The sequence below is a fragment of the Crassostrea angulata genome, unplaced genomic scaffold (genome assembly GCF_025612915.1).
Source record: "Crassostrea angulata isolate pt1a10 unplaced genomic scaffold, ASM2561291v2 HiC_scaffold_47, whole genome shotgun sequence".
NCBI classification, from domain to species: Eukaryota; Metazoa; Mollusca; class Bivalvia; order Ostreida; family Ostreidae; genus Magallana; species Magallana angulata.
In genome coordinates, this window is record NW_026441602.1 from 418,945 (window position 1) to 482,685 (window position 63,741).

Here is a 63,741-nt window from a genome sequence, read left to right on the forward strand (position 1 = left end):
CAACAAAAGAAAGTTACATTTGATCGAAACTTACACAAATAAAACACGTATCATATGTAAAAAATGACAATATTCAAGCTTTGTTTATAAAACTCTGTATCTTGCTTATAACTTGATTTTTGACTTCCAAATGACATAGCATTATTAAAACATTGACAATGGAAAAATAAAATTTGAAAATTTTAAGTCAAATCCTGTCTAAGTCCCTTTAAGATATTTCTAAATTCATCATCTCATCATTCAACCTGTTAATAGACTCCCATCAAATCAACATCTAATATACAAGACGAACTATTTTAATGGCTTATTACAACGAGATTGCAGAAATCAGAAGTACCTTTTTCTTCTGAAGATGCATATTGTTGTAACTCACGATCGTTGTCAACTTGTATGCAGGGTTATAATGGTAATCTCAGAAGTCTTGAAGTAAAAACCATTTGATTTCATAGGTTGATACTTCGGATAATTTAAAATCTGCAACTTTAGCACTTCATCTGCCATTTCACCTCGTGCCTTTTGCCACTTTTATACATGCTAGTAATTAATTTGGACTTATAATGCAATCATTCTATGATTAGTTTTCTGCCTCTTATAATAATAAATCTTGAAAGAAAGGCCGTAAGTTTGTTTTACGTCATAAGTTGAGGTAGATCTTTTCTGATTGGACGATTATTTGTTGAAAATCGGAAAATTAGTCACGGGTTAAGTTAGCAGACTTCCTAATATACAGTCAGCATCAGTATATATGATTAATTTTCCAAAAAAGGAAATGTGTTTGTCATTTTTTTCCCGCATGTCTTAATGTAATCTTAATAATCCCTGGCTACACAAAATATTCTCATGCTCTAGCATACAAAGCGTCCGAAACGACGTTACGGGATCAGAGTCAAATTCCCATTCGAGACGATTTGGCTGTTTCTTTTATCTAACGTTCTGGTGTTCATTAACAGTAATTTAGTTGACTTACTTTTACAATCAATACATTAATTTGTTAAAAGAAAGAAGTAAATATAAACAATAAAATGCTTTCTTTGATGATTCATGCGGGTTATGAAGGTAGCGATCATTGCAGAAAAAATTACATAGTCCGCCCCGCGTTAGCATATTTTCTGCAATGTCGCCACCTTTAAATCCCGCATCAATCACCACAGAAAGCACTTTATTGTTAAAATACACCGATACGTTTATATAAAATGGCAGGACAAAACGCTCGTGGAATTTGGTCCAAAATTTTGAAGGAAAAGATATAGTATTAATCAACAAAATGCTGGGTTTTTGCAACTTTATTGTTGTTTGATTAAAAAGTATTATCGGCTGCATATTACAGACACTTTAAAGGCGCTCCTAAATCCAACAAAATTAACTTTTAAACCATTTAGTCGTTCGTTTTTTACGCAATTCAAGGGAAGGAAAATTTCAACGAAACCGTATATTTTAAGAGATTTGTTAAAACTCTATACTGCAACACATTAGGTCGGGATCAGTTTACCGGTCACGTGATCTTATCAGACGAAAGCCTACCCATCCAACATTTCGTCAAAAGCGCACAAAATAGAAAAAGCAACGTAATTGTTACATAGCGATAGAATTGCTGATATTTGTAGATATTCTAAACGAGATTTAAGTGTTTACAGTGTAGTAATCCGATACAACGAGACAATATTTCCAGAATCGGTTTAACATTACATGAGATGATGGTGAACTTTTCTGGTGAAATTTTTGTCTTTTGTTAAAACATCGACCGTTCTTTTACAGTTTTTGCAAATAACACAGTAATTAATAAACGAACGGTAATTGATAAAAAAAATTCTTATCCTCTGTAAATCAGCGAACATTTCTTAAAATGTGTTATCAAACCATAAATTAATTTTTGAACGATATATGGCACTTTTTTCAGCTTTAAAAAGATATGGACAAATAAGGAGAACATATTGAGTTGATCAAGCACAATTTCCGTTATAGTTTATGTGATACATTACATTTTTATTGCGAATTATCGTCAACAATAATAAATTAATTACCAAAACAATCGTAAAGCTTGCTTACTCAAGTTTATAAATAAATACAAGTTGTAGATTGTTGTTTCTTATCTCTGTCGACCTTCTCGGCCCTTTCCGACTACTCAACGGAAATTCCGAGATCTACCGAAAAGGCCCGAGAAGGTGTGATTGTTCATTATCTTTGACCCCAAGTAGCTGATTTATCAAACTGTCCGACATTACTTCAATGTAATTGAAGTATGGTTTTTAGACATATTCTTCTTCAGCGCTTTTTTTTCTTTTTCATATCGACGCTGTTTTTTTTTCTTTAATAAAAAAATTAAGGTTACTTTTATCAAGAGTTTCTTGAAAGGGTGTGTTGAAAAGATAAAAAGCACCCAAAGAGTTGGGGAAGAAGAAAAAAATTTAAAATAAGGTTTGTTTCATTGTGAAAGTGTGATACTTAGTAGACTTAGTAAGTGGTTGGCAAATGACTGACCACAACTGTTTACTTGCAAACGAGGCTTTATTTTTTACAACACCCGATTTCACGGCAACTTGCATGTAAGACGATCATTGCCGCTGGGTGTTATAGCACAGTTGATTGAAAGCTGTTAACATAAGGGGTTTGATATAATTCAAATGTACCTAAACCCAACGAGACTGTGATATCGCTATATTGAAAATAATTTTTAAAAAATGAGAAGATATAGGTTTGAAATTAATTAAAGTTGCGTGATCCGATTTTAGAAGCTCTAAAGAATTATCAATCATCGCCCTCTTTTTTCATAAAATAAATTTCGAAAGATCACAGTATTGTTGTTTTTGGGGGTACACTGGAATTAGTAAAAGTATGTTCGTTTGAAGCAATGAAGTAGTTATTTTTCTTAATCGTCTTTGTTCAAATTTTTCGTGTTGGTCCCGAGTCATATAGAAGCCTCGTATCGGCAATCCTCATTCCTTTCAATAACAAAAATAGATTTCCATGACAATACAAACCTGAGAGTAATTAATATGTGAATGAAACACTCACCATAAAATTCACGAACACGTAATTTATCAATTTTTCCTGGTAAAAAGATGAATAAATCATTTTCTCCCGAGATTTTACAGTTTTCTATAGTGATATGAATTAAACAGCTGTTATTTAAAACAGAGAAATGAAATTTAGTGTAAATTTCAGATCTGCTCATATTTTTTTAATGAAAATTTCCTTGTTAATGTGTGTATTTATGTTCGTTCAGATTGTTTTCAGCCACAAGAGAGAGTATAATATTTCACCGTAGCAGTAAGCGACTTTCACTTCCCCAGCGTTATCAAGTAACACATCACGTCTATGTACTAAGGTGAGCGCAGGGTTCGGGTATCATCTAATTCTTTATGATTTTTATCGCATTAGTGAATCATCTTGTTTTACAGATTTAAAACAGAGAGCGTTCACTTAAATCTGTTAAGGGTGAAATATTACACTCCGCAGACGCCGTGAAATTCTACCGTAGTTTCACAAGCATTGGTAATGTGATTTTTACCATTTTAAATGACGCAAATGTTTCGCAATGTATTGGCATTGTGTCGGTTTACTCGGGTTACTTGTGCACATAGTTTTGATTTTATTTAATTTTGAGAGATGCTGAAAAAATGGAATTTTTTTGCTGAATTTTTTCAGCATTGTTAGACGGATTAATAAACAAAAATTACATAAATTGCGTTTTAATGAATAATTGATTTCCTTTAAAAGCTGAAGCGAATATCTTCCTTGAAAACAGTAGAACACCTTCCCATTTAAAGCTGGTATTTACCGCCGTTTTAACGGCAAAGCTGTGGTAAATAACAAACGACGAAATGAACAGATCTACCAAGGTTTAAAATAGAGGCTGAAATTTACATGCACTGGATAAATAACAACCTCCTCCCCCTCATTTATAAAAAAAGACCAGACAGATTCATCAGTGAAACAGTGCAGACCAAGGCTAGACCCACGTTATTTCTGTATGAAGACCACCCCCCCCCCCCCCCCCCAGTTTCAATCTTTACTTCCCACGACAACTCAGCTAAATTATTTATATAAAGCTTAAAATTATTTAAAACAAAAGGTATCGTGCTTGATATTACTACTTTTCAGAGGCTGTTTAAGAAAGGTCATGCTTTATTTTATTTTTTAAGCTTTATTTTATTTTGTTTCTTAATTAATTTTCCGGATAAAAAGGGGGAAATCTTTAAAATCTTGGTTTGCCACCAGCTATAGAAAAATAGGTACATCTGGTGTTACAAAGTGATTTTCTTGATTAAACTTCTTAATTTCGTGTAGTTCTGATGCTCCTGGTCTGTACATGTAGCTCTACGGAAAAGTCAGGTTGACGGCAACCAAAACTTTGACGGACCTGCAGCCTCACGGTTACATAGAATTAATTACTATACATACAGGTACATGTACAGTTAATTATATTAAATATTTTAATTATTGTTAGTCTTTTACATGTTTTTGCTATTATCATTCATTTGATGGAAATGAAAACCGTATGATTTAGAAGTTCGTGTATAAGCTATACGCCAGTGGATTGACTTGCACATCAAGAATAACGCGTCTGATTTCAGAAAAGTGAGAGATAGTTATGATAATTGCTAAAAATCTTGTACAAGAGAGACTTAATGGTATAACACCACACGGGAACTGTACGGGAGATTAGCCCGTTATAAAAAGTGGTGCTACGGAATGTGTTATCTTTATTGCATGGTATTTCTTTGAAGAGGTTTTTGAATTGCTAACCAGTCGTGACATCCAAACACTTCAAGCCGGGTGCGTCCGACAATTAATGTCTTGGAACGAAGATCAGTGCATGCAAAGCGGATCGATCCGAACAGGTGCCCCCGGGGGGACATTCCATAGAGGCCTAAGCAAGGACAATTTGAACATCCGGCTTCCTATCATTTTGGGCCAAATCTCTGACAGACGCTGGATAATGCCCCCGTAATCGTCAAGGTTACAGGGACATAGGAGCATTTTTCTGTCAGTGAACGCGGAGCCGGAAGTAGTAGAACATGCGCACTCAGGGTGCCCACGGGCAACAGCAACAGAGAGAGAACTTCGTTAATTTTTTTGAATGGAATTTTTATCTAATGTTTTGCTTAATCCATATTCCTGTTTTAATGCTAATTACTTGTTATATACAAAATCACAGTATCAAATTTAGATATTGTCTTAAACAGATTGTTATATAGTCAATAATTAGGTCAAAACGAATACAATTAATATGGCAGGAACATTGTATTTCATGCAAATAAAAACTGACAAAATGCTCCAATTAAAACTGTTGCAGTAAGTATCCAAAGTTTGTCACATTAGCAGACAGAGATATTGTCGTTGTTCTTAGAATCGTGATCCTTGTACTTAATAACAGATGTTTTGATGTACTAGGTTGTTAACTATATATAAGGTACAGTATACAAATGGTATTTTATGTGCAGTGCTTTTAACTTTTAATATCTGCGATATTATTTCAAAGATCATAAAGTCGATCACATTGACAATTTTAATGTTATCATCGCCAGATACCAAGAATAACATCGCAATTCAAAAAAAAAGTATGGCGCATAATCACCCCATTGATCCGAGTGAATTCTTTGTCAATTTTATATAATTGCGCGACATATTTAGAACAAATCGTCTCCTTTTCTTAACCTACTGGAATATAATTAGAATTGAATGTTTACCTGTTTTATGTGAAAAAATAACTTTACCACGGACAACTTAAGCCTTTTTAGAAATCATTTTGCAGTTTATGCTTCGTAAACTGCCGAAAGTCATATAATATTGTATCACATAGCTAAAAATTCAATTCAATTCTTAAATGGATATCATTGTATCATGGTGATTAATGTTATTCACTCAGTTCTCTTAAAAAGCAAGTTGTAAAAAAGAACCAAGGATTATTTTTTATGCAGATTATCATTGAATAGGAAAAAATGTAAGCAATTTCTGTATTTTTTCATAGGACTCATTTTTATTCTGAAGGAGAAGTTCTTTGAAGCCGAGTTTGGTGCACAAAGAGAGAAATCCCGCTAAATCCAATTCCATATGCTTTTGCAGTGAAGAATTGTAAGGTCTCGAATTGCATGAGAAACCTATACATGTATGACGGACCAAATATCGAACATTAATATGCATAGATTCGACTTCTTTGGAGTCTTTGTGGGGGAGGCAAATGTTACGTCACAGATTGTAAAGGAATGTACATTAACCAAATCTAAACATGACCTCTTGACCTTAAAATGTTCAGACCAATTGGTTCACCTTTATGGATTCGTTTAGAAGACTTGATTATGGCGGGTCATTGCAATTAATAACCAACATTAGCACACCAATCAATGTAAATGGCGAAAACCCCAGTCCTGCAACAGCTCATGAATAATTGATTGCGAAACGATGTCAAAATGATACAAACATTGTTATAGGCCGGCATCTGGCGGGAACTGTTGATTAATTTTCATTTGTGGTGATGGTTTCATCGCCGATGAATTTACTGTCTCACCATGACGTGTTTGGAAGTCCTAAAGTCTTCGGCAAAATTCCAGTCCGACATTCCCTAAAACACCAAAAATAGCATTGTTCCATGGCAAGGTGCCCGATTCAGTCATCGTGTTCTGAGACAACCCCCCCCCCCCTTTCCATCGGGTGGACATGTCTCAGAAAGTGGTTTTGTTGTTGTTGTTCTTTGTTATTTTTTGTAATTTCCTTTGTTTGCTTGTTTGTTTGGTTTGTTTTGGGCAGATTTCAACCAAATTTGGCACAAAGCACCACTAGGTGAAGGGGATTCAAGTTTGTTCAAATGAAGGGCCACGCCCTCTTTAAAGGGGAGATAATTGAGAATTATTGAAAATTTGTTGGTATTTTTCAAAAATCTTCTTCTCAAAAACTATTAGGCCTGAAAAGCTTAAACTTGTGTGGAGGCATCCTCAGGAAGTGTAGATTCAAGTTTGTTCAAATCATGGTCCCTGGAGGTAGGGAGGGGCCACAAGAGGGGGATTAAGTTTTACATAGGAATATATAGAGAAAATCTTTAAAAATCTTCCTCTCAAAAACTATCTGGCCAGAAAAGCTCAAATTAAAATGGAAGCATCCTCAGGTAGTGTAGATTCAAGTTTGTTCAAATCATGGTCCCCGGAGGTAGGGAGGGGCCACAATGGGGGATCAAGTTTTACATAGGAATATATAGAGAAAATCTTTAAAAATCTTCTTCTCAAAAACTATTAGGCCAGAAAAGCTCAAATTAAAATGGAAGCATCTTCAGGTAGTGTAGATTCAAGTTTGTTCAAATCATGGTCTCCAGGGGTAGGGTGGGGCCACAATGGGGGATCAAGTTTTACATAGGAATATATAGAGAAAATCTTTAAAAATATTCTTCTCAAAAACTATTAGGCCAGAAAAGCTCAAATTAAAATGGAAGCATCCTCAGGGAGTGTAGATTCAAGTTTGTTCAAATCATAGTCCCTGGGGGTAGGGTGGGGCCACAATGGGGGATCAAGTTTTACATAGGACTATATAGAGAAAATCTTTAAAAATCTTCTTCTAAAAAACTATTAGGCCAGAAAAGCTCAAATTAAAATGGAAGCATCCTCAGGTAGTGTAGATTCAAGTTTGTTCAAATCATGGTCCCCGGAGGTAGGGAGGGGCCACAAGAGGGGGATCAAGTTTTACATAGGAATATATAGAGAAAATCTTTAAAAATCTTCTTCTCAAAAACTATTAGGCCAGAAAAGCTCAAATTAAAATGGAAGCATCCTCAGGTAGTGTAGATTCAAGTTTGTTCAAATCATGGTCCCCAGGGGTAGGGAGGGGCCACAAGAAGGGGATTAAGTTTTACATAGGAATATAATTATAGAGAAAATCTTTAAAAATCTTCTTCTCAAAAACTATTAGCCAGAAAAGCTCAAATTAAGTGGGACCATGAAATATATATATATAGGAATAGAGAAAAATCTTCTTACAGGTATAACAACAAAAAGGGCTTGGTATTTACCAAAAAAAAGAGGTGGATAAAAATTGGCAGATTTTCAATTTTTTTTTAGCAAGATCTATTGTACTTAGTTGTCAAGATATTTTGATACTGTAGTGCTAATTTGATCAGAATTAAGGCAATTGTTGCTCAGGTGAGCGATGTGGCCCCTGGGCCTCTTGTTGTTTTCAGAGGGAGTGGGGGGGGGGGGGGGGGTTCTGGGATGGCAGTTTTTTGACCATCGCTGATCATTTGTTATTCATTAAGTCTGGTTAAACTCGCGTGCTGATTGACAGTTTTAGAGGGCAATAAATCAAACAGAGATAATTAACTCTTAAAACTGAAACAAATAAATTCTTGTAATAACCTCGTAATGAAATTAACTCTCTCAGTGACATTTAGTTTGGCACGAAATGAACACATCCTGTGCATTCAATATCATCTGTAATTAACTTCTCTAGTGTGGTTGTATTTCCTTATGGACGAAAGAAGCCTTATTGCTCATAAGTACACAACTCATACGATGTGAAGGCAAATTGTGGAAGATTCGAAAGCTTTACACATTGTGTACAAAATTAACATGAAATTTTATTATTAAACTTATTATAGCATCGTTTTAACTGTTTTCGGAAAGATATAATATATCATTTATTTCTATTTACACAAAGCATTTAGACGAACTTAGGAAACAACTAAATATGAATACGTCTGTACATCACATTACTGAATTCTTTGCTGCATGTTTCCATATATCCCAAGTTATAGGCCTAAACAATAAGTTTCATTTAACATTATAGTACATTAAACATCGTCCTCATTCAAAATAAACCATTAAGTTTCTAATTTGTTTTTAAAGAAACATACTTTCTTTTTAAAAACCAATAAAACTCAAGATTTACCCCGCATCTAGGAACCTTAATTCTCCTGTATAGTTTACTTTAGAATTAATTCAAGTAGTTTACTTTAGAATTAATTCAGTAGTTTACTTTAGAATTAATGCAAGTATTTTTATAGATAAAGAAACCGTAATCCTTACATTCAAACGGTTCAGCTAAAGTGGTTACTCATTCTTTATTTGAACGATTGCACCGATCACAACTAGTTCGGCAGGAGATGGAAGTTAATACGTTTCCTCAAAGAACACGAAATATGAGCAACCAAAACATCAACTACATTGTAAAATTCGGCCTCGTTATAGAATGGAGCACGGTATAAATATGAATTGGCGAAATTTTCTCTTTGAACTAGGTTAAGGCATTCATTTAGCTGGGTTTTTTTTTATTTTCTTCTAATTTTATCTGATTAAAGGTGTTTAAATTCTGTTCTTGGAGACGTTACCGTACGATTCTTGTATAGAGACACAGTTCTAAATAGCACTTACAAGTGCATTTTAGTCTTTGGGTGACGTTACACAATTCTTGTTTTGTTCCATAAACACGTGTTTTCACTGGTCGTAATAAACTGTCAGAGATTAATCAGGTGACCGTCCCTGATATACTTCTATCCAAGGACTACATTCCGGACTAAATTCCGGAATTCGGATGATTCCGGAAATTGCTGTCACGGCATGTTTTATGGGATAAATAGACAACATTCCAATAAAACAGACGTATAATGAGTGAGGATATAAGCGATCTTCAAGCATGAAATCTGCCAGTCCTCGTCATTATAATCCAATAACACTCGCAGACTACGCCATTGTTTTGACAAATCAGAGTCAGTCAGATTTACAGATCGAAGAAAATAAATCCCGCCGAATCACTGCGAGGCTTTATTCACTTGGAGGCTTTAATCATCATGATGCAGCTTTTTTGTCAGACATCGTTAGATTTAATTCTCGGTCTTATCTGATTTGAAACATAAAAATTAAAGTGTTATGATTTTTTCTCATTGTGTTAGCTATGAAATACAAATTAGGAAAATTTAGGGAAAACCCATAAGTATCTTACAACCCAAACATTAAACGAAAGCACGTTCATCTCATATATCACCTATTGTAAACAAAAATATTATATCGAGTAATGTTTTAAGTAAGATTCATTTGTAAAAGCACCTGATTGTTACATACTTTCGTGATTTATATTTTATCTTTATACGGCGTTCGATATTTTGTTTTCGGGCGTTAATTCTCTTCTATTTTGTTTTAACTTTAGTCCAAACTTCTTCTCTGTCAAATTAATATCATCAAAACGCTTCCTGAGTTTGTCAATCGTCGAATATTTTTCTCTCACGCTAACCTGTTAGAGTGCTATCGAGCGTGATACTGAATCGCTGTAGAGTTTGTGAAGTGTTAACATATCGACACAATATCAAATTCCGACCCCTCCTCATCCGTAGTCTACCACTAGATATGATAGAGCTATGTGTACTTAACTAAAAGTGTAGGGGGAATCTACAGAAAGCAAACAGTCAAATGAGCAAGGAACCAGTTCACTGCCGGAAATAGCAGCCATTTGGCAAGTTGTTGGTGTCGATTTACTTGGCTGTATCTTTGTGGAGGTAAACATAAGCGGCCCTTGGGTCGGTCGTGGACCTCTAGATACGACATCAAGCACTGACATCGCCAGTACAATGTCACTCTACGATCAGCTAATCAAAAGCCGGCGATTGCGGCTCCCCCCTGCGGCGGTGATCAACGCAATACGAAATTCATCAAGACGTCAGAAGCGAATTCCAAAAAGGATCAATAGCGGTCGCTCGGACATTATCGGAATATCACGTCATATTAATATAACGGATTGTCAAACCTATCAGAAATTATTGGTTCCTGTGTACACTTCGGTCCCTTTATCTGATAACCTCCTGTTTTTCATTGATTCATTGACAAACGATTTGACAGATTCGGAAGGTGAGAGTGCCCGACACCAGCGGCAAGCGACAATGACAAATCGCCAATTTTCCGAATTATTAAACAGTCTCAATATTTGTTTCCAATTTATCACCCCAGAATCAATTGCGCGGTGTATTTTTTCAATATAAGCTCCGTTGATCTATGGTTTTTGCCGGTTTATTATAAGTACGGCAGGATTAGACAACCCTATTTCAATCTTATTTCAAGATAAACATCCACGAGAAAAAAACACTTTTTCTTTCCATCTAAAAAAGTAACAAAATTCAGAATTAAGAATGTTTGCTCTTATTGTCTCAGTTAGTTCAAGCAGAAAGTGCTACTGCCCTCAGATGATCGGTTGGTGTTGTTTATTATTATTCATTTATGTTTAATAATTTCCAATTATCTAATTCACACTCATATACGCCGATAAAATTGTTTTTTAGTCTTAGATTATTCATGACAAAACGTGTGAGGTTTATCAACTTAAGATAACACTGTGAAACGAGCTATTATCGTGCGGATAAAATCTGAATATCTTCATCCAATCATCGGAGCATGCAATGTCGAGTTATCTCCCCGGGTGGAACTCTTCGGTCTGGGATTGGGTAAAATGAGTGAAATGAGAAATAGCGTGGTCTCTTGAGCATCGATCCTCATTAAGAAATCACCCGAGGCGAAAAAGAAAATAATGAAAAAAAAATGGAAAGTTTATTTTAATAGAATATTTATGAGAGTAAGAGATATGGTAAAACTATTGGGAAATGTTCCAATTTTGATAATATCTCGCATTACCCATTGTCACTGCTGAAAAAACAGCATAAAATTTAAGTCCAAACGAACAGCGCAGAAATGCTAATTTTGTATTTGTGAATTTTTAATATGAGAGAGAGAGAGAGAGAGAGAGAGAGAGAGAGAGAGAGAGAGAGAGAGAGAGAGAGAGAGGGGGTACTCGTGTGAATTGATTTATGGGTTATTTATACTAAAGGGTGTGATGCTAAAAAAGAGTATTCAATATATATAAACCATTTATTGTTTCTGAATGTCAATCCGTCTGTTTATTTCGGAGTTATATTTGGATTTATTAAGTTCATTATCATAAAATGAAGTGTTCCTTCTTTTGAAACCTACCGTGTAAATTTATCGGCATATGTCTTTAATGTTTGTTGCAGCTAGAAGAATAAAGAATTGGCATATGTCTGAATTTGTATGTGCTGTTAAAATCTAGGAACTATGATATAAAATGATAAACATGCAATTGCTGCACTTTATGGAGTCTATATGTTGAGTTCAATCTCTTACATTTTTGAGCAAGTATTGCGTACAAGAGAGAGAGAGAGAGAGAGAGAGAGAGAGAGAGAGAGAGAGAGAGAGAGAGAGAGAGAGAGAGAGAGAGATCAGTTGCTTATCATCATGATATGCTATAGTGAAGCACCTTGTAAAATTGACTCCTTTCGTGCAAGATGCGAGAGTAGGCCATCAGAGGACCAAGAGATGGTACAACGTTCAAAATTAGCGCTCAATTATTTTCAAACTTCAAATAAATTTAATCAGTGCTACCATTACACATATTTACATTTTTAAGCAAAAACATCACAAAATGCTCAGTAAATTTGCTCTTTTAATGAAATAGTAATAATTCTTTTGAATTTTGTGGTCCGATGTACAATGTAGGTTTGCTTTTCTATATAATTTTATATTAGAGAATTGTTTCAACTGGCTTGACTATACTTCAAAAATAATGCTTGCATGCCTGGCCCCTATAAATCACGTGCACTCTGCGCGTCCTATGTTCAATCAACTTTAATTTTTCTGTGCATTAATTATTCATTTGCAAATAATAGCAATTCTCGCGAGAACGTTCACTATTTTTTCGTATTGAAATAAATAGGAAGGACATAAACGAACGGATGAAATTGAAAACAAATAAATCAACAAATTCTTTTATGAAATATTCATTTGTAATTACTTGCTTACTAAAGATATCCACAGAATTGCGCGGGACGACTTTCTGCTTATCAATAATTAAATTTCGTTAAAATGCATCCTTTGCCGGGTGCGTTTGATCCCGACGGGCGGGTATTCTATAGGGTACGTTCTGTGACAACTCCCCAAGTAGTGCTTACAAGACGAGTTTTTGCATGTCAACTAAGTCATATTATAAAGTCAATTTTATTATCATGAAATATTTAGGTTAATGTTATTTTTCTACAACTCATTTGAAATTCCACTTCTAGTTCGCTGACTTTTGGTATTGTGTATACGTTGCCATAGCGTTGATCAGGACAATTTACATGAGATAGATGCAAGAGAAAGTGTCATAAATCATCGGGAATCATTTCCTGTTAATTGATCTGCCCCGTCGGTCCCGCTTGTACGCGGGAAAACCCAATCTCAAAATTTAACTGTTGGCAATATATTGACAGGAAATTATGAAAAATGAATAAAAAGAATACGTCATGCAGAAACAAATAAAAACGGCCTCTTTGTGTCATCTAGTAAATGACGTCATTGGATCGATGGAACCCCCCCCCCCCTCCCCCTTCAATAAAAAATATGAAAAAATAAAATAAAATTCATGGTCTATGAATACCCGTTCACGGATAAATTTGATTGTTGTTCCCTGTATGATAGAGAGGGCGCGGTGGAGACCAAGGCAAACACAAAACAAATATTTTACACAATAATCTAACCTTTCCTTATTGACTATCAACTGCGAATAAATACGTAAAATATATCGAGGCGATGAATCCATTTTAAAACAACGATAAAAAATGCTGTTGTATTCCCTTACCACCGGGCGCCGTAGGAATCAATCTTTGCAAATTTTCCTATCTTAAAAGCTCTATTTTAAAGTTAATCCTCGGCATTGCTGGCAAGTGCTTTTACAAAAATATTTCCCATTAAAAGTGAAACAGAAAACTCGACCCGGTAGAAAAACTTTTAAAAAAGATACAAGACATCGCTCCTGGTGGGTGTAACGCTGTTTGTGATATCCTCGTTTATAAACCAGATTTAATGAAAAGAAAAAGCTAGATGGATTACAGATTTTAGCACGTGAAAGGGGGGTCTGTCTAAAAGACGCATTAGTTTCTCCAGGACCGAGATAAGGGTTTGATGAATGTATATAAGTTGAGAACATGAGAGATTGGCTTTGATATGGGCCGCTAGGTCTGTGTATCGGCAATGATTAGTTATCATGATGAATATTTACAACAATCGCCTCTCGGCACCAAAGCTTTGACATGAACCCGACTTGCATCAGCATCTGTGAAATGTTTGAAGTTCCAATGATAAAAAAAACATAGGTATCCAACAACCCTCACGTCACTTTCATGTAGACGTTATATAGCGTACCTCAGAATTCAGAGCCCCTCAAGTAAAAATAATACGGAAAAATCGTGCAGGAAAGTTCTTTTATTTCTTTGTTCGTTCTAGGAAGGGTGACTGCTCACAGGGGACGTTTGTGTTTGAATTCTAGAGACGGGCTGTTACACCTATTGACCCGCACGTGTCCTGTGTCCGTGTAGAACCTGCGAGAGGATTATGGTACAAACAATCTTGATTATTAGATGAGAAACAAAGCTGATCAGAAGGGATTGAATGATATTGGAAAACAAGTCAGAAAATTAGATTGAGTGTTTTCGTTTTGTTTAATCTGAATAACAAAATGAATGCAACAACACCCAGCGTGCAAAACTATACTCGGGAGAATGCAACGTATGGATTCCAGCAAACGGAACTGTTCTTCAGTGGGCCAGAACCAATTGCAATCATTGTCATCATATCCGTTATATTCTTTGTCGGAATTTTAGGAAACGTTGCTCTTCTTAGTTACGTTATATGTTGCAATCGACTGACGTCACCCCATAATATCTACTCCACTAATCTGGCGGTCGGTGACCTCTTGACCCTGATTGTTGCTATGCCGTTTCTATCCTCTATCTACATCATGACAACCTGGCCGTTTGGAGAACTAGTTTGTAAATTCAGCGAGTTCACCTACACGCTAAGTACATCCATAACTGTGTTCATGATTACAGCGCTTAGCGTTGAACGATATCGTTTGCTGACGCTTCATCCGCCATCTTTGAATCTGACGTCAGCGTCTGTGACGTCATTTATTCTGTGGCTTTTGGCGATAATGTTGGCCATTCCTGACCTCGTGTCGGCGGAGACGCTAGCCTTCGGGGACTTCCGTTACTGCGTTCCGTATCGAGTAAACTGGGGCGAAACTTACGCCAAGACGATGGTAGCCATCAAATTCACCTGTCACTTTGCTGTGCCTTTGTTTATCATAATAGCATGCTACTGTATGATTGGGCGAAATCTTATTTCACGAAAATCACAATTTCATTCATGTCTCTATGAAGAAAATCACAGTGCTTCTGAAGAGGAAGTTCTGAGAAACTCTAAAAGGAAGCGCATGGCGGCTCTTGTTCTTGGTCTTGTGTTATTGTTTGTTCTGACGTGGCTCCCGCGACATGTTTACGTCCTGTGGTATCACTTTGACTCTTCACCCTACGACACCACGTGGCACATCATTAAGCTAGTCGGCATTTGTCTAATGTACTGTAACAGTGCTCTTAATCCAGTGGTATTCTTCTGTTTCGATTCGACTTTTCGGGACTGTGTCTGCTTCTGTTGCAGAAAGCCTCAGTTTCAAAGAGATTTAGAAGAATATACAGAGATACCTCATAACTCTATAGTTCTTACCGAGATCAACCAATGTCAGGACGCCACCAATGTGTAACAATGCAAAGCCATGCAAGACTCCATCAATGTATGACAATGCAAAGCCAGAACGCCTCCAATATGTAACAGTACAAAGTCAGGACTCCGCTTATGTATAACAATGAAAAGCCAGGACGTCACCAATGTGTAACATTGCAAAGCCAGGACGCTACGGATGTGTAACAATGCAAAGCCAACACGCCACCACTATACAACAATGCAAAGCCAGGACGCCACAAATGTGTAACATTGCAAAGCCAGGACGCTACGAATGTGTAATAATGCAAAGCAAGAACGCCACCACTATATAACAATGAAAAGCCAGGACGTCACAAATGTGTAACATTGCAAAGCCAGGACGCCACCAATGTGCAACATTGCAAAGCCAGGACGCCACAAATGTGTAATACTGTAAAACCAGGATGCCATAAATGCATTGCAGTGCAAATTATGACGCCACCAGAGTGTAACATTGCAAAGCTCTGACATTACCAGTGTGACAATGCAAAGCCAGGACGCCACCAATGTGTAACAATGCAAAGCCAGGACGCCACAAATTTGTAACAATGCAAATTCAAGACGACACCAACGTGTAACAATGGATGACAAATATTTCTGGACTCGGTTGCACTAACGGCAGTTAAATATAACTAGCCGTTCATTTCACCTTAACGTGACCATAACATTTACGGCGAATCAAATGGGTTGCACAACATGTAACAAGATGTTAAAACTGTAGTTTGTCCGACTTTAATTTCACTTGATTAACCATGCACCGCTGAAAACCCACTGCATTTATCATTTCGGTCCCCTCTGCCCTTTTTGCATTCTTACGTGAATTTGTTAATAAGTTGCTTTGTTTCGCCTTCAGTAAATCTTCATTTTTCTAAAAAAAAAAATCAAAAATTTTGTCAACATGCTGATTCTTTCTCGTTTATAGTCGCCATTGTCTCTGTCAAACGGTATGCAGTAGGAAAACGGCTGTGCAGATCTAGATGGCTTTATCGACGAGCAAAAGCTGACACCGCTCGTAAACAGCCACCGTTGCACAGGTATATCGTTACACCCGATTGGCCGACGTGTAGTATTCTTTTTGTGGTCTTTAGATTTTAAGCATTTATTTCTTATTTTATGTGCATACTCTGTTTGTAAATAATGCATTGACCGGTTTATGATGTGAGTATTCACCTGGCTGGAAAAAAGTGTGTAAGATTTTATAATTTCATCGTGACCGAGTAGCACGGTGAGACAAGATGTGATCAAGTCCACACACAGGTGACACCTTTGCAGCCAAATACTTTGAACTGTGTAGGGACCTGGGATTGTAGGGATAAAGATAGGGATAATGACAGAGAGTAATGGCGGACTGTGTCTATTTACGAGCAATGTTCAGCTTTAACTAAGTTCGCTCTGTTAAATCCTAGCTGGATTATTAACACTAACAAAATTTCGAGCAACCCAAAATTAACTCTAAGTTATGTAAGTAGCCACTAAAAATTAAACAGCTAGTTAAGGTTTTAACAAAAGTTAACTTTACTGACGTTGGTGCATCCGAGTCCAGAACAGCAGTTTCGGAAAAAATCGGGTGACAGTGGTGTTCAAATACGAACTGAAAGAATTTCGAAGGGCCAACCATGTAATCGATGACGCTTTATAAAGCAAGTGTTGTGACGACTCTGATCGAAACACAAGATGGTGATTTCGGTGTAAAAGACTAATAATGAGTGTCATGATTAAATAGAGTCTCGTGATGAAGAGAGCGTGTTTGTCTAGAACCATGTGATGCTGACAGCCAATCGCAACTTCTCGCGCCTTTCCGGCAGGTCTTGGAAAACAAATTGGATGCTTATAATTTTATTTGGAAACTAGAAGGTCATAGACTTTGTATAAAAAAAAAATTCACCTCGTATAATAGTGTAAAAGACTAATAACTAAAATATTCGTATAATATACGCGTCCATGACAACCCCACCCCTCTTTTATAAAATAAAACTTAAATATAAATATAACACGTTTTACGATCTATTGAGATGTGAGTTAAACTTCATTAATTTCAATGATATACCTTAAAATATATCACAGAAGAGATGACCAAATTTGCCTTACCGAATTTAAATTAATGTGAAGCGATTCCTTTTTGAATAAAATTCTAACATCTGGTATTGTTAATATATTTGAGACGTTTTTCCGAGTTCTGCAGGAAAGGCCCGAGAAGTAGCGATTGGCCGACAGCAATATTCGAATAAATAATGTGATCATGACAGCAACATTAAGTGTTGTTTAAAACGTTTTATAACGGTGCAATGGCGACTCAATTTATAAATCGAAATGAAATTATAATCAATTATCTTGCATTAAAAATCTTACGCTAAATTGCAATTATTTCTTGCTATTTCTAAGGTAAAAGGCCATAGGATCAAATTTTTGCAAACGTAAAACATAAAAAAAATTACAAAACATGAGCGTGATATTTAAGAAATAAGGTATCATTTTTGGATGTCTATCGGGATATAGATACGGGTTGGTCACGTGATCAAATCCCATAAAGCCCGAAGGGCTTTATGGAAGATTTGATCACGTACCAACCCGTATCTATATCCCGACAGACATCCAAAAATGATACCTTATTTCTTATATTTACATTTGTTGCAAATCATGACACTAACAATGCTCCATACTTTCTCTTTTGTGATGACCTAGAAAGCCGCTTCGATTAAAATGACTTAACAAAAAATAGTGCAACAATGTTGCAAGCATTTGATTATTGTGATAAATGAATATGACACTACTTTTGAGGAGACAACACTTTTTTATCATTAAAAAGGGAAACAGAAAAGAAAATTCACTTGTACAATTGAAAAAACTGATTGAAGCTTGGCGGAATAGTACCACCTGTGTTGAAGTCGCAGAGCGGTTAGAAATTTAAAAACAAGCGATTGAAAGTTGAGTTAGAGTATACTTAGGCATTTTCAGGGGGAAATCTATCGCAGAATCAGATTCAAGAGCATAGTGATTTCCTCCGATATTATAGAGGAAAGGGATTTTAACTTCGATGATCTTTTTACGGAACAAATCGGACAGAAAAACACAAGGAGTTAAATTTGACCGTGATCCGTGAATGTACTACACACGAAAGGTCTGTAATATTGCGTTTGCAATTTTGACCGAGGCTTGTAATAAAATCAGAAATGAATTTTAACTGAATTAACTCCTTTGACAAATTACGATTGTAATTTTCAAGAACGCCTCGTCACGATGTCGAACCATAAACATTCTGTTTACATGCCTAACGTGTTATCTAACATGAATCATTTATCCCCACAATTAATGTTATATTTTTTATGAGAATGAATGAATAAAACTTCGTATAACAAAATACAATCACGTTTATTTTTTATGCCTAAATTATGTTTTCATTACGATATCTAATAGGTCGATTAGTTTGTGTACATAGAAAAAGTAGTACCCTATATTATTCATGCGCTACTTTGACCTCTTGACCCATAATGATGTTATGCAGAAATAACAGCGGATTGCTCAAACGGTGTTATATAAGGGAAAACATTTGCAAGTGTAAATATTTTAATTTTTTATTCATTTACTCTTGCTTTTTTCACTTTCACTTTTTTCTTTTATGAATTAATCAGAGATCAAAGGAAAACAATTTCAGGCAAATAAAGCACTTTGGGAAATTGTAACGTTTTATAGTTTTGATTACACATTTAGAGAATATTCTTAATGAAAAAAGTATTTTTCCTTGAGGAATTTATTGTCATCATTTTTTATCAAAAAACTTTTACAAGAAAATTTAGGGTTTCACAAAACTTACAGCAAAACCACATTGTCCTAATTGGAATATAATGAAAAAAAAATTCTAGTAAAAAGTAAAGGTTAATAACTTTACTAAATACACAGGTATAACGCTATTTTGATATCATATTTCGGTTCCTGTTTACGGCAAGTAATAAATGCAATAATATAGCATCTACTCCTTCTTGGGGAGAGTGCCACAAATCCATTGGATCTAGTGCAGGAGGCTCAAATCGTAAATAAATGACGTTAGCGTCAACTTTGTCTACCTGAACTCAAACCCTCCACATCTGTAGGATTAACATTAATTGAAAAAAACGTAAAGTACAGTACATACATAAGTTATTTTTGTGTATGTCAACAACACAAATTGAATTTGTCCGCCATGTTTACTGATCTTGAATGGTTTTATTTTGGGACAGCCAATTATAATTCAGGAGTGGGTCTTAAACTGAATGTAGGGGTGTCCTTATTTAAACATAAATCACGCGGTAAATATGAATTTTCCATTACAAACCTCATTGGTTTAAGAGATAGGGCGAGGTAAGACTACTTATTAACACTGATCTTTACTTTTTCAGACACATCTTAACTCCATGCGCAAATCCCGTAAAATCACGCGAGAACTGTCATAGCTGATGAAAAAGACGACTGAAGATTTGATTTGTGTAGAGTTAGTCCTGAATTAAAAATCGTGATATCTAAAAGAAGTTAAAATTAAAGCGATCTTTTTAGACCGAAGTCAGCAGCATTTAATAAAAAATCTTTCATTATTACGGAAATTTTCTGGAATTGTAGCTCTCCCCGGAAAACGTCAGATAAAAAAATCGTAGAGGGCTACATTATTGCAGCAAAGAGGAGAACTAATTAGACAGGTGTATATGGCTATTCTGGTATTGATATCATTATTTTGGCGCCTGTGTACAGTTGGGTAATTATTTCTGACCGTATTTGAATGAATGTCACAATGGCCGACGGAATCTGTGAGCAAACGTTTTATAATACCACGTGACGGTCGTCCACGTAGTTCTACTGCTGGAAACTCACGTGCACCGAGACATTATCTAAATTATTTTTTAACAAAAACTAGATCGGTTGCTTATTGGTCACTAACCACGATTATATTTACGATATTGATATAATATGTGTGAAAATTTCAGTTACATGTAATTCATCAACAATGACTCAGTGCATCTACTTAGTCTGTTATATACTCCGTTTTCAATACACATCAAATTGCCCTTATATCTGATTTTAAGTACTTTGATTTTTCAATAAGTGCTGTGCAGGCATTTCTTTCTTTATTACTTCTACTGTACATGTGATCCTTGACTGTTTTTGTGTTTATTTGTATATACTTATTTTGAACCTCAAATACCAGTGAACTGTTTTGGAGTGAAAAAAATTGAATTAAAGACGATACCATGGGAACATTAAGGTACATTATATAAGGAGAATGGACTGCTACTTTTGCGTAACGTTTTAACAGCAATGGTTATCAACTTGCATTTAATCCCTTTTTTATTAATGATAGATGAAATAAATCAGAAGTAGATGTAAATATACAAACTATACCATGCTTTCTCTGCCATACGTTCTGTTTTCCGACCCCCCTTACGTAACGATTAAATCTGAACAGAAATTGTCCCGATTATTTATTTTCCATAAGTTTTTTAAAATTTCATTGTTGCACTTATTAGATTTATCAATTGTTCGATTGTTGACACTGTCTATAACCCAAAGCAAGTCGTATAATTTACAAATCATGCATATTTTGACCACTCGACTCCACATTACGATGGAGGCGACTCCCCTTTACCTTTTCAGCGACTCCCCCGTGTTAAGGGTTGTATACGGTGAATTTGCAATTGCTACAAATGCTTTTCAATTAAAAAAAGGAAACAAAATTTATTCTCCTTGCCACAAGAATTTGTTCGAGTGACTGTATAAAAACATGCGTGACTTTCCGGAACCCTTTTGAACTTATCGCTAGTTTTTTTCCACCGTGATAAGTGTTGTTCAAATAGTTTATTATACACAGAATGATAAGACAAAAAAAATGAAATCATGATAAAGAGTTCAGACTTTCCGCGATAAAAGGATCACGGCTGGTATATTTCACACGCCATTGTTATAATGCTAACAGCTGCGCAGTAAAGCTCTTGCGCCTCGTCATTATCCAGTTCATTCCACAGATCGAGAAAGGAAAATGCTAGAAATATGACTGTTAAATAAAGTACGTTTTATCTTGATTTTTTTAAAGCTAGAAGGTGAAGCACTCAGCCGAAGTAAATATTTTATCAAACAGTTGTTAGATTTTCAAGACAAGACTCCAGACCAGGAAATTCTATGCTTAAGCATCCATTGTTCTTGTCGTTAGGTGTTACGAGTACCTTAAATACAGGTGTTACGAGTATCTTATACCTAAAACTGTCTTAAGGCTACACGCTACAGAGATACTCTTTACTTAACGTGAAGGTCCCATACCATGGCTAAGCGAGCGTTTATAAGAGGTCGTCATCTTACCCCCCCCCCCCCCCCCCCCTTCACCCTAATCTGTCAAGGCTGTGATTAAAAACCTACTGTATATTATAGATTTGCTTTGGACCCTCGGTGGTTATACATTTAAAACATTCTGGATCAAATATTGCCCTGAAACCACACAAATGTCATTAAAAACGTATCGTATTACAACTATTTCTGATAATAAAATGGTTTTAGAAACCTCGAGTGAACAGTAAATTTAGATCTGTACATTAATCAAAGTACTGAAAGTACTGAAAAGCGCTAACCTAGCTTGGTTCTAAGAAAATTTACTGTGTGCAAGCGTAGGCGGAAATGAGCCTTATTGAAATTTTGGTTTATGTTTAATGAATATCAATTTAAAGTATCGAAGGCCAGATTTCTTTAAATATATGTTACTTTCTGAAGATGATGTGAATTAAAGCTGAACACGACTTGTATATGGATACTTGCCTGAAAAAAGATATGTTAAAATCACAAATTATACCTTTTGAACAGTAATTTATCACAGTTTTTGACATTTTCTTGCAAAAATCGATTTTATTTTTCTATATTTTAGCTTCTGAATACGCACTATATTTTTTCATCACTGCATAGCATCCCGTGCTGATGTACGTAAGCCCCGCAAACCAATCGTATCTACTCGGCCATTTCCGTCACCCAGATAACTGGTTCCCTATACCTCTTACCAGTTTAAATTATGTATATTTCTGCTCATAGAGGGCAGTTATTCCTTGCACCAGAAATAGAAGTCTAACGACAATAAAGCGCTGAGCTATGCTTAGCGCTTTAAAAACGAAGCAAAACCAGAAAAAAGATAGGACAATTTTAATAGCTCTGACTTTTAAGCATGAGAGTGTTACAGTCATACAATGTACAACATAGTTAAAATTGGCTTTAATTCAACTATTCAACTATTCCAAACTGAGGTAGTGTACATGTACTCTATATATATTTTTTGTACTAATTTAAGTAGCATTAACGTGTTAATGCGGTTGTGAACAGTCAATCAACTGAATTAGTCTCCGTTTTAACTATTCTAAACTGATAAAATATAAGATGAAGTATACATGTACTCTATATTTGATTATTTTAGTTTAGATTTACCGACACGTATTAAAGGCCTATCTGTTGCTGCGGACAAATCATTAGAACTTATCTATATTCATCATAAATAGAAGGGAGAAACAACACATTTTACACACTGAATATATTACCACCTCACATATATATCACTTTTCAGAAGTAACATGAGCTGCCCTACCTAATTGATGCCATTTCACTAATGTTCTATTTTAGTTTCTTGCAATTTGATTGACGTCGTTAACAATAATTATGATTGTACCTAAATCGGAAACCCTGGACATTGTTTACGTTTTGATTACTTTGTAGACAATGCTGTGTAGAGACTAGAACACGTTGTCATTCCCTACATGTCCAATGCTGTCAAGTGTACTGGCATTCGCTTTAATATGTTTTATATCAAAATTGTCAACATGATCTAGGATGGTTATGTGTTAGAAGGCTAGATGGTCGGGGGCATTTCTAGACTATTTTATTCTCTTTGAGAAGAAGAGTTTTGCATAAAGATTATGAAAATTCAAATCTAAAATATACTTAGCAATAATTTATGGTTAGAAAAAATATTATATGTCAGAAATTTAAGGTTGACCTGGTGGCTAAGTAAGCTATCCAGTCCTCTTAAGGTGAATGTGTTATTGATCTCATAGAAGACAAGTATCCAGAATGTCTGAATTAAAGGCGAGGCATTATATTCCGCGTAAAATCGCGAGAAGCTCGTCTCGCAAACATTAAAACCTCGCGTTTAGTTTTTGGACAAATGTGAACTACATGAAACAATGATAAAATTTCAGCATTCGCGATTTTATGTTCTCGCACTTTGATGGAAAACCGCTGAATTGCGGAATTTAGTACTCGCGTAAAATAAGGAATATACAGTATCTGCACTGTTTAAATTTAATCACGTGGTCACTACTGTTATGTTTGAATGGAATCACGTGAGCTTCATTGCAAAACGTGATTACCTGTGTTTGAATAGAATCACGTGGTCACGACTGCTGTGTTTGAATTGGAATACGTGTTCACCATAAATCATTTTTTGCTTAATGTTTTAAAAGTAACTTCGATATTATAATGCCAATGAAAGCTTATCCATTGTCAAAATATACCAAATATATTTTTTTGTCCTCTTTATTAAGATTTAATTAAGGAATAAGCAATCATTCTTTGAGTATTATGAGGTGATGATTTTGGTCGGGCGTGGTCAAATCCAATAAAGCCCGAAGGGCTTTATGATACATAGATTTGACCACACTCCGACCGAAATTATCACGTCATGATATTCAAAAAATGATTCCTTATTACTTATATTTTTTATATTATTTCCAATTTTTTCAATTTAAAACAATATTTTTAAAACACTATTTTTCATGTACATGTAGCACATGCCATGTATTATTAATCGGAGCAGCCAATACCGTTTTTCGGCTATGCTTTAAGACACGCCCATTTTTGTCGCTCATCTTTTATGAAATTACAAAATGTTTTGGGCTTCAAAATTCGTAATGTTATTACAGACGAAGACAGTTGAAAATATTGGTATTTCTATACATTCATTAAATATTGTATCGTGATATAATGAAAATGAACATAAAAAAGGGGAAAAAGTCTGTTTTAATTTTGAATCCTTTCAGTGATTAGCTCTTTTTCTGTTTTTCTTATTATTGCGTTCCTCAGATTATTTTTTTTGTACATATGTTTTAAACATTATAAAAAAGTGCCTGTTTGGGAGGGTAACTGTTGAAATTGACACCCCTCGAAAACCATTAGGCCTAATAGATCTAGAACGGATTAGCAAATGCGTCTAAACCAATCAGATTTCACTATTTAACATGAAAGTATAATAATGAATTTTATTATACTTTCATGTTAAATAGTGAAATTTGATTGGTTTAGACGCAGTGGGTAATCCGTTCTATTAACCTCAGCGTTAGCAACACACTTGGCAACGGGTAACACAATGAATTGTTACATGCGCGTAAATTATGCGCGTACGGTTCGACGTAGAATTCATCTCATATCTATAAAAAAAGCAGTAAAATTTTCTTTAGAATTAAGACATGCAGTATAATAAAATAATTAGTGCCTGTTTGGGAGGGTAACTGTTGAAACTGACAACCCTCGAAAACCGTTGTCAACCTCCGCTTCGCGTCGGTTGACAATGGCTTTCTCGGGGTGTCAATTTCAACAGTTACCCTCCCAAACAGGCACTGTTTATATAATGTCCTCTTCCTAAATCCCCATATTGTTGTATCATGAGAAAACGTTTATTTCTGTCTCGTGTAAAATTGGACCTGTGGCTGGAAATTCACACTGTGCGCATCTCTAAAAGCCTAATCATTTCCACCTAATTCGTGTTTGATTAATTTTCTCTTGAGTCCTAGGAAACGCTATACTCCAGTCCGTCATGTATTGGTAAGGGTGTAAGGTTTAAATATTCCAAATTCATTTTCATAATATTTCTTACAGGTAAATACACGTTTGGGGCTATTAAGGTTTGCTTGGCGTTTAATTTTTAAGCTCACCTGAGTTTTTACATACCTACGACTATAATTATTTAGTCTAATGAAAAATCTCGACTGGTTCACTGTAGCCCCACCTTTCCCTGGGAATTTATTATTTTATGAAACTCTAATTTACACTACTTGTGGATGCTTCCACACAAGTGACAGCATTTCTGGCTAATTGGTTTTTAAGATGAAGATTTCGAAAGATTTTCTGTATATATTTTCATGTAAAAACTCGACCCCCAATGTTGTCCGGTTCTACTCAGGGGATCGTGATTTGAAGAAGCACTTCTTGTGGATGCTTCCACCTCAAAAAAGCGTTCATGGCTAATTGGTTTATAAGAAGATTTTAAAAAGTTTTTCTCTTTATATTTCAATATAAAAATTCAACCCCTGCGCATTGCAGCAATAACCCACCCCCAGGGGTTCATGATTTAAACAAACTTGAATCTACACTACTTGTGGATGGTTCCACACACGTGATATCATTCCTGTCTAATTGGTTTTTAAGATGAAGATTTTAACCCCCCCCCCCCCCCAGGAATCATGATTAATTTTGAACAAACTTGAGTCTACAATATCTGTGGATGCTTTCTCACAAGTTACAGCATTTCTGGCCAATTGGTTTTTGAAAGTAGGGTTTTTAAAGATTTTTCTCTATATATTCCTATGTAAAAATTGACCCTTCACCCAATTGTAGCCCCATCCTACTCCCGGGGATCATGATTTGAACAAACTTAAATTACTCGCATGGGGATATTATCAAACCAGATTAAGCTTTTCTAGCCAAATGGTTCCCTAGAAGAGATTTTTGATATATACAATATTTTAATATTTCTCAATTATCTCACATTGAATAGGATGTGTCCCTTCAATTGAACAAACTAACCCCCTTACCTAATAATGTTGTGTACCAAGTTTTGTTGAAATGGCACGGTGCTTAAAGACACACAGACAGACGCACAGACTCATTGGCGGATCCAGAGGGGGGGGGGGGGGTTCCGGGGGTCGGACCCCCCACCCCTTTCTCTTGGACATATGAATTTTTTGGAAAACTTGTAATGCCTATTTAAAGGCAATTTTTTCCATTTATACCATAAATACTTTAATTATTTCAAATAAATGCTTTTAAAATTGCTCATTTAAAGACTTTCTTATGCGGGTTATGCTATTTTTCTGGAATGCAAGCTACCTTAATACCTGAATCACAAACGAAGCCTCCCCTACCCCCAAGAATCGGAAATTACGTTACAAAAATACCGTGTAAGGGGTTTATATGTAAACCATTATGTAAATGCACAACTTTTCACAATTTTTTTGAATATGATCGCATCTGTACTAGTGCCGGGTGATGTTGCGCACCCATTACAGAGGTCACATCAAGTTCCTTGGGACGACTATTGCTTGTACCATTGTATTACACATGTACAATCTATTCAGCAGATAAAGTTTCCCCATTTTTTGTCATATCCTATCATTTAGACCTTTATTTAAGAAGGCAATCAATAGAAATCAAAATCGATAAATAGTTCAGAATTTAAACATCAAAGACATAAAAAAATTACCAAAAAATTCATACTTATAATAGCTTGTCGTAATTAGTCTGAATCATTTGTTGTTTGTGTTTCTTTCTATTAAGCATAGACGCACGTTCTCATTGCTGGAGACTTGTTTTTTTTCTAAGGCTAGAAATTGTGCAAATCTTCCTTACCTAACCCAAAACGCTTAATAGGTATGAAATACATGTAGATATTGACGAGATAACCGTTAATTAAATTTACGCATGGAAAACGTTCAAAAAGCCTTGTTTGTTGAAAAATAATGAATTTTGCACGTATTGATTATCATTAATTGGACCCCCCCCCCCTTTTCCAAATTGCTGGATCCGCCTTTGAGACTGGTGCCAGATCAAAAGTGATCAAAAAAGCTAACCATAGCTTTCAGCTCAGGTTAGCTAAAAATGATGCGATGGCGAGCTCCGAATTTCCTTGGTTAGTTTGATCTTTACCCGACCTTCAGATGGTAGCAGCTGAACAACACTCTGAGACTAATTCTGCGCATAAACATTTCTGCCCCCCCCCCCCGCCCCCTTCCATCCGCCCTTCTGCTCTTAACTTAAAATACCTAGGAAAATGTATGGTAGAGATTGATATGGCGCCAAAGTTTTACCAAATTATGGATTAAAACAGTCAAACCCGATTTTTGAAATTGTATAGCATTAAACGATTCAAAACTGATGTAGAATAAATGTTAGTTTTCTAGATGTGAGGTGGTATTGATACATATATAGGTGGTCCACTGAGTACTTTTTTCTTTTGTCATGAACACAGTAAAGTGAGAGTAAAATTAAAAATGTTTTGCAAAATAATATATTACTTCAATATATATCGAAAAACACGATGGTATCTGATTTGATATTGAAATAATTTATTAAAAAAAACCGGCCAAATTGTTTCGTAATGTAAATGACGTCACAGAATAGCACCAACAATGTATGTATCGATTGTTGTTTACTGTAATCAATCACTTCATAGGTGTTACAGATTTATAGCCGCCCACAAACAGGTAAAAATAATAAAACTATTTTCTTTCTTATTGATCTGCGTTTTCTGATATGGATTCGAAAAACCACAATCATAATGTCTATCACACTTTGTTAATTCAACCGTATGAAGAAGGGAGGAGTCTTGGCCATCTATGAAATAAAACATGACCATTTGTAAAGTGAACTTTTATGAAATAAAAATATATCTGGTTTTATGCATGTTAACACGCCTGTACGTACATATGATGACGTCATACTGCCGGCAGTTATGGAGTATGGCGTCTCCGAAGTATAACACATTTTGAAAAAAAATTATAAACTTAATGAAAACATAAATGGTCTAATATAAAATATTGATGAAGTGAAATATTTTAAAAACAATGATGATCGACGGAAAAGTGATACACCTTTCGCCGATCAGGCTGGTCACGATTGGAGAGCCAACGGTTTTTAATTTCATTGTTCTTTTAAATTATTGAATTGATTCACTAAGTTGAAATGTATTTCTTGTGATATAGTTTATGTATAATTGATATAATTTGTATAAATGATGATAAAGGAATACCAAGAAAATTTAGAAAAGTTTGTTGTGTTTAAAACAAACAACCACCATGTCTCTATAGAGGTAAGTCTTAGGAACAGTTTTCAAATTGAGGACGAGGTTCACGAGTTGTGAGCATCTTATATGGTGTATTTAAGACTAGTTTTCATTGCGCATGTTTATGTGCATTTCAGTAACCTACAGTGCATGTATACTTTTTATGATTTTTTTTGGATATCATTAATAAAATTGAACACAATCAACAAAACAAAAAAAATTAAAAAATAGATTTTTTTGAGGAAAATTTATATTTCAAACGATTTTTACGTTGCACAGTAGGAGAGCGTTGCCATTGTACTTTTATGACGTTATGATAAAATGAAGCTATGTAAGAATGCAGACAAATTGAAAACATTCTTTGTCGGGATGTGAATAATTGATGGAACAGCCATTGCTCATTTTTGTCAAAAACAGATGAAAATCATAAATATGTCAAAACACTTGGTGGAAAGTTATTTGTCAAAGGTGAAGGGGGGGGGGGGGTACTACTACACTTGTTTCGACGGTATTTATAATACAGTTTGAGTGAGTATATACTTTTAGTAACTGAAAAAACCCCTCATAAAACTAGCCAAACAATATGGGGGTATACATGACGTTCAAGAGACCATATCTAACAAAAACCAGCTGGTCATTTAAATTAAACCATGTTTTGTTGTGAATTAAATATATCAAATTATAACCTAGTATTATGTGTTTTGGTGCATAATTTAATAAATCATGAGATCCTGCTTCAGTGTGTTGTTTGGCTGTTGAATTTTTGTACCTTGTGAGCTGAAGCTCACTGCAGGGACAAACAAGGTGCAAAGGTATATATATATATATTGGCCTCTGTCGTAAAAAAAAAAATATTTGGAAAGTCGGTGCAAATCAGCTCTCCATCGCACACAACTACAACACTCTATGATGTGAACAAGTAATCCCACAATTCGATGTGAACGAATAATCCCACAATACGATGTGAACAAGTAATACGATGTGAACAAGTAATCCCACAATACGATTGCTAGAGATGTATATTATCAAATAATAGAGGTCTTATCGAATTTCGTTTTTGAGAGGTCATGAAAATACAACCTACTTCATTAACAAATAAGATAAAGAGTAATGTAAAACAAGAGGCCCACGGGGCCACATCGCTCACCTGAGCAACAATGGGCGTTCAAAAAAGGTTGTGCCATATGGCCCTCGGTAGAATAACAAATAAATAAATATTGTAAAGTATTCGAATTTTACACTTATTTTTGCATACACGTAATCTTTGACAATGTACCTTCATGAAATAGAATGAGCATAAATGAAAACGAAACGAAAATCACAACAAGCTAACACCACCGTCATATGTGAAAACTGTCAACGCATTGAAATTTTTAGCCTCAATTTACTTCACAAAATCGGCACCAATGTATTTTGCATGTTTCAAAGATTCCCTTCGTTCACGAACTGTTTCACAACAAACAAATTCATCATTGTCAGATCGACCCGTTTATCATATAGTGTCATGGCTGCTTTAAACAAAGAACCTCGTTTTTGAATTATGGAATACGAGTCTTGGTAAAATGGGTAAGCAAACCCGGGCAGATCGGCAATCGTCAATTCCAATTATGTATTATTTTGCAGCAATATTTACAGCGAATACAAATATACTGGTCAGTATATATCTTGAAATTTTAATGAGATTGGCAGATTAATAACTGTCAATCTTTTGTTTTGCCCTAGCCCGGTCTTGCCTTCCCATTTTACCAACACTCGTGGATGCTATAAATTGCTTGAAACACGCCTTTCCTTTCTTATTATTTTTTAATAACTCAGATTTGAAACAGAATTAGCCCATAATTTTTGCAATTTATATTTTCCTTTCCATAAGGATTACTTATCCTAAATTACATTGAATTTGACTCAGTAGGTCTTGAGAAAAAGATTTTTTAAAATGCACCCCCCCCCCTTTTTTTTTTTTTTTTTTTTTTTTTTTTTACAGTTTTGAAGTTTTCTCCGCTTTCAATGAAAATTTTTCTTTCATTTCAGCAATTTATATTCATCTTTCCATAAGAATGCTTTGAGCCAAATTTGGTTGAATTTGGTTCAGTGGTTTTAGAGAAGAAGTTCAAAATGTGAAAAGTTTACAGACAGATGGACGGACAGACGGACGACGGACAAAATGTGATCAGAATAGCTCACTTGAGCTTTCAGCCCAGGTGAGCTAAAAAAAAAAACAATGCATAAAAAATCGGTTAATGCAATTCTGAAAAGTCTAAGAAAAAACTTTCCATTAATATCACATTCACACAAATAATGAAAAAAAAATGAACATAGGAACGATTTTTCAAAGTCCATCTTTTTCATCCCTGCTATTCGCAAGATTTTTGTGTCATATTTTTTAAGCGATCAGGCTTCAAAATTGTATCTGCATCTCATTCCGTGCTGTATGTTTTGTAAGTAAAATCAGATATTTTGTTTCAAAGCTACATGGCAATTATTCAATCTATCTTTCAGTATCAAACAGAAAGTAATCCCGTTAGCATCAAGTCTGTCTGGGAGGGAGTGTGAAGTAGAGAAGCACGCTCTACAGAAAATGGAGGAGTAGTCCAGCATCTCAGCGGTCTGTCTGTTGTCCCTGCAGGCAATTTGTAAACTGATGTTGAAGTTCCTAGATTTTTCACAGCTCTGTTTACGAGTGTCGTGTGACAAGGTGTAGAGAACACTCGGTAGTACGTGTATTGTAGAGGATGTTTTGGGGTAGAATAACTGCATCGTCTCAAGATTCTATATGAAGCTCTCATTTAATAATGAAAATTAAGATATAAATTAATGCTATTTAGGCCACTGAAAGCTAGGAAACATTCAGTAATCCTTTCTAATTCAATATTGATTGTCTGAAGAATTTTTCACACAGCAATTAAATACTACAGTCTGGTTTTAAAGTACACTGTAGTGCGTAGAAACTTTGCAATAGAAAACGCGAATAAGAGATTTACAGTCATCTCATTCTTCAGTCAATTGGATGTTAAAAGTAAAAGTTTCAATTACAGTTGGTGTTTGGCCGAAATGGAAAAGCTGCTACCATTAGGAAAGTGGGCTCTGATAAAAATAAACTTAACCATAAATTGATGAAATTTTTAAAGTACATTTGAAAAATAGGTTTACCGCACCTTTGAAAAATTAACTGATTTTGTATACATAAAGAACGGAGTGCTGATGTAACCCATGCAGACAGTTATTGTCCAGATAAACTGAACGAAGCATCGAACAATCCTCTCTGTGCTGACAAACCCTGCCCTTTTATGAGCTAAGTAGATCCAACGGACTATCCGTGATTTCAATTAACCTTTTTTGTTGAGGTGCAATGTCACGAAAATAAATAAAAACAAGAAACAGAAGAATTATCATATTTCAGAGGATTTTTGATATAAAGTCAATAAAGATGGAATCTATTGGTCCTGGAGACAATAGGGTCAATCCAAACTTTGCTGGGGTCCACTAAGCTCATTGCGTCGTCTGGTGCCCTCAGACTTCAATCAGAAAACCGTAATCCTTCCTATCCCAAAGACGAGCCCGACCTCAATTCAATTTACTTTCTATTCCATTAGGTTTTATGGCCAGTGTTGATGCTGTAGTTTTTGGGGATAGTAACGGGGTTGGTGGAGCATGATCATCGAAAAACCTCAAAGACAAAATACAGAGATCTGGATCGGAGACCTCGCTGACAGACTCTGAGATTGGCTGACAGTCGCATCCATTGACTGAAAAACGCTGACATTGGCTTACAGTCGCATACATTAGCTGACAGACATGGATATCAGCTGACAGTCGCACACATTAGCTGACAGACGCTGATATTAGCTGACAGTCGCATACATTGACTGACAAACGCTGACATTGGCTTACAGTCGCATACATTAGCTGACAGACGTTGATATCAGCTGACAGTCGCACACATTAGCTGACAGACGTTGATATCAGCTGACAGTCTCATACATTAGCTGACAGACGCTGATATTAGCTGACAGTCGCATATACATGTATTAGCTGACAAACGCTGATATCAGCTGAGAGTCGCATACATTAGCTGACAGACGTTGATATCAGCTGACAGTCGCACACATTAGCTGACAGACGCTGATATTAGCTGACAGTCGCATACATTGACTAACAAACACTGATATTAGCCGAGAGTTGCATATATTAGCTGACAGTCGCTGATATCAGCTGACAGTCGCATATATTAGCTGACAGTCGCTGATATCAGCTGAGAGTCGCATATATTAGCTGACAGTCGCTGATATCAGCTGAGAGTCGTCTACAATAGCTGACAGTCGCATAAATTGGCTGACAGTCTCATTCATTGGCTGACATCCGCTGGCAGCGGCATGCATTAGCTGACAGACCGCTGAATTAACGAACAATTCCCGCTGATCTCTCCAGGAATGTCTGGGCCCCGTGGGACAAAGATCAAGGTCAAGTAGCGGTGTAATAGGTTTAACCATGAGACTTGCAAAAGATCAGTGGCTACGTAAACAAGCCTCTTTATATTGGTTTAGGATCACGTTAGAAAATTGTTTGACATTTACACAATGAAGATGATAAGAGAAAAAGTCAGAACCGATTGCTGCCTCTTTGCGTCGGCAGATTTTCTCATTGACCGAATTTACTCGTTTTCTTGTAGAATGTTCTTTTCCGTTGTACCTGGGTTTTATTAACTGGAACTTATCAATTGTACTGTTAGGTCTAACTATTTTTTCTTTATAAATTTACCTTACAGACCACTGATTTTCAAAATAATTTTTGATATTTTGTCAAAATGAAATGAAATTAAAAAAGGCGCGAAAATTCGATCTAAAATCCACCATCCTCATACATCAAACACGTATATAGCCAACATTAATCCAAGAGCGGGAAGGATATTTGAGATTGCCAGGTGTGTGTGGGGGTGGGTGGGGGGGGGGGTCCGAGGCGTTTTTGAGATTGCCAGGTGTGTGTGGGTGGGTGGGGGGTCCGAGGCGTTTTTGAGATTGCCAGGTGTGTGTGTGTGTGGGGGGGGGGGGGGGGTCCGAGGCTTTTTTGAGATTGCCAGGTGTGTGTGTGTGTGTGGGGGGGGGGGGGGGGGTCCGAGGCATATCTTTTGTTGTTTAAATATCTAAATTTCAGTAATTTTCCAGGGGAGGGGTCCGGACCCCCCCCCCCCTCCTCCTCCTCTTGATCCAGGCATGCATAGCCAATAGAACAGGTATAGTACCATATTCCGATCGATTCCATGCCGTTTGTAGAACAATGTCTCCATTTGACAGGTGAAGTTTAGTGAGTGCAGTTTTCATGTAACGTCCATCGTTGGCCAGAACAAGAGTACAGGGCCCTGTGCTTTGTTAACAAAATAATTAACGACAAAGCCGTGAACCTGAATGTTCCTTAACATGTTAAAAGTGTATATGATCATTTACATCAAACATTTTTACCCTTGTATGTATGTTTAACTGTTTGTAAGTTAAAATGTTTCCTAGCTGGTGATTTACAGGCGTGTACATAAATTTGGTCGGGGGTCGTCAGCATTTTTGTAAAACACCGCGCCGAGTTCCATAAACAAGCTTGTTTATTTTAACTTCATTTAACTTCACACAATATGGAATTTCTGCGAAACGTGCATTGTTGTTTAAAAAAACAAAACCGATGTTTGTCAATTCACACTTTGAACTATCACGAACAGATTTTCCAAGCGTCGGAGAATAACCTTCTTTGTTCCACGATTCTTATAGCTTCTTATCAACAAAGAATTTTAACCAACTTGAAATTGAATCGTGGGACTGATATGTCACAGCCATGTCATTATAAGAATTGACACTGATTCAATCTCGCGGTCGAATTCGTGTTTTCGCTCCCAACCCCCTTCCCGTCAGGCACTACGATACACCTTCTTGTGGGGACCATATTTTTCTTCGCTGATATGAACATTATATGACACCTTTTATTGCATGACAAAAAATAAAGGAAATGGAGCTTTGGACAGACTATCAAAACGTGACATTATATAATTAGCAGAATAGGTCAAATTAATATCAGACTTTATAGGCTTATGATTTTCTACTTTGACTAGAAAAAGATGCTATTTTTACTTTTGCTTTGTCTCTGTGAAAGAAGAGGAGTGATTGAAAAGGTCCTGGCTTTATTCTCAATTTCTGTTCTAACTTCTAAATGTAAACTTGTTATATTTGACCGAATGTCTCTCAAAAGGACCACGTGATTAATACTTGTTTATACAATGAAGTTCAGAATTGGTATTTACAGTAATGTAATGATGTTCCAACAGGTATTGTTAGAAATATTACTACAATTTAAATCTTTAAAACATTATGTGTTTTGAAGAAAAATATTTTCATATCAAAGGAGCTGAGTAGGAATTTTGAGCAATAATGTTTTCACAGATCGAGCGAGCTGTACAACCAAAGAGGGATAACTCTAATTCAAGGGAAGACGGCCTTTTTTCTTTGTAGAACTTTCAGTAATTCATGATCAAAAAAAAAGTTTTGTTATAGTATAAATATCCCATCACACCCCCCCCCCAAAAAAAAATTTAGAATATGATAAAAAATAACATTTTTGCGACATACATGTACTTCCAGTACCGAATATGCTAGAAATTGCAATTTTTACATTGACAAATCTGTTACAATAGCCACTATGCGTTCCGGCTTGATTGCTTTACACTTTTATACCTCTTTGGTCGGAGGTGTGGGATTCAGGCAACCTTTGATTTCGTAGACCTTTTGATTGAAATGTTGCCGTCGACTTTCGTCACTATTTTCTCCTACATGTTTGAACATGAACCTCTTATATCTATTCAGTAACTGTATAATACTTATGGCATACTACACATCTCTCTCGTAGTGTTGATGAACAGACACTCGACACTGTATTTTTTTTTTGCTTGTCAAGATTTCTGATAAGGTAGCCCCCTACTTTCAATTTGCTTTCGACGCCACTGAAATGTATTACCGGGTAAACGACGGTGCCTTTGGGTTGTTAATCCCTAAGAAGACAGAAATAATCATTTGGATTTAGTTTTATATTCAAGATGCAAAATCGTGGAGTAACAAGAAAAGTTTAAGGACGCAATCAATGTACATAATCTACGAATACAAAAATATATAACATATGATATATATGTATATAGGCACATTTGTTATGCAAGTTTTGTATGAACTGCTCATCCACCTATTGTTCACAGTTTATCATGACTTTTGACATACAACTGATATATAAGTCTTTTATAAACTGTTTATAAAATACACTTATTGACCGCAGTTTATCATGACCTTGACCCCTTGTCCACTCTTGGCCATTTCGAAAGCCTCCAGAGTTTGCTCCAATCTGTAGCGATGCGTAACCAGAGGCTTCACGTCAATCTTACCGCACGACAGCATCTCAATCACCGTGGGCCACCTACAATCATCATCATCATCATCATCATCATCATCATCATCATCGAAATCACCATCATTATCATCATCATAGTTATTCTATCTACGGTACTTTATAGATTATATTCATAGCAAACTCACAATGGGAGATTGTTTATATTGGCAATTTTAAGCGGCAATAACTCCACGATTGAGAAATTAACCTCAAATTAGTAAATTTAGCTCTATCTATTATGTCAATGATTAACAAAGCTGTGTCATACGTGTTCACATAGCGGAAGGATCCTTTGATCTCAATCTCCTTGGCAACCGTCTGAACAACCGGAAATGATACTGAAGTTGGCCCGTGTCCAATTATAACGACTTGTCCTCCCGGCTTGGTAGCCTATGAAAACAATTATAATCTAAATGTTTCGAATAACTTTACTTTTGGAACCCTTTTTTTGCTCGCTATCCATTGGTCCCAAAGGATAAGATTCCAGTTGGGTTCGAAATAATTAATAAACTGAAAACTTTGTACTGGAGGACGGCACTTTATGGATGTTCTAAATCTATATAGTGCTATTTGGCATATAGTCCCTATCTTCCAAAGCAAGTGTTCATAGAGTATTCATAGTCATGCATCGATGACGTTTAAAAAATCTGGCGGAATTCTTACTCTTCTCATTTTGTACGGGTCACTTACGTGGACCGCCAGGTTGACGGCGAACTGAGCGCCGCTACACTCCACGGTTCTATCTGGCATCGCCCCCAGTATATCCAACACCCGGGTTGCCACGCCCTCTTCACTGTCATCTCGCCCTACCAGCAGAGTGTGGGTGGCGCCGCATTTCTTAGCGAACTCCAAGCGTGAGGCGTCGATGTCTTAAAATGACAAAGAACACACAGTCATATGTACGTGTCTCCATGATTTGGGGTCGAGTATGGCTGTTGTTTTGTTTTCCATTAACAAACGGAAGGGGGAATCAAACTAATGCATCTTTACATCAATTGAAAGCAAGTGATACACAGCTATCAAAATATTTGGTTAATATGAACAGCAAATAAAATATGATGTATTACGTCTAAAATCGTTGAGAAGAGTGTTGGGGATTGTAAATAGCTTTATAACAGTTTGGATATCTTGCATTATCAAAAAAATCGGTGCATTCATACATAAAAAATTCCCTGACCTGTCATACAAACAGCGGACGCCCCAAGCGCTTTGGCGCTCAGCATGGCGCACAGACCTATAGGACCGGCGCCCGTCACAAGGACCTTATGACCCAGTGTGATCCCGGCCCGCCGGCATCCGTGTAACCCAACGGAAAGAGGCTCTACGCATGCGCCCTCTTCGAAACTCACATTATCTGGTAGTCTGCAAAACGAAATGGTCTCAATGTTCACAATCTATCCAATTTTATGTGTGTTCTATGGAATTCTTTATATATGTATCAAACACTTTGTAGTCTGAGATATGTGAGCCCAATTGCATTTGACACATTTCGGAGATGTGTTTTTGCAGCCTACATGCATGATTAAAGCATTGTAGCAGGTGAATCCTCTTGTTTTGTTTTGAGTGTTGAATGTATATTTGCACTGTGAAAGTGTAACTGTCCGCATGACTTTCACTGCATGCTGCATTCAGCATGAGAACAGGTTACAATGCGCTATCTGACGTCTCGTTTACAAGTTCCAATTTGGAATGAGTTGCTAACTTACTTGAAAGTAAAATCAGCAGCGTGCACGAAGTATCTGGCCAGGGCACCGTCGTCAGGGGGCGTGGCCAGGAAGTAGACCTTGGGACACATGTTGTAGCGGCCCGCCTTACAGAACTCACACACCCTGCACGTGATGTGTGGGTCCACGGCCACACGGTCACCTGTCAGGGTTGGGAGGGAAGAAACGATAAAATAAGGTTGTGTACATGCCATCACGAAAAAGAATGCGATCGTTGATTGATGCTACAATCAATCTACCAATTCAATGCAGTGTTGTCATACACCAAAAGGTGTTTTTTTTTCAAGCAAAATATAAACATACGCTCAAAACACTCCGGTCTCTCCCAAGATATATTGGTGTAAATTCTGAGGTAGAAAATACCTATACGGTACTTACTGTAGCCTCATTAGTCCTCGTTTTAAAAAAAAGCGCATCTATTTTAATCCTTGAAACCTTCCCACATCTTCAGATATATGTTCTTGCGAAGCCCTGCCTGTTCTGAGGTGTAAAACACCTTTCCTCACTTGAATGATAATCTTTCTATACTCTACGTTACTAGTACTTGAGGTGTGAAACACTTATCCCCAATCTTTCTATTTCTTACCTATTTTGAGGTGTATGACCCCCTCCCCCGCTTTAATGATAATCTTTCTATGTCTTACCTATTTTGAGGTGTGTGACCCCCTCCCCCACTCGACTGATGACCCCGCTGATCTCGTGACCCAGCAGTAGCGGCTTGGTGACCACGAAGTGACCAATGGCGCCCTCTTTCCAGTATTTGACGTCAGAGCCACAGATTCCCACTTGCTGGACGGCAATCTGAACCTCTGCGGGTTAAAGTTCACACATTCTTAGATTGACAAATATCTTATTGTAAGTATAAAACAGAACTTTGCGAGAACTTTTGTTTTTCATCTTTATACACCAGATCAGCTGACTGACTTGTTTACTTTTAATTTTTGTGACTATGTGACAGAGTTACCTCCCGGTCCTGGTTCCTTGATTGGAGAATCCACCTTAAATGAAGCATACAATGTTGATGATTTTAAATTCAAAATGCATCTTAATAGTTACATATGATTTTAATTATTAGAATAACATAATTATTCAACCATTCCAAACCTCAGAGTATCTTGGTCATAATTCCATTATTTTTTAAACAGTTATAAAAAAAAACCTTATACGTGTATTAGCATGGTTAGAATAACATAAGTCCAAGGACATAATTATACTATATCAATCAAAAGTATTTAAATAAAATTTTGGCATCTATCCTACGCTTAGATACATGTGTGTATGCCTTGGATTTCTGGATTTTGGTCCGCGATTTCGTTTAACGTATATCTCGTATCGTGTAAAACGTCAACTCATGTTGGTTATATATACATATTGATACGGCCAAATTAATGATTGAATAAGATAGCATTGCCTTGCTTTATATCTGTACGACAGCGACTGTTGAGAGTACACCCTCTGTCTGTTGGAGAGGAAATGGAGGCGTTGTTTACTTACCAGCCTTAGATCGCCTTTCTTGTACAGCACTGCAGACAAGTTATTCTGTCCCGCCATGGTGAAGGTTAAAGAAATGTCTGTAAACCGGTGCACAACGTTAGATTTAATGATTGATTATAAATATTATGAATTTATAAACTAATAAAGTACTGCGATGCTTTATCCAGTTTATGTAAACCGCGGAGAATCTCCTGACCCAAATAACTACAGATAAAATTCAGGCTTAATCAGTTCAATTGGTGAATCTGTGTTCCAAACAGATCCTTAATCAATTCAGTTGGCGGATCTCTTTTCTATCAGTTCTTGGAATAATGTGTAGATTTAATACTTGGTTGCCAAACCCACCAAACAAACCCCGAATTAAGGCGAACACTAACTTATGAAAAGGTAAAGTAAGACTAGTCGTCGACACACTATGTAACAAAAGTATATTTTGTTGTTTAAATTTTGATTAAAAAACCACCAAAATAGTATCCTAATTATAAAGAACTCTTAGTGAAACATTTTATGAGTTACTAATTAAAACACTTACGTGGGGTATTCAATTTGTCTGCACGGCCTGGTGTGTTTTAGGATCGACGATATCAAAATTAAGCATTCAATGTTTAATATAAGTAAACTTTTTAGTTTTAAATGTCATAACTTAGGTTGTACATTTTTATTTATAGGGAATTATGGATCATACCAAATACATAATTATAATTTTTCCCCCCAAAAGAACCATAAAAGAGCATCAGAGGTTCTGTTTTCATATTTTAAAATCAAAGTAAAAAAAAGTGACAAGCTCCCGGTCTGAACAAAAATTGGAATGGACGACCTGGGAGTTACAGTGCCACCTGTTGAAAAAAAGGTGAGTATTTAATACACACAAAAACGTGCGCTAGTTTTGGGCTGATTTGCCTCATTAGCATGCAAATTCTTTAAAAAGAATAGTAACCAAATTGGCTCAGAATGAAACCATTCTAGTAAAAATTGTTATATACAAAGGATATCGTCCAGTTTCTTCATAACAAATATTCTAAATGGACATGTTCAATATATAAAGTCAATATTTTCATAACCCAGACTTCACATGCATACAATAAAACGAGTACAACAACTTTATCAATTAAATCTAATTGACAATTAATAGTAAAATTAGATGTTCTTATTTTCCTTATAATCCGTAATCCGTACTTGGATTTCTGTGCTTGCGCACACAGCAGACAGCGGAATTTTTTTTTAACTTATCAAAATGACATGTTCTTGAGAAAATTACACCAAGATGATTTAATTCCTTTATCTATTTCAACAGATAAAACAATAAGGGTTGACGGTCCTTAGAAAATACAACAATTTTTGTTTTACTAATATATTTACTTTGAGTGTCCACTTGTCACAATATTTATAAAATTTATAAAATTCGTTTAAAGCAAACTGTAAATAATTCAGACTCAGCTAAACTAACATTGTCGTTTGCATAAAACAGGATAAACATTCTTTAAAATGGAAAAGTTCTTTTACAGTGCCCTCAGTAATTGTAGACATTTTTGTCTAACAAATAATCTTCTATGTCATAAATATACAGGGGAAAAAAATGGGGTTTAAGTTTCTCCTTGTCGTACACCAACATTACAATTAAAAAGATTTGATGAAAACCCATTAATGCATATTTTTGATTTTTTTTATCTTTGTACATATTCTTTATGCATACAAAACATTTTGCATGTATTCCACAAGGAGTTTATACCAGAGCACATACCTCCATCATGTATCAAAAGGTTGTTTGAAATCTACTAATGCCCAGAATAATTTCTATTTACTGTTGATAAGTGTGTGTATTAAAAACTGCAGAACTAAGATATTGTCAGTTGTAAAAAAACACCTTGTAAGTACAATAATCAAATTTGAATAAATCATAGGAAAATTAAATGAGCGGGCGCTTAATGTTCAGACGTAATGTTATACATTTCCGAAGACGTCAAATGCCTCGCACCAGCTTTAACTTTGGACTTGGAAACCAGCCATTATTAATCGACAATATAGATACCTTGGTATTATTTTCATGAAAACTTAAAATTCCAGGAAGCAGCAGAGACTTTGTCGAAAGGGGAGAGGGCGAGCACTTGGTGCAGTTGTATCAAAAACACACCCGTTTAAAGATATTGGATTCAAAACATTTGAGTCATTACACCAACCCGTGCCCGCGTGGGTCCAAGTCTAGTAACTACTAAATTTTGTAGACATGATTTAGCAATTGTTTCAAACAATTCAAAATAAAAGAAGTTCATATATTAGATGTCAAATGAAATATTGCCGATTTAAATTGTATGCTAAAGAGCATAAAAGACTAAGGTGCGTGCGTCATATTGACGTTATGTTTTGAAGGCTACCGTGCGCCATGGTGACAAAACATGTTGAGTTTAAAATCGGGTAACAAAAATACCTTTTCATCAAATGGAATGAAACTTCGTAAATCAATAAAATATGTGTTGTTGCATAACTTGATCTGTTAGTTATGACTTTTATGAAAAATATATGATAGACAGCCCAACTGTGTACGTACTTTTTGATTGACCCTCGTACTATAATTTACCCTTCATAGTGTGTTAGACAGAGATCTTACTTTGGATTGTTTCGGGGGGGGGGGGGGGGGGGGGGGCTGGTACAATGCAGAATAATGTGACAAATATGCATTTGGACGTTCTGGATTTATCTATCTAAATCTTTACAATATTATTCCACAATTGATTTTTAACAAGGTTTTGGAAAATGATAATTTTTAATGAACTATGCATGTATGTAAAGTGAGAAAAGGACAAAAGTAAACTTTTTAATTGGGCATCTTACTGACTAAATTTCGTAATGTTCCGCTTGCCTGGTTCGTCAAACAGTCTTCATCCTCGCATTGCTTTAAAGGTAAACCTCACCCCTGCATATTCATTTGAATTGATTTCATGATCACCCCTCAACCCTCCCCCAACCTCCCCACCCCTTAAAACTTTATCAACCATTATCTTCACTTTTGTTAACACTGACCAGTTTTTATTTTTAAATTTGTTCATATGATATATGGATAATATCAAATACATCATTTTAAGAACTTCGAATCAGAGAAAATGATTAATATCCAGGCACGTAGCATCGGGGGGGGGGGGGGGGCTGCCCCCCCCCCCCCCCCCACTTTTTCTCGCAGCAACTAATTTTTTTAAAATTTACATATAAAAAATTGAATTATCATGGAGTTGGCCCCCCACTTTTTTGGAGGATTAAAAAAATTAATATGAAAATAAAGAAATTACGATTGAAATTGAAGTTATAATTATATATTCTACGCCAGCTCGCCCCCCCCCCCCCCCCTCCCCCGGATAAGGATTTTGAAGATTTTTGGAAAGTCTTTTTTGGGGGGGGGGTTGTCAAGATTTTTTGGATGAGTCTGCCCCCCCCCCCCCCACTTTCAAAAACGATTCTACATGCCTGATATCTACTGTACATTGACTACATTCCTACGCTTTAATAAATGGAATAATAATTGTATGCATTATCATTTTCTCACCAGAACTCTTTTGTGACGAAGGTAAGATTGTGATTCCCGCAAGTTTTTTGTTGATTAAGTAAAAAAGAATATTCTATGAGGATAAAGAAATAAGAAGCAAGGTATTTCTATGGATTGCCGAGTCTCGGTTTGAATGATTATTTATTGAGGATAAAATAGTTGTGTAGTTACTTACAAGTAGAAATCTCTTGCGGATTAGAATGTGTGACAAGTCAAAGAGTTAATAGTCGTCACTCGGTTTTTTTTTTCTCCGGTTTCGGCCGGCTTATTGTCTCTTTTATTCAATCCAATTTATTTCTCTTCTTCGATGTAACTATATGATACCATAGTCTGATTAATTTCCATAAAGATTAACTTCCTAATAATGCAGAATGAATGCAAAAATAGCCAGCTGTAGACTTCCAATTAGTGAAGACTGCCTATTCTTAATGAAAGATGAGACATCATTTCAGGGCGGTTTTTACAATTTATTTAGTGTATTGTCATTCTTCTTACCTTCCGTTGTAATTGATTTTGAACCATTCAGAGATCTGATCTTTTTTCTTATAAAAGAAACATCCTAACAAAATTTGAGATATTTATTTGAGATAATTTAATGTAAACTAAATTTTTTTTACCGATTTTTTCCCTCCAGAAAAACATATGGCAGCTAAAAGTCCAAGCTTAAACTCTCTGATGAATTACCGCTTTGTAAAAAAGCAGGGCCCCAAACTTGCCTCAGGTAGTGAAAGCTTATTTAGTTCCGAGACCAATGGAAGCCTTAATGGACAGGATACCGAGGCAACAAACAGACAAAATGACAGTCAAACAAGCACTGCCTCCTCGTCAGTCACAATAATTTACTACAATAAAGAGGGGGAAAGTCAGAACAGTGAAACAACCATTCCATACAATGCTAGTCAGGATCTCGGGAGCCAAGACCCATTCCAACAAAATGATGAGGGTCAGATATTGACATTAAAGTTATTTGGAAAACAGATACTTTGTATATAGAATGAGAATCAGATTATACAGTTAACAAAATTCTATTTCAGACCATGCTCCAAGTAGTCCAGAATCACCAGTGTTTCGTGGAAAGGTCAAAGGGTCAAATAAGAATTGTATCCGTGACGATGACACAGAACCGACCTCATCTCCATGGTTATCAAAGGAGCAGAGAATAACAAACGGGACAGCATCTACGTCCGCAAAACAGCGGTATGATAAAATGTGCCAAAGAAGTGAAGAGCTTATATCAATGAATAATTTTGTTGTGTGATTCTTACTCAGCATTTTAAAATGCAGAAAGAATTTCAAATTTTTAGTTAGACAATTTTAGTTACCCTGAATGAAAAGTATGTTATCTGTGAGAAGAAGTCTCTATAGAGTTGCTAGAATTTATTAGAGATGTGTTCAGCTTTTTGTTACATAGGTCACAGTCTTCAGTGCTGATCATTAGTTTATCTTACAGGAGAAAATCCAAACAGGAGGTGCGGCAGGGCTTTGGGGATGACCTGACCCCGGAGCAGACCGAGGCTGTCAATCATCTGAAGGCCATGTTCCCTGACCGCTCGATGGAGGTGTTACAGGGGGCACTAGAGGCGCGAGGCTGGAACGTGGAGGAGGCGGTTGATCATGTGATTGACAGCTGTATGTAATACATGTATCCCAACAAAAGTAATCTCTGTTGTACATAATACCTCAATAAATGTAATCATTTCTGATTAATATTCCATATATCCAGTAATTTTGTGATGATCTAATTGTTGCTTTTTTTCACAATCACTTCTACACAGCAAAATATTCAATACACAGAATTTTTAGGTGCTTGCTGTAAGAAACTTTTTAAATCGCAAAAAATAACTGACACAAATAAAAAAGTTACATATTTTTCCCATTTTTCATGAATTTTGTGACATACGAAAAAAACTGGATGTATGGTACCTTATACGTTATGTGTAAGCTACTGTTCTCGCAGCTGTAAGTAACGGCTCGTAATCAGATGTATACTGTAGATTTGTAATTAAACGTGAGGAATTAATATCGGTGAGAAGCAACCCTCTAAGATTTTGAATTCTTGCTTTTATTTTCCTGTGAATTAGACTGTTAACTATAGGAAATTATAACGTTATAAAAAAAATTAGTGCTAGGGATTATATATTCTTGCAATATGATACAAAACAATGGAATTGCGGAATGAAGTTCTTCAGTAAAATAAGGAATTTAAAGTAATTTAATTTTCTTACTATTATGTGATCTTATCTTGTTTACATTTAGCAAAGTCCCTGAAAACTAAAAAAGCCAAGAAGAGAATAATTCGAATGGCGAGCAGTGACTCTGAAGATGGGGGAGGGTCTCCCATCCATCGTCCCGCTAAGCGAGCTCGACCTATCGAGTCTGTTGACCTTGAAACAACCCAGATATCGGAGGCACAGAAAGACAAAAGGATTCTGTTCCTTCAGGAGGCATTCCCCAGGAGAAAAAGGAGGGTAAGATATCTGTGTCCACAAGATGTTGACTTCTCAGTATTTGTTCAGTATATATACATGTACCTGTATGAATTGTTATATGCTGTTTGTGATGTAAGTTAGTGGCTCGTTATGTCCACTAAATTAAGTAGTAATAATGAAATCATTATCTGCTTCTTCCTGCAGTGAACCTATGTGTAATTAAAATTCCAGATATCTGAATCATCATAAGACTGGTTTAGTTTCGGGTCGTTTATAAAGTTTAACAGTTTGATAGATTACTAGTCAGTGTGACTCCACTAAAGGGGCATTAAGCCTGTGGCCTTTTGTTGTTACTTTTTCTGGGCTTCTAATTTTGATGTTATTGTATGTATATATATAAAATGATGTCTTGCAATTCATGCATTACCCGTAGTATTTTAGCTGCAGGAAAAAAAAAGTAATGATAAAAAGGGACGTTTTTGTAAAGCTGATAATTTTTCATTCACTATGTATGCTGGATAAGTTGAATAAGTTGTGTTTTTTCTGCCAACAGGAACTTCACAAGGCATTAGAGAACAACAACTGGCAGACTGACGACGCTCTACTGGAACTCAGTAACCTGATGGACAACGGAAAGGAGAGACAGGGTTTGTACTATATACTGAGTATGTTTCACACTGAAGTGGGGAGGGGGACAATATTGTCAGACATCGCTGCATTGTTGGTTGAATATAGAAATCTGGCCGGGGGAATAAAAGTTAGACCAGCTCACTTTTGATATCATCCTCACTTTTACAAAAGGAATAGATAGTGGAAAAGTGAGATTGACATCAAAAGTGATGGCCCCGGGGCCTGATGAGGTTTTGAACATCAGAAAAGAGTTTTGTTGTCATGGAGATCACATGGATTTTGTTGTCATGGAGATATCATGGATTTATTTACATGCATGTGTTGGAGGTAATGTATCACTTGTTGACAGATATGTTATGTATTTTAAATCATCTAAACACAAGAGGGGTATTTATTTTAGTGAGCATCTTATTATCTGTTTGCAGCTGCTTTGGAAGATGAAGAGGATGATTTTAGAAGCGAAGACGAGGAGGCAGACAGTGATGACAGCTTAGAGGTAACTCACCGTCCAATAAAATGATACATGTATGTATTATATAAACTCACCGTCCAATAAAATGATACATGTTTGTATTATTTAAACATGTAAACTCACCATCCATTAAAATGATACATGTATGTATTATATAAATTCACCGTCCAATAAAATGATACATGTATGTATTATATAAACATGTAAAGAGAGAAACATTGTGAAATTTTACATATATAGAAACCAGGACATCAATGTATGTGTGAAGAAGACAATGTTATTATTAGTTAATATATAAAGAAAGCATGGTAGCAAAAAAAAAATCCATGGTTACAATTCACCTGTAAAGAAAATAAGGTAACAGTTTACTTGTAGAAAAAAATCCTTGATGACAATGTAAATGTTAAAAAAAATCATTGCAACAATTTACATGTAAAGAAAACCTGGTAACAATTTACATAAAAAAAAATTCCATGGTAACAATTTACATGTAAAGATATAGTAAAAATTAACAGATAAAGAAGACTTGGTAATAACTTCTGCCTAAATTAAACTTTAACTGTTTGTTTGTCTAGATGGACACAGAGAGTGCTCAGACTGAGAGAGAGAAGATCCTGTCGTTTTTTGACGAGGCTACGGCTGACGAATTATCCGCCACACCTGGGTGTTCTAAAAAGCGGGCGGAAATCATCATCTCTCTGAGGCCATTCAATACCTGGAACAAACTCGTAAGTTATTATCATCTAAGTCATGGAACTGACTTGTAAATTATTGCTATCTAAGTCGTGGAACTAACTTGTAAGTTGTCCCCATCCAAGTCGTGGAACTATCTTGTAAGTTATTCCTGTCTTAGTTTTGGAACAAACAATCACCATCTAAGTGTTTTTTGTATTTTTTCCTCAATAATCTATAATATGATTTTTTCAGATTTCTCAATTCTCTAACAATAAGGGCCTGTCGTATGACATCATCAGTGGATGTAAGGAAATTCTGCGAGTGAGGCAGGTCATCCTCAAACTCATGCAGAAGTGTGAGGGAATCTCCAAGAAAATGGAGACGGTTGTCTCGTGTCTGACCAAGAGGACAGAAGTAGAAGACAGCGACGATGAAGCCATACAGATCACTAAACAGCCCCAGTACCTGTCTCCTAAGTATGGGCGGTTTGGTTCCTTGTGTATTTATATCAAAGAAGAAAAATTACATGCATAAATTGAAAAATTGACATTATTGTGTGTAATAGGTATAGTTTACCCACCCTTATTTTCTTAGATATGATTGAATTTATATAAGTGTTTCTACTGCATCTTGCCAAAGTTGGATAATTCTGAATACAAAGTCTTGCTAAGCAGGTGTGTAAATACTGTAAATTCCTTATTTTACGCAAGTACTTATTTACGCGATTCCGACGTTTTTATATAAAATCGCGAGAATATAAAATCGTGATCACCAGTTTTTGTTATAATTTCCTATAGTTTATAACTGTCTAAATTATAAAAGCTAGATTTTAGAATTGGCGATGGTTGCCTTTCGCGAATTTCTGCTGAAGTTAATTCCTCGCGTTTAATTTGGAATTTACAGTAGTACTAGATATGTGTATTGTGAACAGGATCCCAGCTGTCAATTTAATAAGCAGGTGCCCCCCATACAATATGTAGATACATGTACTGTAAACTGCTTCTTCTCCCTAGGCTGTCAATTTAATAAGCAGGTGCCCCCATACAATATGTAGATACATGTACTGTAAACTGCTTCTTCTCCCACAGCTGTCAATTTAATAAGCAGGTGCCCCCCATACAATATGTAGATACATGTACTGTAAACTGCTTCTTCTCCCACAGCTGTCAGCTGAAGCCCTTTCAGATGGTTGGGTTGAACTGGCTCCGCATCATGCACTCTCAGCAGCTGAATGGAATCCTGGCCGATGAAATGGTACCGTCAGTAATTCTCTCAAACTCTGTCTTCGCTCTCTCTCATTAGTTTTATTAAACTATTTATTTGGTGTAAGGTTTTAATACTTTGCTTAATTGGACTGTGTAAAATTATTCACTCTATTCTGTTGATTAATCAGGGACTTGGTAAAACCATTCAGACCATCGCCTTCATCGCTCATCTTCTGGAGGAGGGAGAGAGAGGGCCACACGTTGTGATTGTTCCGTCGTCAACGATAGGTAATTCACTACCGTATTGGTGCACATGAACTCAAAATAAGGTCATTTAATAATAGCGCATATTTGAGCTTGTCTCGTAATATGCGCCGTTATCAAAGCTCTCCCCCGCAATAATCATCTTCATTTTATATCTACATAATGTGTCCGGGATTTTATTATCCGATCGCATAGGGTTTGGTATTTAGGCACTTTATTTCCCAATTATCTCCCCTTTTTCATACAGCAGCGGAAAGAAAGGTTGGTAATTTAGGAGCCCAAAATATTTTTAAAATATCTAAATACATGAACTCAAAATAAGGTCATTTAATAAGTTCTTTTACAAGGCAATAGAAGATATTAAATCAAAGATTTTAAGAAGTGTTTTTTAAATTGCATTCTGTACCAGTGGTTATTAATTTTTTGATATTTTAGGACACATCATTTCTATGTAGTCACATTATATAATGATTTCTCTGCAGAGAACTGGATGCGGGAATTTGAGACGTGGTGCCCAGAGGTTAACTTGCTGGTGTATTATGGGTCAGTGGAGGATCGGCGTCAGAGTCGGATGTCACTGCTGTACGACTCAAAGTCTGAGTACAATGTAGTCCTTACGACGTAAGCTGTTTTTTAATTAGTTACCACCAGGCTTGGGGCGAATTACATTGTAAAGTAATGCATTACATTACCATTACTTCATGAATTTGGGCATTGAATTACCATTACCATTACTTGATTTTCTTGAAGTAATGCATTACCATTACCATTACATGAGTAAAGTAATGCATTACCATTACCATTACTTTGGTTTAAAAAAGTGAAGCTAAATAAAAGAGTTTTTGAAAAATGTTTCAAATAAAAAACACTCTTTAACATATTTACAGGTTCATGTTCAGTATCAGGTTCAAATTCAATGACTTGTAGTTATATAAGATTCATTTTGTATTTTCTCAATATATAATCATCTTATGGCATTATGAATAACATATCACATAAAGTAAATTGATATTTATAGACATTTGACATGGTTCAATGTCAGGTATGAAATAGAGACACAGAAGTACATGCATAACAGAAAACAAATTATGGAATAATGTTGCGGTTATTTTAGGTAAATGGGGGTATTTTTCCAGATTACACAAATCTTTATAATTTTGGAAACTTAATTAATTTATAAACAGAGGGTTTTCCCAGTTATATTTCTTAATATATTTTAATCGGATTTCTTTATACTGAGGACACTTTAAGACAAAAGATTGCTGTTGCACTTTATGATCACCAAAGTTTCAAAGGGTTCATCTCTTAACTGCATCCTGTTAGGTTTGAACATGTATACTAAATTCATAAACCTTCTACAGGAGCAGTGGAAGCTGGGACTGAACATCTTTTTTGCAATCTTTATATTAGGATATATATTAAGACCAGTGATAGAAAAATTACATGAATCTTGTATTTTCTATCAGTGTAAACTAATGTACTTAATATACGAGAGAGAGAGAGAGAGAGAGAGAGAGAGAGAGAAAGAGAGAGAATTTTCAAATAGGTTATAATATTGAAAGTGATTTTGATTTTCATCATGGATGGACAGTGCATTCATTTTGTTTAAAGGTGCATGTCTGTCCTTTTTTCTACTGGAACATAGCCAAGGGAAGGGGATTGGGGTCTTCAGTGCTTCTTATAACAATAGATTGTTTTGATACTTAGATTTATCCTGGGGGCATTGTGTGTTGTTGACAACTTCTTAATTGAAGTGAAAACTAATTGGAGTAAATTGTTTAAATGATTTCAGACTCTTAATAACAACACTCTTAAAAATGTTATGGAATTGTGTTGTTATATCAAGTAATAAAATGAACTTTTTAAAAATCTTTTTTTATAATACAACCAAAACATTTTTATCTGAAGAACATTTTTATCTCAAGAATTATTGCTTTCTCCTTTAAAATAATTTTAATCAATACAATTTCAGCTATTCATTTATTTATCACATTTTTTAAAGTGAACATGCATAAATAAGCATAGTAATGCAAAGTAATGCCATGTAATGCCAGCATTACCCTAGATTTTGGAAAGTAATGAATTACATTACCATTACTTGTAATGCTAATTTTGTGGCATTACACATTACTAGCATTACTTTGAAAACATGTAATGCATTGCAATGCATTACCATTACATTTAGCATTACCCCAAGCCTGGTTACCACCTGCAAATTATACAAAATAACATTGGTCTCTTTTTGCTATTGGCTGATTATTCAAAACATCATTTCCTGTAACAGTATATATATTGATTTTATCCAGCATAAATTTTTAATCATAATGTATTCAGAAGATTTAGATTTCCAATCACTTATCAATAAATGAAAGTGAATTTATACAAAAAATTTATAAAATTATGACTGAAATTTTCATCCAGAAGTTTTCATCCAATGCAATTTTATGTTATGCTTAACTCATGTAGATGAATCGCATCTATCGGTGGTGTAAGGACAATTCAAGGGGTGTATCTGTATTGTAGCTACAACAAACTGCACTCATTAGTGTTAATGATGATTAATTAACTTCTGTGTGGTGGTTCTTTATTGTAGATACAACATGGCCACAGGAAGTGTAGAAGACCGTGCCTTGTTTAAAAAGGTCGAGTTCCACTACGCCATCTTTGATGAGGGTCACATGTTAAAGAACATGTCATCTCTACGTTACCAGAACTTGATGAAAATAGCCGTAAGTGTGCTGTAATACATACTTGTCTGTTACTGATGTATGTGAGACAATAGACATGCCTATTAACTCTGTATTCATTGTCAATAACTCTATGTTCTAATTTAATCATAGTATTTGTGTACATTCTCAGTACAGTACTTGTAATTCTGTTTATGTATGTTTACTGTTTTAGTATTGTTTTCAGCTCAGTCTCTCTGTGTAATTCTGTTCATGTATGTTTACTGTTTTAGTATTGTTTTCAGCTCAGTCTCTCTGTGTTCTGTGTCAATATCCCCCTGTTCCGTTTTCAGGCTGAGCGCCGTCTGCTACTGAGCAGTTTATCTGTATAAGTACAGTATTTCTCTGTTCTGCCTTTTAGTGTTTCTGTGTCTGTAACCTTCTGTTCCGTTTTCAGGCTGAGCGCCGTCTGCTACTGACCGGAACACCCCTACAGAACAACCTCCTGGAGCTGATGTCACTGCTCTGTTTTGTGATGCCAGAAATCTTCAGTGGGAAAACGGACCAGCTCAAACAAATGTTCTCTATGATCAATGTAAGGAGAATATAAACATTGATATCTAGGGCTATTCAATGCACAGGGTTACTGCAGTAGGATATACATCTTTCACTATGAGAATTACTCAGTTTATCAAAATAATGGGTTGTTGATCAATATGATCTCTATGTGGCTTAGAAGATTTTTCATTTGCTATGAATGATACTGGACACATCTGTTTTGTTGGTACTATAACTGTTATTTATTGATGAGAGTACAAGTCATAGTTCAAATGAGACCTGTAGTTCAAGTCTAAACATGTACAGTGTAAGGAACTGAAAAATAAATCTGTGTAAAAACTTTTTTTTTTTGTTTCAGAGAGGAGTGGATGACAAAGCAAAGAGTAAATATGAAAGGGAGAGAATCCAGCAAGCCAAGAGAATCATGCGTCCATTCGTCTTACGTAGGCTGAAATCGGAGGTTAAGTTTGTCAATCTTACCATCATTTTAGTTCAGTTTTGTACAAGGACAGTAAAACTTGGTTATAGCAGATTACTAGGGATCATTTTGAATTGTTAAATCTATAATTGGTGTTATCTGATAATTTATATTGTAAAACTTTAAAACTAAGAGGATTGAAACTGATTTTGCTGTGAGCATGGATTAATAATAAGTGATTTAGCTGTAACTCTGCTTTATTGTACACATTTTATATCTGATCAAATCATGCCATCTAATGAATGTTTTTTATTTTCATTAAAAAAATATTGAATTATAATTCATTGCCTTAATGAACACTCCCCTGAACTGTGACTTCCTGTTGACTCAGGTCCAACAACAGCTCCCCCAGAAGAAGGACAGAGTCCTCCATTGTGAGCTGATCCCCCCACAGAGGGAGCTCTATCAGCGCCTGATTCATCGGTTCAAAGAGGTCATGAAGGAGGACCGGGGCAAGGAGACCAACGAGGGGGCGTCCATGTTGATGCAGCTCAGGAAAGCGTCCAATCACCCGCTCCTACTGCGGAATCAGTACACCGACGATATTCTGATGAAGATGGCAAAACAGCTGACTAAGGTAAATTAGCTTAATACTATTTCATACTGTGATGCTAATTGTATGGGCTGTCTACGATAGGATGAGTTTTGGTTATAAATGGAAACTAATTTCAAACAACAAAATTTTGTTTTTTAGTTCATACTGGTTCTTCGAGTATGATAAGGGGGTCACATACTTATGGATGAAATGACAAGGAATACTTTGCACACACTTTGTGACACACACTATTGTTTTGTACTGTAGGATATGTCACACCATTGTTATGATAACTTTTGTCTTGTTCTGTAGGAGCCGTCACACAGAGACAGAGGCGCCCTAAAGGAGCTTATCCATGAAGACATGTCAGTACTCAATGACTACGACATCATGAAGCTGTGTGACCAGTACCCGGTATGTCAATCCTGTCCATAATCCTTCCCTTCCATAGTCCTTTCTGTCCATAGTCCTTTCTGTCCAGAGTCCTGCCTGTCCAGAGTCCTTCCTGACCTAAGTCCTTCCCGTCCATAGTCCTTTCTGTCCAGAGTCCTGCCTGTCCAGAGTCCTGCCTGTCCAGAGTCATTCCTGACCTAAGTCCTTTCTGTCCAGAGTCCTCCCTGTCCGTAGTCTTTCCTATCCTTAGTCCCATCTGTCTGTAGTCCTCCCTGTCTAGTCCTTTTTGTCCAGAGTCTTTCCTGTCCGTAATCCTTCCTGTCCATAGTCTTTGCTGTCTGTAGTCCTCCCTGTCCAAAGTCCTCCCTCTCTGTAGTCCTCCCTGTCTTGTCCTTCCTGTTGTAGTCCTCCCTGTCTGTTGTCCTTCCTGTCTGTAGTCCTCCCTGTCCATTGTCCTGTCTGTAGTCCTCCCTATCTGTAGTCCTCCCTGTCCATGATTTTTCCTGTCTTTAGTCCATCCTGTCCTTAGTCCTGTCCGTAATTTTTCCTATCTGTAGTCCTCCCTATCTGTAGTCCTCCCTATCTGTAGTCCTGCCTGTCCTTAGTCCTGACTGTCTGTAGTCCTCCCTGTCTGTAGTCCTCCCTATCTGTAGTCCTCCCTGTCCTTAGTCCTGTCCATAGTTTTTCCTGTCCATAGTCCTCCCTATCTGTAGGCCTCCCTGTCTGTAGTCTTCCATATCTGTAGTCCTCCCTATCTGTAGTCCTCCCTATCTATAATCCTCCCTGTCTGTAGTCCTCCCTATCTATAATCCTCCCTATCTGTAGTCCTCCATATGTGTAGTCCTCACTGTCCGTATTCATCCCTGTCCGTAGTCCACCCTGTCCGTAGTCCTCCATATCTGTAGTCCTCCCTGTCTGTAGTCCTCCATATTTGTAGTCCTCCATATCTGTAGTAGTCCTCCCTATCTGTAGTCCTCCATATCTGTAGTCCTCCCTGTCTGTAGTCCAGCATATCTGTAGTCCTCCCTGTCTGTAGTCCTCCCTATCTGTAGTCCTCCCTGTCAGTAGTCCTCCCTATCTGTAGTCCTCCCTATCTGTAGTCCTCCAATCTGTAGTCCTCCCTATTTGTAGTCCTCCTTGTCTGTAGTCCTCCCTATCTGTAGTCCTCCCTGTCTGTAGTCCTCCATATCTGTAGTCCTCACTGTCTGTAGTCCAGCATATCTGTAGTCCTCCCTGTCTGTAGTCCTCCCTGTCTGTAGTCCTCCCTGTCTGTAGTCCTCCCTGTCTGTAGTCCTCCCTATCTGTAGTCCTCCCTGTCAGTAGTCCTCCACATCTGTAGTCCTCCACATCTGTAGTCCTCCCTGTCTGTAGTCCTCCCTGTCTGTAGTCCTCCCTATCAGTAGTCCCCCCTGTCCGTAGTCCTCCCTGTCCGTAATCCTCTGTCAGGCTCTCTACAGGTTGAGTCGAGGGAAATCTGTTTTGCCAATGCAAATAATCTTTATCAATTTTAAAACATTTTCTGTATAGTCTTACTCTTCCCACATAATTACCCTTAATTCTCTTCTTCCATCTGGTCTTATATCATTAAAGATTTCTTTGTAGTTCTAGCATATCCACAAGACATTGTGTAGAAATTGGATTATTGCAAAGTTTGTAGTAATACTTCATAGAAATGATGCAAACTGTTTTTGTTCCTTGCAATTTAAGCACGAGTTAATTTCTTTTACTGTACATCTAAAATTAAAATTAAGAAATATAATTTTCACAATTTATATCAAATAATACCTCCTCCTTTCAGAAATATTTAGGGAGTTTCAAACTAGATGCAAGTGTCATCATGGAATCTGGGAAGTTCAAGGAACTCGAAAAACTGTTGGAAACAAACAAATCTCAGGTAATGTGTGAAAAAACAAAAGCTCAGGTAACTTGTAAACAAACAAATCTCAGGTAATGTGTAAACAAGCAAATTTCTCATGGGAAAACTGACTGTGTATCATGTTTAAGCACAAATTTTACATAATATGCACACAAGGCAATTAAGACGCTAGGTGTCTTATATAGCAAAGTTCAATTGATATCTGGCCAGTCGATAATTTTTTTTTCACACTTCAAAAATTGTTATGTCTTATTTTGAGAGGGCGCTAATTGTGAGATAGTCTTTTGATGATTTGCTATTAAAATGAGATGTTAGTTATGATATCCAACTAAGTTTATCTACAGGTTATGTAAGTGACCATTCCATTCTCTCTTATGTGGCATGTTTATCTGTAGGGAGACCGAGTGTTGTTATTCAGTCAGTCATGTTTATCTGAAGGGAGACCGAGTGTTGTTATTCAGTCAGTCATGTTTATCTGTAGGGAGACCGAGTGTTGTTTTTTAGTCAGTCATGTTTATCTGTAGGGAGACCGAGTGTTGTTATTTAGTCAGTCATGTTTATCTGTAGGGAGACCGAGTGTTGTTATTCAGTCAGTCATGTTTATCTGTAGGGAGACCGAGTGTTGTTATTTAGTCAGTCATGTTTATCTGTAGGGAGACTGAGTGTTGTTATTTAGTCAGTCATGTTTATCTGTAGGGAGACCGAGTGCTGTTATTCAGTCAGTCATGTTTATCTGTAGGGAGACCGAGTGTTGTTATTTAGTCAGTCATGTTTATCTGTAGGGAGACTGAGTGTTGTTATTTAGTCAGTCATGTTTATCTGTAGGGAGACTGAGTGTTGTTATTTAGTCAGTCATGTTTATCTGTAGGGAAACCGAGTGTTGTTATTTAGTCAGTCATGTTTATCTGTAGGGAGACCGAGTGTTGTTATTCAATTAGTCATGTTTATCTGTAGGGAGACCAAGTGTTGTTATTCAATTAGTCATGTTTATCTGTAGGGAGACCAAGTGCTGTTATTCAGTCAGTCTTGTTTATCTGTAGGAAGACCGAGTGCTGTTATTCAGTCAGTCATGTTTATCTGTAGGGAGACCGAGTGTTGTTATTCAGTCAGTCATGTTTATCTGTAGGGAGACTGAGTGTTGTTATTTAGTCAGTCATGTTTATCTGTAGGGAGACTCTAGGGGGACCGAGTGTTGTTATTTAGTCATGTTTATCTGTAGGGAGACTGAGTGCTGTTATTCAGTAAGTCATGTTTATCTGTAGGGGGACGAGTGTTGTTATTCAGTCAGTCATGTTTATCCGTAGAGAGACCGAGTGTTGTTATTCAATTAGTCATGTTTATCTGTAGGGAGACCAAGTGTTGTTATTCAATTAGTCATGTTTATCTGTAGGGAGACCAAGTGCTGTTATTCAGTCAGTCATGTTTATCTGTAGGGGGACCGAGTGCTGTTATTCAGTCAGTCATGTTTATCTGTAGGGAGACCGAGTGTTGTTATTCAGTCAGTCATGTTTATCTGTAGGAAGACCAAGTGTTGTTATTTAGTCAGTCATGTTTATCTGTAGGGAGACTCTAGAGGGACCGAGTGTTGTTATTTAGTCATGTTTATCTGTAGGGAGACTGAGTGCTGTTATTCAGTAAGTCATGTTTATCTGTAGGGGGACGAGTGCTGTTATTCAGTCAGTCATGTTTATCCGTAGGGAGACCGAGTGCTGTTATTCAGTCAGTCATGTTTATCTGTAGGGAGACCAAGTGTTGTTATTTAGTCAGTCATGTTTATCTGTAGGGAGACCGATTGTTGTTATTTGGTCAGTCATGTTTATCCGTAGGGAGACCGACTGGTGTTATTCAGTCAGTCATGTTTATCTGTAGGGAGACCGAGTGTTGTTATTTAGTCAGTCATGTTTATCTGTAGGGAGACTGAGTGTTATTATTTAGTCAGTCATGTTTATCTGTAGGGAGACTCTAGTGGGACCGAGTGTTGTAATTCAGTCAGTCATGTTTATCTGTAGGGAGACCAAGTGCTGTTATTTAGTCAGTCATGTTTATCTGTAGGGAGACCGAGTGTTGTTATTTAGTCAGTCATGTTTATCTGTAGGGAGACTGAGTGTTGTTATTTAGTCAGTCATGTTGATCTGTAGGGAGACCGAGTGTTGTTATTTAGTCAGTCATGTTTATCTGTAGGGAGACCGAGTGTTGTTATTTAGTCAGTCATGTTTAACTGTAGGGAGACTGAGTGCTGTTATTCAGTCAGTCATGTTTATCTGTAGGGAGACAGAGTGCTGTTATTTAGTCAGTCATGTTTATCTGTAGGGAGACCGTGTGTTGTTATTCAGTCAGTCATGTTTATCTGTAGGGAGACCGAGTGTTGTTATTTAGTCAGTCTTGTTTATCTGTAGGGAGACTGAGTGCTGTTATTCAGTCAGTCATGTTTATCTGTAGGGAGACCGAGTGTTGTTATTTAGTCACTCATGTTTATCTATAGGGAGACCAAGTGTTGTTATCAGTCAGTCATGTTTATCTCTAGGGGGACCGAGTGTTGTTATTCAGTCAGTCATGTTTATCTGTAGGGAGACCGAGTGCTGTTATTCAGTCAGTCATGTTTATCTCTAGGGGGACTGAGTGTTGTTATTCAGTCAGTCATGTTTATCTCTAGGGGGACCGAGTGTTGTTATTCAGTCAGTCATGTTTATCTGTAGGGAGACCGAGTGCTGTTATTCAGTCAGTCATGTTTATCTGTAGGGAGACAGAGTGTTGTTATTTAGTCAGTCATGTTTATCTCTAGGGGGACCGAGTGTTGTTATTCAGTCAGTCATGTTTATCTGTAGGGAGACCGAGTGCTGTTATTCAGTCAGTCATGTTTATCTGTAGGGAGACCGAGTGTTGTTATTTATTCAGTCATGTTTATCCGTAGGGAGACCAAGTGCTGTTGTTTAGTCAGTCATGTTTATCTGTAGGGAGACGGAGTGCTGTTATTCAGTCAGTCTTGTTTATCTGTAGGGAGACCGAGTGTTGTTATTCAGTCAGTCATGTTTATCTGTAGGGAGACCGAGTGCTGTTATTCAGTCAGTTTACTATGATGATGGACATCATTGAAGATTTTCTCAAAATGAAGAAATACTCGTACCTACGATTAGATGGTTCAACGCCTGTCCCAGATAGGTATGTGTAGCACGTGTGAAGGCTGTGTACCTGTGTTTTGTGTGCATGTGTATCACATGTGAAGGCTGTGTACCTGTGTTGTATGTACATGTGTAGCACATGTGTGAAGGCTGTGTACCAGTAAAGTGTATGTATGTGAAGCATATGTTAGAAGGTGTGTACCTGTGATGTGTATGTATGTGTAGGACCTTTCTATTAAAAGTTTACCTGTGTTGTGTACTTGTAACACCTGTATTCCATGAGTGTACAATTGTTTAGTTTGTATGACACCTGTAAATGGTTGATGTACCTTTTTAAAGTATGTATAACACCTGGTGAGATAGTGTATCGTGCAGAGTGAATCGCCTGTGTATATTTAGTGTACCCTGGAGATTGTCACACCTGTGTTCAGGTAGTGTACCAGTGTAGTGTGAATGTTTAAAACGTTATTACATAAAGCGCATGTCTAGTTGTGTTTCTGGATGTCTCTGGATGTTTAGTCGACATTAAATGATGAAACCTCATTAAATAAGGAATAAGGAATCATTCTTGAGTATAATGAGGTGATAATTTTGGTCAGGCGTGATCAAATCCAATAAAGCCCAAAGGGCTTTATGATAGATTTGATCATGCCCCGACCGAAATAATCACCTCATAATATTCAAAGAATGATTCCTTATTACTTATATTTATATAATTTTAAACCATCTTACGATTAAATATTTAAATATAAATAAGCAAACCCCTGCTGGCACCTCAATTTGGCTTTATGAGTTATATAGTACAAAATCGATGCGTAATGTTATCACAGGCAAAGACACGGGAAAATGTAAATATATGCATACATAAAATTCCCTGTGTATGGTACTCAGGTGACCCTTAAAGCCTGTGGGCCTTTTGTTCTCTTATTGCATGTAACTTGATGTATTCTTTTTGTGACAGACAAGAGCTGATTGACAGGTATACAAAGGACGAGAGTATATTTATCTTCATCCTGTCCACCCGGGCCGGGGGACTGGGGATTAACCTCACGGCCGCAAACGTTGTCATCATTCACGACATCGACTTCAATCCGTATAATGACAAACAGGCGGAGGACAGGTGTCACCGCGTCGGACAGACCAGGTAAGTTAAAACAGGTGGAGGACAAGTGACACCGCGTCGGACAGACCAGGTAAGTTAAAACAGGTGGAGGACAGGTGACACCGGGTCGGACAGACCAGGTAAGTTAAAACAGGTGGAGGACAGGTGACACCGTGTCTGACAGACCAGGTAAGTTAAAATAGGCGGAGGACAGGTGACACCGCGTCGGACAGACCAGGTAAATTAAAACAGGCGGAGGACAGGTGACACCGCGTCGGACAGACCAGGTAAGTTGAAACAGGCGGAGGACAGGTGACACCGCGTCGGACAGACCAGGTAAGTTAAAACAGGCGGAGGACAGGTGACACTGCATCGGACAGACCAGGTGAGTTAACTAGGTCAGTAGATCAAGGTGGCTCAGGAATGGTCAGACTATTAGGTACTTATCAATAAGGAAAACTCAGTTTATAGGGAGGTGTCAGTATTTTATTCTGATCTTTGATATACTTTGTTTATTGATGTGTTGGTGATTTTTTTTTTAGACCTTGTTAAACGGGATATAGGGAGAATGATGATTTCTTGAGATCATATTATATTTGTTGGAAGTGTTAGTTATGTTTATTTCAGTGCAGTGTGAGATATGATATTGGGAAATGTCATTAATTAGATTGATCAGTGAGAGGGATTGTGCTTAACAGGAAGATGTCATTAGTTTGATAGATCAGTAAAAGATATTGTGTTATAGGTAGGTTTCATTAATTTGATAGTTCAGTGAAAGGTTTGGTTGTGTTTCAAGGAGGTGTCATTAATTTGATAAATCAATAAAAGGTTTGGTTTTGTTTCAGGGAGGTGTCATTAATTTGATAGATCAATGAAAGGTTTGGTTTTGTTTCAGGGAGGTGTCATTAATTTAATAAATCAATGAAAGGTTTGGTTGTGTTTCAGGAAGGTGTCATTAATTTGATAAATCAATGAAAGGTTTGGTTGTGTTTCAGGAAGGTGTCATTAATTTGATAAATCAATAAAAGGTTTGGTTGTGTTTCAGGATGGTGTCATTAATTTGATAAATCAATGAAAGGTTTGGTTGTGTTTCAGGAAGGTGTAATTAATTTGATAAATCAATAAAAGGTTTGGTTTTGTTTCAGGGAGGTGTCATTAATTTGATACCATTTTGTTACAGGGAGGTGCTTGGGATATGACACTGTTGTATTACAGGGAGATGTCATTAATTTGATACTGTTTTGTTACTGGGAGATGTCATTATTATGACACTGTTGTGTTACAGGGAGGTGTCAGTGGTTCGTCTGATCAGTAAAGACACTGTAGAAGAAGGCATGCTCAGGGTGGCCAGAGGAAAACTGAAGCTGGAGAAGGACATCACCATTGATGAAAGTAAGTGACACTACACTGCCATTTACTGTCACAATGACACTACACTGCCATTCACTGTCACAATGACACTACACTGCCATTTACTGTCAATGGTACTACGCGGCCATTTACTGTCAGTGACACTACGCGGTCATTTACTGTCAGTGACACTACGCGGCCATTTACTGTCAGTGACACTACACTGCCATTTACTGTCGGTGACACTACACTGCCATTTACTGTCAGTGACACTACGCGGTCATTTACTGTCAGTGACACTACACTGCCATTTACTGTCAGTGACACTACACTGCCATTTACTGTCAGTGACACTACACTGCCATTTACTGTCAGTGACACTACACGGCCATTTACTGTCAGTGACAATACACGGCCATTTACTGTCAGTGACACTACACTGCCATTTACTGTCAGTGACACTACACGGCCATTTACTGTCAGTGACAGAACACTGCCATTTACTGTCAGTGACACTTCACTGCCATTTACTGTCAGTGACACTACACTGCCATTTACTGTCAGTGACACTACACGGCCATTTACTGTCAGTGACAGTACACTGCCATTTACTGTCAGTGACACTTCACTGCCATTTACTGTCAGTGACACTACACGACCATTTACTGTCGCGATTTACTTCATAATGACATGCATACTGTGCCATCAGCTCTGCATTGTGGTACATGATATATTGTGACATGCATACTGTGCCATAAGCTGAGCATTGTGGTACATGATGTATCATGACATGCATACTATGCCATCAGCTCAGCATTGTGGTACATGATGTATCATGACATGCATACTGTGCCATCAGCTCAGCATTGTGGTACATGATATATCGTGATATGCATACTGTGCCATAAGCTGAGCATTGTGGTACATGATGTATCATGACATGCGTACTATGCAATCAGCTCAGCATTGTGGTACATTATGTATCGTGACATGCATACTGTGCCATCAGCTCAGCATTGTGGTACATGATGTATCGTGACATGCATACTGTGCCATCAGCTCAGCACTGTGGTACATGATGTATCGTGACATGCATACACTGCAATCAGCTCAGCATTGTAGTACATGATGTATCGTGACATGCATACACTGCAATCAGCTCAGCATTGTGGTACATGATGTATCATTACATGCATATTGTGCCATTAGCTTAGCAATGTGGTGCATGATATATCAGTTGTTGGAATTTTGTGATTGTCCTCAAAGCGTTAGGGATTCTGTGGCAATCTGGCCGGAATTGAACTACAAGGTAGTTGTAGTAAATTTACTTAGCATTAACATAGTTGCTAAAACTCTATATTTGATACGATGCAGTTAGACTATACTATATTTTGGTTGCTATCTAGTTTTGATTGTATGAATGAGTCATGAGGCTCACAAGATACATATAATTGTTTATGGGGTTTAATTTTCATTGATGCTAATTTTCATTGATAAAGACAATCAATCTATTTAGTATTAAACATAAGAAGCACTGTATTGGTTCGTCCATTTTATGCATACTTATTTTAAAAAATAAAAAAATCAATTATTACATGTAAAAATCCGTAAAAATATTGCTCATAAACCTACAGTACTTGTTTTGGTTGCTCTATATAGGGGAATATTCGCCTCTGTTTTATCTTCATCCCTTGTTGGCGTTGTCAGCATGCAAAGGACAATGTGCGTTTTATAAAGAGCTTTAAAAATAAGGTGAAAGATAGTTAAAATCATATTGAAAATAAGACTGTTCAAAGTTATCACCACAGTGACGTCATATTGTAGAAATGACGTCATGAAAATTGCCTTATTTTGATAAATTGATGTTTTGTAGCAAAATATGGGTGTTTTCTGATGCTTTTTGACTGGGAAACATCCAGCGCAGGCTTGCTCAAGTACCATTTTTTAGTATAATGTGTATAACTATCTGAAGAAAAACATTATGTTAAAATCGTACTTGAGCAGAACTGCACTCTATACTTCCGAATTCAAAATATAAAGCAAAATTGAGAATATTTTAATTTTTTGCACGGGAATTAGGTCATTTAGCTGACGTCATAGATAAACAGCAAATGAACAATGATGACTAAAATTAAGATTAAAGTGATAGGCATCCTCTATACAATGACTTATGAAGATTTGGTTTTTATACAATGCTATTTAAAAATTGCTAGAAATCGGGGGGAGATATTTGACCATACCGCACATAGTCCTTTAAAACAAGGTGAATTTAAAACAGTTTCAAAATAACTGTGTTAATTAAATAGAGTTTCTATTTTTAACTGCATTTGAGTGAATTTAAAGATGGGCATAACCATATGCATATGTAGAAGAGTTAAAAAAAAATGGGGCCAAAATAATCTTGGATATTGTAGTACTTGGGATAATAATGACTTTCTTTTATAGATACTGACAAAGAAAATACCTCTGATGTTGCTTCCCTTCTCAAAGAAGCTCTGGCAGGAAGTTCATGACCCCTAACTGAGTTCTTAGTCAGCCAATCACAACTCAGATAAGAAGGGTTCCAACCTTTATGTTTTAATATAGAAATGACCAATAAAATCAAATAAAAACATATCTTGGAGCTGCATGGAGAGTCCGGGGAGTTCTCGGCTTCTGTACGATGTGAGTTCCAACTATTTTTGCCAATGGCTGGACCGGTCGTGGTAAATTTACTGAGAGCTTCTTGATCAACTTTTTGTACAGAAGGTGCAAGTTTTCAGAATTAAAACTGTTCTGAGAACTGTGTTTTGTAATGTTCAGTAAAAATAAAGTGCTCTGTATACTTGTGAATAAACTGTTGATGTCTGAGGTCATTTAAACTGTTGATGTCAGAAGGTTAGTGTTGTGTCAAGGTCACTGATGATGTTGACCTCATTAGATGATGACTTGGGTTCACAGAGTTGTTACTGGTGTTCTGAAAAAAAAAACACAGAAAGAATGCCATAGCAAATATTTTGTTTCATATCATCTACATGTATTAATTTTTAGGGTTTTTATTCGTAGGGAATTTGGGAAAAGCTGTGTCAAGTATGAATAATTTACTACAAGTTTTATTGTTTAAATTAAGACAGGGGGTTTCTTAATTTGGCATGTTGGTAAAAATTTTACAATGTTTATAAAGTTGTGTTTGTATGAATACAGATAAATAATGGATTAATTTGTACCTTTTGATAAAACAAAGATACGAT

At 36.5% G+C, this 63,741-nt stretch overlaps 3 protein-coding genes across 4 annotated transcripts; 2 read left to right on the forward strand and 1 right to left on the reverse strand.

The window, feature by feature from the left end:
• Positions 1-14,043: 14,043 nt before the first annotated feature.
• LOC128168764 (neuropeptide CCHamide-1 receptor-like) lies at positions 14,044-17,428 on the forward strand. The gene has a single exon (XM_052834900.1). It carries the CDS (start codon positions 14,473-14,475, stop codon positions 15,553-15,555), a length of 1,083 nt encoding a protein of 360 aa, XP_052690860.1. The 5' UTR covers positions 14,044-14,472; the 3' UTR covers positions 15,556-17,428.
• An 18,215-nt stretch (positions 17,429-35,643) lies between these two features.
• On the reverse strand, positions 35,644-39,438 carry LOC128168777 (sorbitol dehydrogenase-like). The gene is made up of 8 exons (XM_052834937.1): positions 39,225-39,438; positions 38,695-38,728; positions 38,375-38,539; positions 37,713-37,872; positions 37,184-37,368; positions 36,697-36,875; positions 36,275-36,396; positions 35,644-36,033 (listed from the first exon to the last, which is right to left on the reverse strand). Exons 1-8 carry the CDS (start codon positions 39,279-39,281, stop codon positions 35,883-35,885), a joined length of 1,053 nt encoding a protein of 350 aa, XP_052690897.1. The 5' UTR covers positions 39,282-39,438; the 3' UTR covers positions 35,644-35,882.
• Positions 39,439-42,769: 3,331 nt separating this feature from the next.
• Positions 42,770-60,576, forward strand: LOC128168782 (SWI/SNF-related matrix-associated actin-dependent regulator of chromatin subfamily A containing DEAD/H box 1A-like). 2 transcript variants are annotated; one of them, XM_052834944.1, is made up of 21 exons: positions 42,770-42,780; positions 43,394-43,702; positions 43,794-43,956; positions 44,210-44,388; positions 45,016-45,227; positions 45,742-45,835; positions 46,244-46,314; positions 46,866-47,018; positions 47,218-47,441; positions 48,129-48,219; positions 48,359-48,458; positions 48,917-49,055; positions 51,028-51,163; positions 51,558-51,695; positions 52,017-52,118; positions 52,468-52,713; positions 52,984-53,085; positions 54,863-54,958; positions 57,981-58,099; positions 59,021-59,203; positions 60,447-60,576. In XM_052834944.1, exons 2-21 carry the CDS (start codon positions 43,402-43,404, stop codon positions 60,559-60,561), a joined length of 2,964 nt encoding a protein of 987 aa, XP_052690904.1. In that variant the 5' UTR covers positions 42,770-42,780; positions 43,394-43,401; the 3' UTR covers positions 60,562-60,576. The 2 variants fall into 2 exon arrangements, with proteins under 2 accessions (XP_052690904.1, XP_052690902.1); XM_052834942.1 differs by lacking the exon at positions 42,770-42,780 and adding an exon at positions 42,781-42,860.
• Positions 60,577-63,741: the final 3,165 nt, after the last annotated feature.

Excerpts from the sequence above, each read along its gene's own strand:
- LOC128168764 (XM_052834900.1), top strand. The coding sequence starts at position 14,473 with ATGAATGCAACAACACCCAGCGTGCAAAACTATACTCGGGAGAATGCA.
- LOC128168777 (XM_052834937.1), bottom strand. The coding sequence starts at position 39,281 with ATGGCGGGACAGAATAACTTGTCTGCAGTGCTGTACAAGAAAGGCGAT. Across the intron at positions 36,397-36,696 it reads CCGTCAACCTGGCGGTCCAC|GCTACCAAGCCGGGAGGACA; the intron begins GTAAGTGACCCG and ends TTGTTTTCATAG. Across the intron at positions 36,034-36,274 it reads TCCTTCCGCTATGTGAACAC|GTGGCCCACGGTGATTGAGA; the intron begins GTATGACACAGC and ends TGATGATTGTAG.
- LOC128168782 (XM_052834944.1), top strand. The coding sequence starts at position 43,402 with ATGGCAGCTAAAAGTCCAAGCTTAAACTCTCTGATGAATTACCGCTTT. Across the intron at positions 48,220-48,358 it reads GAATCCTGGCCGATGAAATG|GGACTTGGTAAAACCATTCA; the intron begins GTACCGTCAGTA and ends TTGATTAATCAG. Across the intron at positions 52,714-52,983 it reads TGGCAAAACAGCTGACTAAG|GAGCCGTCACACAGAGACAG; the intron begins GTAAATTAGCTT and ends CTTGTTCTGTAG.